At 42.2% G+C, this 72,089-nt stretch overlaps 1 long non-coding RNA gene across 1 annotated transcript; it reads right to left on the bottom strand.

The window, feature by feature from the left end:
• Nucleotides 1-49,990: 49,990 nt before the first annotated feature.
• On the bottom strand, nucleotides 49,991-64,159 carry LOC122935874. Its single transcript, XR_006388846.1, has 3 exons — nucleotides 64,104-64,159; nucleotides 62,370-62,429; nucleotides 49,991-50,124 (listed from the first exon to the last, which is right to left on the bottom strand). It is a non-coding gene; the product is annotated as an uncharacterized LOC122935874 (long non-coding RNA).
• Nucleotides 64,160-72,089: the final 7,930 nt, after the last annotated feature.

Here is a 72,089-nt window from a genome sequence, read left to right as displayed (position 1 = left end):
TGGACAATTTAGAGACCCAGAAGTTGAATGGGGCCGAACCATCAGTCAGTACGTGGAGGGGTGTGCACACGTACTGTTTCACCATGTTAGTGAAATGTTGCCTCCTGCTAACACGTTGCGTATCAGGTGGTGGTGCAGTTAGCTGTGGCGTGTTGACAAAAGTTTTCCACATCTCTGCCATGCTAACCCTGCCCTCAGAGGAGCTGGCCGTGACACAGCTGCCTTGGCGACCTCTTGCTCCTCCTCTGCCTTGGCCTTGGGCTTCCACTTGTTCCCCTGTGACATTTGGGAATGCTCTCAGTAGCGCGTCTACCAACGTGCGCTTGTACTCGCGCATCTTCCTATCACGCTCCAGTGCAGGAAGTAAGGTGGGCACATTGTCTTTGTAGCGTGGATCCAGCAGAGTGGCAACCCAGTAGTCCACACAGGTTAAAATGTGGGCAACTCTGCTGTCGTTGCGCAGGCACTGCAGCATGTAGTCGCTCATGTGTGCCAGGCTGCCCAGGGGTAAGGACAAGCTGTCCTCTGTGGGAGGCGTATCGTCATCGTCCTGCCTTTCCCCCCAGCCACGCACCAGTGATGGACCCGAGCTGCGTTGGGTGCCACCCCGCTGTGACCATGCTTCATCCTCATCCTCCTCCACCTCCTCCTCATCCTCGTCCTCCTCGTCCTCCAGTAGTGGGCCCTGGCTGGCCACATTTGTACCTGGCCTCTGCTGTTGCCAAAAACCTCCCTCTGAGTCACTTCGAAGAGACTGGCCTGAAAGTGCTAAAAATGACCCCTCTTCCTCCTCCTCCTCCTCCTCCTCCTGGGCCACCTCCTCTTCCATCATCGCCCTAAGTGTTTTCTCAAGGAGACATAGAAGTGGTATTGTAACGCTGATAACGGCGTCATCGCCACTGGCCATGTTGGTGGAGTACTCGAAACAGCGCAACAGGGCACACAGGTCTCGCATGGAGGCCCAGTCATTGGTGGTGAAGTGGTGCTGTTCTGTAGTGCGACTGACCCGTGCGTGCTGCAGCTGAAACTCCACTATGGCCTGCTGCTGCTCGCACAGTCTGTCCAGCATGTGCAAGGTGGAGTTCCACCTGGTGGGCACGTCGCATATGAGGCGGTGAGCGGGAAGGCCGAAGTTACGCTGTAGCGCAGACAGGCGAGCAGCAGCAGGATGTGAACGCCGGAAGCGCGAACAGACGGCCCGCACTTTATGCAGCAGCTCTGACATGTCGGGGTAGTTGTGAATGAACTTCTGCACCACCAAATTCAGCACATGCGCCAAGCAAGGGATGTGCGTCAAATTGGCTAGTCCCAGAGCTGCAACGAGATTTCGCCCATTATCACACACCACCAGGCCGGGCTTGAGGCTCACCGGCAGCAACCACTCGTCGGTCTGTTGTTCTATACCACGCCACAACTCCTGTGCGGTGTGGGGCCTGTCCCCCAAACATATGAGTTTCAGAATGGCCTGCTGACGTTTACCCCGGGCTGTGCTGAAGTATGTGGTGAAGGTGTGTGGCTGACTGGATGAGCAGGTGGAAGAAGAGGAGGAGGAAGCCGAGAAGGAGGTGGCAACAGGAGGCAAAGAATGTTGCCCTGCGATCCTTGGCGGCGGAAGGACGTGCGCTAAACAGCTCTCCGCCTGGGGCCCAGCTGCCACTACATTTACCCAGTGTGCAGTTAGGGAGATATAGCGTCCCTGGCCGTGCTTACTGGTCCACGTGTCTGTGGTTAGGTGGACCTTGCTACAGATGGCGTTTCGCAGTGCACACTTGATTTTATCGGATACTTGGTTGTGCAGGGAAGGCACGGCTCTCTTGGAGAAGTAGTGGCGGCTGGGAACAACATACTGTGGGACAGCAAGCGACATGAGCTGTTTGAAGCTGTCTGTGTCCACCAGCCTAAATGACAGCATTTCATAGGCCAGTAGTTTAGAAATGCTGGCATTCAGGGCCAGGGATCGAGGTTGGCTAGGTGGGAATTTACGCTTTCTCTCAAATGTTTGTGAGATGGAGAGCTGAACGCTGCCGTGTGACATGGTTGAGACGCTTGGTGACGGAGGTGGTGGTGGTGTTGGTGGTACATCCCCTGTTTGCTGGGCGGCAGGTGCCAACGCTCCTCCAGAGGCAGAGGAAGAGGCCGAGGCGGCAGCAGCAGAAGAGGTAGCAGGGGGAGCCTGAGTGACTTCCTTGGTTTTAAGGTGTTTACTCCACTGCAGTTCATCCTTTGCATGCAGGTGCCTGGTCATGCAGGTTGTGCTCAGGTTCAGAACGTTAATGCCTCGCTTCAGGCTCTGATGGCACAGCGTGCAAACCACTCGGGTCTTGTCGTCAGCACATTGTTTGAAGAAGTGCCATGCCAGGGAACTCCTTGAAGCTGCCTTTGGGGTGCTCGGTACCAGATGGCGGCGGTCAGTAGCAGGCGGAGTCTCTTGGCGGCGGGTGTTCTGCTTTTGCCCACTGCTCCCTCTTTTGCTACGCTGTTGGCTCGGTCTCACCACTGCCTCTTCCTCCGAACTGTGAAAGTCAGTGGCACGACCTTCATTCCATGTGGGGTCTAGGACCTCATCGTCCCCTGCATCGTCTTCCACCCAGTCTTGATCCCTGACCTCCTGTTCAGTCTGCACACTGCAGAAAGACGCAGCAGTTGGCACCTGTGTTTCGTCATCATCAGAGACATGCTGAGGTGGTATTCCCATGTCCTCATCATCAGGAAACATAAGTGGTTGTGCGTCAGTGCATTCTATGTCTTTCACCGCTGGGGAAGAGCTAGATGGATGCCCTTGGGAAACCCTGCCAGCGGAGTCTTCAAACAGCATAAGAGACTGCTGCATAACTTGAGGCTGAGACAGTTTCCCTGGTATGCATGGGGGTGATGTGACAGACTGATGGGGTTGGTTTTCAGGCGCCATCTGTGCGCTTTCTGCAGAAGACTGGGTGGGAGATAATGTGAACGTGCTGGATCCACTGTCGGCCACCCAATTGACTAATGCCTGTACCTGCTCAGGCCTTACCATCCTTAGAACGGCATTGGGCCCCACCATATATCGCTGTAAATTCTGGCGGCTACTGGGACCTGAGGTAGTTGGTACACTAGGACGTGTGGATGTGGCAGAACGGCCACGTCCTCTCCCAGCACCAGAGGGTCCACTAACACCACCACGACCATGTCCACGTCCGCGTCCCTTACTAGATGTTTTCCTCATTGTTATGGTTCACCACAACAACAAAAATATTATTTGGCCCAATGTATTGTATTCAAATTCAGCGGGATATAAATTTGAGGCCTAGTATTTAGGCGCTGGGTGACCGGTATGGATTTAGTGACAGAATTAGACTTGGAAATGCACAGTAGCGTGTGTGTGAAGTTATTCTGAATGACCCTATGTGCACCTTGAATATTATATACCCTTTTAGGGATAGATTTCAAATAGCTCTGATATAGCAGAAACCACTAAATTATGAAATTGCTAAATTGGGAATTGTATTTCAACCCAGAACAAAAAATGTGCTTTGACGGACACTAAATAACTTGCCCGGCCACAACAGTACAGCGGTAACGACAGATGTAGCGGGATATAAATTTGAGGCCTAGTATTTAGGCGCTGGGTGACCGGTATGGATTTACTAACAGAATTAGACTTGGAAATGCACAGTAGCGTGTGTGTGAAGTTATTCTGAATGACCCTATGTGCACCTTGAATATTATATACCCTTTTAGGGATAGATTTCAAATAGCTCTGATATAGCAGAAACCACTAAATTATGAAATTGCTAAATTGGGAATTGTATTTCAACCCAGAACAAAAAATGTGCTTTGGCGGACACTAAATAACTTGCCCATCCACAACAGGACAGCGGTAACGACAGATTTAGCGGGTTATAAATTTGAGGCCTACTATTTAGGCGCTGGGTGACCGGTATGGATTTAGTGACAGAATTAGACTTGGAAATGCACAGTAGCGTGTGTGTGAAGTTATTCTGAATGACCCTATGTGCACCTTGAATATTATATACCCTTTTAGGGATAGATTTCAAATAGCTCTGATATAGCAGAAACCACTAAATTATGAAATTGCTAAATTGGGAATTGTATTTCAACCCAGAACAAAAAATGTGCTTTGACGGACACTAAATAACTTGCCCATCCACAACAGGTCAGCGGTAACGACAGATTTAGCGGGATATAAATTTGAGGCCTACTATTTAGGCGCTGGGTGACCGGTATGGATTTAGTGACAGAATTAGACTTGGAAATGCACAGTAGCGTGTGTGTGAAGTTATTCTGAATGACCCTATGTGCACCTTGAATATTATATACCCTTTTAGGGATAGATTTCAAATAGCTTTGATATAGCAGAAACCACTAAATTATGAAATTGCTAAATTTGGAATTGTATTTCAACCCAGAACAAAAAATGTGCTTTGGCGGACACTAAATAACTTGCCCATCCACAACATGACAGCGGTAACGACAGATTTAGCGGGATATAAATTTGAGGCCTACTATTTAGGCGCTGGGTGACCGGTATGGATTTAGTGACAGAATTAGACTTGGAAATGCACAGTAGCGTGTGTGTGAAGTTATTCTGAATGACCCTATGTGCACCTTGAATATTATATACCCTTTTAGGGATAGATTTCAAATAGCTCTGATATAGCAGAAACCACTAAATTATGAAATTGCTAAATTGGGAATTGTATTTCAACCCAGAACAAAAAATGTGCTTTGACGGACACTAAATAACTTGCCCATCCATAACAGGACAACGGTAACGACAGATTTAGCGGGATATAAATTTGAGGCCTACTATTTAGGCGCTGGGTGACCGGTATGGATTTAGTGACAGAATTAGACTTGGAAATGCACAGTAGCGTGTGTGTGAAGTTATTCTGAATGACCCTATGTGCGCCTTGAATATTATATACCCTTTTAGGGATAGATTTCAAATAGCTCTGATATAGCAGAAACCACTAAATTATGAAATTGCTAAATTGGGAATTGTATTTCAACCCAGAACAAAAAATGTGCTTTGGCGGACACTAAATAACTTGCCCATCCACAACAGGACAGCGGTAACGACAGATTTAGCGGGATATAAATTTGAGGCCTAGTATTTAGGCGCTGGGTGACCGGTATGGATTTAGTGACAGATTTAGACTTGGAAATGCACAGTAGCGTGTGTGTGAAGTTATTCTGAATGACCCTATGTGCACCTTGAATATTATATACCCTTTTAGGGATAGATTTCAAATAGCTCTGATATAGCAGAAACCACTAAATTATGAAATTGCTAAATTGGGAATTGTATTTCAACCCTGAACAAAAAATGTGCTTTGACGGACACTAAATAACTTGCCCAGCCACAACAGTACAGCGGTAACGACAGATTTAGCGGGATATAAATTTGAGGCCTAGTATTTAGGCGCTGGGTGACCGGTATGGATTTAGTGACAGAATTAGACTGGGATATGGCCAAAAAATAACCACACTATTGCTGGTTAAATGCACTTGGTGTGACAGCTTGACCAACCACACTACTGAGGGTTAAATGCACTTGGTGACGGGCGCAGCTTGCCCATGATGTAGTATATGGCCAAAAAATGAACAGACTATTGCTGGTTAAATGCACTTGGTGTGACAGCTTCACCCTGATGTAGGCTTTAGCCAAAAAACAACCACACCATTGAGGGTTAAATGCACTTGGTGACAGGCGCAGCGTGCCCCTGATGTAGTATATGGCCAAAAAATGAACAGACTATTGCTGGTTAAATGCACTTGGTGTGACAGCTTGACCAACCACACTACTGAGGGTTAAATGCACTTGGTGACGGGCGCAGCTTGCCCCTGATGTAGTATATGGCCAAAAAATGAACAGACTATTGCTGGTTAAATGCACTTGGTGTGACAGCTTGACCAACCACACTACTGAGGGTTAAATGCACTTGGTGACGGGCGCAGCTTGCCCGTGATGTAGTATATGGCCAAAAAATGAACAGACTATTGCTGGTTAAATGCACTTGGTGACGGGCGCAGCTTGCCCCTGATTTAGTATATGGCCAAAAAATTAACAGACTATTGCTGGTTAAATGCACTTGGTGTGACAGCTTCACCCTGATGTAGGCTTTAGCCAAAAAACAACCACACCATTGAGGGTTAAATGCACTTGGTGACAGGCGCAGCTTGCCCCTGATGTAGTATATGGCCAAAAAATAAACAGACTATTGCTGGTTAAATGCACTTAGTGTGACAGCTTCACCCTGATGTAGGCTTTAGCCAAAAAACAACCACACCATTGAGGGTTAAATGCACTTGGTCGCAGCTTGGATGCACTTGGTCGCAGCACCGCACAAGACACAAAATGGCCGCCGATCACCCCAGAAAAAAGTGACTGACAAACGGTCTGGGCAGCCTAAAAACAGTGAGCATTTGAATTTCAGCAGCTCAATGATGCACAGCTGCAGATCGATCGATTAATCAAGTCCTTTGGAGTAGTTAATCTGCCTAATCTCGCCCTACTGTCGCAGCCGCAACCTCTCCCTACGCTAATCAGAGCAGAGTGACGGGCGGCGCTATGTGACTCCAGCTTAAATAGAGGCTGGGTCACATGGTGCTCTGGCCAATCACAGCCATGCCAATAGTAGGCATGGCTGTGACGGCCTCTAGGGGCAAGTAGTATGACGCTTGTTGATTGGCTGCTTTGCAGCCTTTCAAAAAGCGCCAAGAAAGCGTCACAAAAGCGCCAAGAAAGCGACGAACACCGAACCCGGACTTTTACGAAAATGTCCGGGTTCGGGTCCGTGTCACGGACACCCCAAAATTCGGTACGAACCCGAACTATACTGTTCGAGTTCGCTCATCCCTACCAATAATGTGTGCCACCAGTCTGGCTGAGCCAATATCCCCAGGAGTCCCCCCCTATCCCCTTAACTGTTGCAATTTGGCCGAAATGTAGTAGAGCTATGCATTCGGAACTGAAAGCCCTCCCTCCTCTTTCCCTCTCTGCAGAGTGTCTAGTCTAATCCGGGACTTTTTATGGCACCAAATCAGATTCCTAAATAACCTATCAATTTTCATAAATATCCTGCGAGGAATCCATACCAGGGAATTATGTAAAACATACATGAGTTTGGACATGAGAATCATTTTAAGAAGATTACTCCTCCCAATTTCAGACAACGGCAATTTGCACCAAGCCTTAATCTTAGCAAACATTGTGATCAAAAGCGGCTCTATATTAAGTTTAATATAACTGTTAGGGTTTGGGGTAACTAATATCCCCAAATACTTGACCTGATGCGCAATCTGCAATGGACTGGACTGTGGAAGGAGAGTCATAGCAGAATCATCTAACGGTAGGAGAGTGGACTTATCCCAGTTGATACGGAGACCAGATCTATCTCCAAACTCCCGTACAAGTGCCATGACAGGACCTAAGGACTGTTTCACATTACCTAAATATATTAGCATGTCATCAGCATATAGGGACACCCTCTCCTACTAGGTCCCACAGGGAAATCCTATGATACTATCAGAAGAGCGCAACAAGCAGGCAAGCGGCTCAATTGCGATAGCAAACAGAAGGGGGGATAACGGGCATCCCTGACGGGTTCCTCTTCCCAATCTAAACGACTCCAAAGTTCCCCCATTAGCCCGTATCCTAGCCGTGGGGCCGTTGTATAACAACTGAACCCAGGAGATAAAGGTCTTCCCAAAACCCATGACTCGCAACACCTCCCAGAGATAACTCCATTCAACGTTATCAAAGGCCTTAGCCGCGTCCAATGAAAGGATGGCTCGACCTCCGACAGACTCAACCCTTCTCTGGATATTAAGAAAAAGCCGTCTACGATTTACCAAAGTAGATTTGTCAGGCATGAAACCCGCCTGATCTCTATTGATGATAGTGGAGATAACGGACTGTAAACGATTCACTAAAACTTTCACCAAGATCTTAATATCAGAGGTCAACAGTGAAATTGGTCTGTACGAGTCAGGGGATCTGGGATCCTTACCAGGTTTGGGCAGGACCACTACGATAGCCTCTTTCATAGAAGCCGGAAGATTTCCTGATTGACGGGAATCATTAAAAAACGACATTAGATGGGGCAATAGGATACTATTATATATTTTTTTAAACTCTATCGGTAGTCCATCTATCCCCAGGGCTTTCTCATTGGGAAATGCTTGTAGCGCCAATTCCAACTCAGTGAGTGTTAAAGGGCCATCTAGACATGCCACACTTTCCGCCAACAGTCGCGGAATCTCAATCTCTGCAAGATAAGTAGCTATATTGGTAGAATCCTGACAGAATCTCCTCATCTGTAGTGGTAAGAGAACCATCTGTCCTCTGAATAGACAAGATTTTGGACGGTGTCCTGTCCTCGTTACCACGTGTACCCCTGGGGTGTGTATGGACTTGGCAGGCAGATAAACACCCTCCTACTACTCAGTAAATTGAGACCAGGTAATGATCTGTAGCTTTAATGAGCCGAAGTAAGTTGGTGTGAAACTGTGAACCAGTAACAAAGAATGCAATAAGTACATGAACTGAAAATATACATATCATAGAACAGCATACAACATGTCTGCAAGGTTAGCTGACTAGGCCCTTACTTTACATCTGAACTGCTAACTAGCTGCCTACACAGAAATACACATAATGCATGTCTATAGCTAGTAATAATCACATAGGTATGAAACAACAGCAAGAAATAATGCCTTACCGGCTATGCAGCCTATAGTAGAAGTTTAGAAAATCTTGCACAGCAGAGCATGTGAAGGAACATGGCAACTTCTAGAAACTACTCCCCTTCTTGTAGATAAGTGAGGTCACAAAGGGGAGGAGTAACAAAGAGGCTGAACATACACAGAGAACAATAAGGAAGTGGTCAGAAGATGGCGCTAATTGACCATGTTTTAATACAGGACAAACCCTATATGAATTAATTAGCACACATTTATGAGAAGCTGTATGGAGACATGACACTCCCCGTCTGGTATTGATTAATACCACTATCAGTCATCAGGAGATAACAGGAGAATGAGTTCACACACTGGTCTAAGGAACAGCTTGGTCTCTTGTGATCTGCAGACCTTTACTTCCACTTTACGGACATTCCCATCCTCACTTGGAAATGTCTTTGTGACAAGTCCTAGGGGCCACTCATTTCTTTACAACTGACTGTCCTTTAGAAGAACAACATCCCCAAGTTTCAGGTTGGGCCTGACAGTTTGCCATTTGTTCCGTGGTTGTAAAGTGGATATGTACTGTTTCTTCGACCTGTCCCAAAATGTATTGGCAAGGCACTGTACTTGTCTCCATTGACGTTTATAAAGATCTTTGGTGCTGAACTCACCAGGAGGAGTACTCACTTTCCCAATCTTCTGGGTAAGGAGGGTTGCAGGAGTGAGAAGGAATGGTTCCTCTGGATCGCTCAGAACTGGAGTCAAAGGTCTAGCATTAATGATGTCTGTGACTTCAGCCATGAAGGTTACAAGGCTCTCGTGAGTGAGTCTAGCAGTTCCTACTTGTAAGAAGATGGAATCCACGATTCTGCGGGCTATACCAATCATCCTCTCCCAAGTGCCACCCATATGAGAGGAGTGAGGTGGGTTAAAAGTCCAAGTGCAATCCTGGTCTCTCAGGTATCTCTCCACACTCTTGCCATCAATATTGGAGGAGATCTGTAGTTCTTTAGCTGCTTCAACAAAATTGGAGCCTCTGTCAGAGCGAATGTGCTTTACAGGACCCCTGATTGCAATAAAACGTCTAAGAGCATTGATAAAGCTTGAGGTATCCATCGATTCGATGACTTCAATGTGAACAGCTCTGATGGTCATACACGTGAATAAGACTGCCCAGCGTTTGCTGTTTGCTTGGCCTCCTCTAGTTTGACGTGTTGTGACAGACCAGGGTCCAAATATATCAAATCCAATGTTGGTGAAAGGAGGAGCCATACTGAGTCTATCAACGGGTAGATTTGCCATCTTCTGTGTCTGTAACATACCACAAAGTTTACGACACATGACGCATCTGAAGATAATGCTACTCACACGTCTCTTCGCCCCAACTATCCACAATCCAGCAGTATGTAGAGCTCCTTCCGTAAACAGTCTTCCTTGGTGCTTCACTTGGATGTGATGAGTATTGTACAATCAAAGTAGTAACGTGATGATTCCCAGGAATTATCAGAGGGTTTCTTTCCTTGAGCTCGAGACTTGCTTGTTTAAGACGACCTCCGACTCTCAGTAGACCGTCCTCGTCCAGGAATGGGTCAAGCTTTTTTAAAGAGCTACTTTTAGGGATAGACTTATGGTTGGTGATGCAGTCAATCTCTTTGGTAAAGACTTCATGTTGTATGGTATGAATAATGATTTTCTTTGACTGCTGGAATTCTGTCACAGTGTAAACCTCTTGGCAGTGGTGCCAGCCTTTACACTGCCTAACATCATTACAATTGGTCTCTTTAAAGGCACGAGCTATGTGGGCTAGACAAGTAATGGCTCGTACGAGCGATTTCCAAGTAGAGAATCTTTTGAAGCGATGAGAACCAAGGGAGTCGAATGATGTCACTGTGTGAAGTGCAGACACTTTGGGACGGATCTCAATGCCCGAGTCTTTGTCCACTAGTTCGCATATGTTGTTCTGGTGAACAGCTGAACCTGGATTACGTAAGAATGCAGGACCAGTGAGCCAGGTTGTGTTTTTGAGACGACTTGCTGCAACAGCTCTTGTAGCATGGTCTGCAGGATTATTGTCGGTAGGCACATAATGCCATTGTTCTCGACAGGTGGATTTCCTAATCCGAGGCACTCTGTTATTGACATAAACATAGAATCGTCTGGATTCATTATAGATGTAACCCAAGACCACATTGCTGTCTGTGTAGAATTCAACCTTTTTAAGGTCAATGTCTATCTCAGACGTGATTAGCTCGGCCATCTCGACGGCCAAGACTGCAGCACAAAGTTCAAGTCTGGGTATAGTGTGTTCAGGTTGTAGTGCGAGTTTTGCCTTGCCCATGATAAACCCAACGTGGTATTGTCCGTTAGTGTCCACGGTTCTGAGATAAGCTACAGCAGATATAGCTTTAACAGAAGCATCGGAAAATACGCAGAGTGTATGGTCTTGGACATCAGTAGATAACACAGGAGCATATGGGTGTGAGACATTAAGGCTAGACAGAGATGTCAGGGAGTTTCTCCATTCTACCCACATATTCTTCTTTTCAGGGGATAATGGAACATCCCAGTCAGTAGTTTCATGGATTAAATCTCTAAGCAAGGCCTTACCTTGGATAGTGACAGGAGCTACAAAACCCAAAGGATCATACAGGCTGTTGATTGCAGACAGGACGCCTCTGCGGGTGAAAGGCTTTTCTTCCTTGCTAACTTGAAAGGTGAAGGTATCGGATTTCAAGTCCCATAGAAGTCCAAGACTGCGTTGGACAGGTAAAGTATCTGACCCCAGTTCCAAATCTCTTAGGTCATTGGAATGGTCTTCAGTAGGGAAGGCTTCCATAGCCTCTTTGCTGTTTGAAGCAATCTTGTGGAGTCTCAAATTGGAACAGGTGAGCATGCCCTGGGCTCTTTTCAGGAGACTGATTGCAGAATCACTGGAAGGTAAAGATTTCAAACAGTCATCTACGTAGAAGTCTTTTTCTACAAACTGTCTTGTATCTGACCCATATTCTCTTTCTCCTTCCTGAGCAGAACGTCTGAGTCCGTAAATGGCAACAGCAGGTGAGGGGCTGTTCCCGAAAATGTGTACTCTCATGCGGTACTCTATGACATCTTTTAAAGGGTCATTGTCTTTAAACCAGAAGAATCTGAGGAAGTTTCTATCCTTCTCTCTAACAAGGAAGCAGGGAAACATCTGTTGGATATCAGCAATCAGACCGACAGAATCCTTGCGGAAACGGAGGAGTGCTCCTAGCAGTTTGTTATTCAGGTCAGGGCCTGTCAGGAGTACATCGTTTAGGGAGATTCCTTCATATTTAGCACTAGAGTCAAACACGACTCTGATCTGACCTGTTTTTTTTGGATGATATACTCCGAAAATTGGGAGGTGCCAGCATTCCTCATGAGCTTCAAGGGGTGGTGCAATCTCTGCATGATTGTTCTCAAATATTCTCTGCATGAAAGAAAAGAAGTGTTCTCTCATCTCTGGCCTTCTTTGGAAGTTACGTCTAAGAGAAGAGAAACGTTTAAGTACTTGTACCTTGTTGTTAGGTAGGCGTGGCCTTGGAGTTCTGAAGGGAAGAGGCGCAACCCAACTGTTAGTGCTGTCCTTCACGAAATCTTGTTCCATTATTTCTAAGAACAGCTTGTCTTCGATGGATAGTGCCACCTGATTGTCATCTTTTGTCCTTTGGAAGACAGTGCATCCTAAATGGTCTTGGTCGCTGTCACTAGAGACATCTGTAAAGGAACAGGGTAGATGGGAAGCACACGGTAGCTCCTTTATGAGGAAGTTGTTGACACATGGTTGGAAAAGTGAGAGGTGTTCACTGGCTAGTGTGCTTGTAAACATATTATGAACTGACTCTGGCTTGTGCACACTTCCAAGGCAGACTTCTCCTATTAAGACCCATCCTAGATCCAGCCTTTGAGCATAAGGAGCGTTGCCAGGACCATTTATGTGCTGTCTCACTTTATGGACTCGTAGAATGTCTCTCCCGAGTAGCAATATTATCTTAGCCTGTGGGTCAAGTTCTGGGATTAGGTGGGCTATATGCTTTAGGTGTGCATGATGCATTGCGACATCTGGAGTAGGAATTTCAAATCTGTGATCAGGGATTTGATTGAACTCTATTAGAGTTGGTAAGGGCAAGCTGATCTCGCCGTTCATCGCTTCAACTTGGAAACCGGATGCTCTTCTCCCCGCCGTCTCCACAAATCCCGCACAAGTCCTTAGTGAGTATGGGAAGCTGGGGCTTTTAATGTTGAATATGTCAAAATAGGTTCAGGTGGCTAGAGACCTATTGCTTTGGTCATCTAGAATGGCATACATTTTGACTGCTTTGTCTCTTTGTCCTGTTGGGTAGACTCGGACTAGACATATTTTGGAACAGGATCTTCCACTTATGGATCCTTTGCAGATCTCAGTGCACTGTGGAGTAACCTCCAGGGTAGTGATAGCAGTGTTACCCTCCTCTCCACCATGCTGAACAGCATTGTAACCGTGTTGTAAAGTCCATGGAGCTGGTCCAGGATGTAATGCTGTACTATGGTCTGTGCTATCACATTCTTACACTTTTCACTAACCTTGCAGTCTTTGGCTAAATGAGAGGTTGAAGAACAGCACTTGTAGCAGATGTTATTTTCTCTGAGGAAGGCTTTACGCTCCTCGATGGGTTTTTCTCTAAAGCCCCTACATGTCAGGAGAGAATGTGGTTTTCGGTGTATAGGACACTGCTTGCCAGGGTTTTTAACTTTGTTTGTAGCATGGTAGGGACCAGCAGACCCGTGGAGAGAGTCTGAAGGGAACAGTTCAGTCTTGTGAACCGCCACTGAAGCTCTACGTGAAGGAAGACCTGGAACAGAAGTACATGCCAGTGTAAAATCAAAACTAGGATCATTTCTTATCTTAGCCTGGTGTTTTTTCTTATAGTTAGAACCACATTTGACCCACTCATTTTGTAAGCCGGGGGTTAACTTTTGTACTATGAGGTTAACGCCCCTGGCAGTGTCAAAGAATGTGAGTCCCGACAAATCACCTTCAGATTTGGCTACTTGAAGTTCCATTAATAAGTCACTAAGTTCCCTAAGTTTCTGGAAGCCTTTGGGAGCTATTCTAGGGAAATCTTCTATCCTTTTAAAGAGTTTTCTATTGCCTCTGATGAACCATAACATTTGTCAAGTCTGTCCCAAACCATTTTTAGTCCGATATCTGGGTTTCTTATATTACTGAACTTGATTCTTTTTACATGCTCAGCAGATGCAGTCCCTAGCCACTTAGCTAAGAGGTCTATCTCTTCGCTGGGGGATAGTCCAACGTCTTTGATTGTGTTTTTAAAGGAAGAACGCCAGGCCCTATAACTCTCAGGTTGATCATCAAACTTCCCAAGTCCCTTGCCAACCTGCTCACGCCTTGTGAGGAACTTAACAATGTCCATGCTGGTTTGATCAGGAGGAGAGTAAGCTGGCAGTGTGTTGCGATACTGAGAAAATGGTGTATAATCATACCTGTCAGTAGTCTCTCTTTTAGGTTGGACTGTATCATACCTTCTAGGCACGAAAAAGGATGTTTCTGGAACATTATGCGCAGGCTGGAACTCCTGATGGGAAGGCGGGTGGTCCCTACTTAGTTCATTTCCTGGATTGTCCTCTGGCCTGCGGGTTAGAGACTTATCCTGGACTTCCGGGGTTGCTGTGAGGCGAGTTCGATGAAATCCGTCGATGAGGTCTTGTTGAAGATCTTCTGTCGGCTGGAGAGTGTCGATAATTCTGGAATGTCGATGGACATACTCTGAAGTGCGCTGCAGGGAATCTTGATGGATGATATCTAGGTTGGCTGGACCACTGCATCCTTCGTCGTCTGGGTAAAAGAGTGCTTCCAGGGCCTCTGGTTTGGCAATGGCTGTGGCAGCTTCCTTCTGCGCTGAGAGCTTCTCCAGTGCCGCTTGCTGACTTGCCTTCTCAGCTTCAAATGTCGCTTGACGTAGCTTTAGTTGCATCTCTTGCTCTGCAAAGGCAGCGCGTGCTTTTGCTGCCTCCGCTTCTGCACGTGCAATGGCGGTGGCATTGCTGACTGCTGAGGATCTTGCAGAGCAACTGGCTTTAGACCTTGTCTTGTAAGAAGTTTGGCTTTGTGACATGATGCTGCTGTTCAGGATCTTGACTGTGAGGAGAATGCTGTGTTCTCATATGCAGGTAGCTGTGTGGTGGGATAGCGGCCTCTGAAGTCTGTATCTTATTTTCCACTCGCCAGGTCGCAGCCGTTTCACTGTCCTGTCCTCGTTACCATGTGTACCCTTAGAGTGTGTATGGACTTGGCAGGCAGATAAACACCCTCCTACTACTCAGTAAATTGAGACCAGGTAATGATCTGTAGCTTTAATGAGTAAGTTGGTGTGAAACTGTGAACCAGTAACAAAGAATGCAATAAGTACATGAACTGCAAATATACATATCATAGAACAGCATACAACATGTCTGCAAGGTTAGCTGACTAGGCCCTTACTTTACATCTGAACTGCTAACTAGCTGCCTACACAGAAATACACATAATGCATGTCTATAGCTAGTAATAATCACATAGGTATGAAAGAACAGCAAGAAATAATACCTTACCGGCTATGCAGCCTATAGTAGAAGTTTAGAAAATCTTGTACAGCAGAGCATGTGAAGGAACATGGCAACTTCTAGAAACTACTCCCCTTCTTGTAGATAAGTGAGGTCACAAAGGGGAGGAGTAACAAAGAGGCTGAACATACACAGAGAACAATAAGGAAGTGGTCAGAAGATGGCGCTAATTGACCATGTTTTAATACAGGACAAACCCTATATGAATTAATTAGCACACATTTATGAGAAGCTGTATGGAGACATGACAGACGGTCCCTCCTGGGCTCTAATAACCCTTGCTAGTAGCTTACCAGAACTTTCCCCTGCTTCAAAGTATGCAATATATGCTGCTTAAACCCCGCCTGAGCTGCTATAAGGTTGTCCTCACTTGCGATGTCAGGTGAATTTACAAACCTTTCCTCTGCCTCCACTACTAAAGCTTGCAGCTTTTTCTGGGCTTCCCGAGATTTAGTTTTATGTTGACTAATCTTTTAAATGCAAAGGCCTCTAGAGTACGCTTTGCAAGTATCCCACACCACACCCATAGCCGCCGACCCAACATTTTGCACAAAGAACTCCTTCAATTCCTCCACCATACCATTCTCCCCATCTACCAGCTGTAACCAAAACGGATTAAGTTTCCATGTACCAATCCCAGGGAGACGCTTAGTGCCCAAATTAATTTCTACATCGGGGAGTGGTCGGAAAGACTTCTAGGTAAGTATTTGATTTCCGCCACTAGCGACAGCACTTCAGGCGAACCTATAGCTAAATCAATCCGGGACAGCAAATAATGAGAGCTAGAGAAACATGAGAACTGATGCAAATTCACGTTCCTCACCCGCCAAATGTCATGTAGGTCCAATTCCCGCAACACACTGGCGAAATTAGAGTCCTTACTTGCTCCCGACATCCCTCCCCTATCCAATGTTACAGAACGACAAGTATTAAAATCTCCTGCTATCAGTATAGGGCATTGGGGTAAATCCTCAACATATCTCATAATTTCCTTTATAACCACACTACTATAGGGAGGGGGAATGTACACTGCTACTAATATAAAGGACCAATGATAACAGGTACAGTGGAGACAAACATACCGTTTATTATGGTCAATGTGAGACGAATGACACATAATAGGCAGAGATTTATGCACTAGAACACTTACACCCCTAGAATGTGAAGAGAACATGGAATGAAATGCATGACCAATCCACGGCCTTTGTAAGACCGAGGTAGTGTTAGTAGATAAATGAGCCTCTGACAGACAGAATATAGCAAGGTGAAAGCGTTGTAGCGCCATAAACACCTCAGTACGTTTAGTCGATTCACCTAAACCCCTAACATTCCACCCTATTATCTTAAGATTATTCGCCATAAAACCTCATAGTATAGTCAATAGCCAAGCACACCACAGCAGTTATACATGTTGCCTCCATACTCCTTACATACCACATAAGATCTCAGGTCCCGCTCCATTGCTCAACTCACCCATTCCCAGCCCCAAAAACGAACCCAAAAACATAACAGCTTCCGGCAAGGATAAGATCCCTACCCTGAAAAACCCAACAAAACGGGCGAAAAAATGTCCCTACAGTCGGCCATATATATGGCGGGATAACTGCCACAGGAAAACCCATGAGAGAATTCAAACATAGATCGGGTTACTTTTGCTGACCTGCCCACATGCAAGTGAATCTGCAGCGTAATGTGTACGATCAAAGTACAAAGACATATTTAAATATCTTTAGGTGACACCCGCAACATATCACCAAAATAACACATGGGCCTAAGGACCCTACATATAGAACACATATAACATAAACAAAAGATCATAAGAACAGTAGACAGAAAGGAGGTACGTCCTATAAGTAAAGCATTAATATGCATAACATATCAAACGTGTCCCTTAGTATATCCATCATATCTCACGTGATCCAACTCTGGGATAGACAGGACACTCATCCCACGGATGCCGAATTCTTCAGCGAAGGTTCTTGGGTGTCAATCCATTGCGCCGCCTCTAGAGGAGTGTCAAAGAAGCAGACTTCTCCATGCACCACTACACAAAGCTTGACGGGATACAATATAGAGTACAGAATTTTTAGATTCCAAAGGCAACGTTTCACATCCAGGAACTTGACTTTCTTCCATTGGACCTCTGCGGAGAAATCTGGATAAATCGCAATTTTATTTTCCATTGATCAGTAGCTCAGGATGGTCTCTTGCTTTCTTAAGTATAGCATCCCTGTCCCTGAAGTGTAGCAACTTCATTAAAACTGGGTGGGGCCCCTGGTGGTGGAGCGCGGAATGGCACTCTGTGCGCCCTTTCAATAGCAAACATCCTGGATAGCAAGTCCTTGCCAAATTTAAGTGTAATCCAATCTTCAAAAAAGGATACTGGATCAGGACCTTCTGCCTTCTCAGGGCCCCCCTCCAGACAGAGGTTGTTCCTCCTTGAGCGATTCTCTAAATCATCTGTTTTTTACATCAACAGAGTTACATTGTGAATAATCCTGCCCAGATCTCTTTTTAACAGGGGGCAATTGATCCTCCAAGGTGCTCACTCTGACTTCAACCTCAGCAACCTATCGGTGACTTTTTTAAGGTCTTGGCGGAGAAAGGACATATTTTCTTGCAAGCTACCCATGTTAGTAGTAATAAGAGCAAGTGCAGCCAGCCAGTCGCAGGGGGAACATGTGAGGTTCACGGTAGACTGATGAGGGGTCAAATGGTACAACACACAGTTCATCAGTCCACCCACGGCCAGCAGGTAGCCTACCTGGGCTGGCAGCACAGTGTTGAGGTGGACAGCACGAAATTCTCTGGGGTACGCTCTTTGTTAGGAAGCATCAGCCAAGATTGTGGTTGAGGTACCCTTGATGTTAGGGGTGCTTAGCGTGCTTGTTGCGGCTGAGTCCTTTGATGTTTTTTGTCGTGACGCCAGTACCGTTAATGGTGGTACAACCATAGGTAGTAATAATGAGGTAGACAGTGGTAAGATACAACTTTTACTTTAGAGGTCTTTCAGTTGCAGTAGTACAATTATGCAGTCTTTAGATGGTACAGAGACAATTCTGAAAATCCACTGTTTAAGGCTTGTCAGGTTTTTGGTGGGTTTTGGAGCAGTGGGGTAGGTGTATCTGGTTCCATTAGATGCTTTGGATCCTATTCCTTGACTTTCCCTACAAGCTAAATATTTTAGACAGGAAAACTCAACTGTCCCTCAGAAGGTTGGTGCGGCTGCCAGAAGCTAATAAACCTCCACCATGCAAAGGTGTCTGTGGCCCTAAATAATGGCTCTTATCACCGATGAATTCCTAGGAATGTTTGTTTCTTTTCCAGAGAGGCAAACTCTTCTCCTACTGGTCAGGGATGCAAGTCTATAGTCCGGCCACAGAATGAAAACGCTCTTCTGCGCCTAACATCTGAGTAAACACCTTCTAGCGAAGTTGGCTCCACTCACTAATCTGTGTTGAGAAGTCTTCACTCTATCTTTCCTCCCACTAACTTGATCTGACTACCTCAGATCTGCTCTCTTCTGACTACATCCTAGTTTCAACTCCTCTCAACTCCCTCCTGGTCTCAACTCAACTCCCTAATTAGGCCTAACCTAGGTATATATAAGACCTAAGCTCTATCCCCATCTAGTGGTGGGATGTATAAATTGCAATTAATAGGCCTGTTAACAGGGATTTTGCAGTTACACAAATGCAAAATTATACATGACAACCTAGTGCTTATAATAATATAAAAAGTGCTTTTAAGCAGTGCCCACACACATGTAGTGGGACGCTGCATAAGCGAGCTGTTACATTGCTGAACCGCCTTAAAGATATCCTTAGAAGTGGGCTCACCAATATCATTATTAGGCTGTCTATGCTGGATATGCTGAGTACATAAAAATGCAGGGCCACTAGGTGGAGCTAGGGGAACAGAAGCTGCAGCTCCAGCCATCTCCCCTGCCAGTGAGTCCTCATATTCAGGCCCCATTGCTGATGACGCCAAGGTTTTCTGCCTCACAGATGTCTCCCCCGATGTAACAAGGGATGGAGCAGGCACTTCAGAGGAAGGTATGTTAGAGGCTGTGTGGGCGTATTTACCCAAACGGGCCGCCACATCCGCAGCCCGTACCTCCGATGCGGCGCCATCTTGTTTGACCGGCGTGGATGTTCTGGCCTCTCTCAGCTCCCTCTCCTTCTTGCCGGTTTGTGGTTTTTACAGGATCCGCACACTCCCCTGTGTCTCTCAGTGAAGCCCAGAGCAACGGCGCTTACTGCAGATACAGGATTCCACAGGATAGCAGACTGCAGGTCAGGAGCTCCCCGCAAGCACGTCCGCTCACATGCCCGACCAGGCCACGCCCCCTGCTCAGCCATCCTTGACGCAGCGCCGACACCATTTTGTCGGTCACCATGATTCAAATTTTGAGTTGTCGCGAAGAAAGCCAGGATTTGATTTCTTGATGAAGAACATGGAACAGTTCCTCCCCTGTGTGACTCCGTTTGCCCAGGCAACCGAGGTTTAGAACAGCATGACACCGCCGTTCCCTGCACATGTGGTATGCTGGAGGAGCACTGTGAATTGTCCCTGCAGTGGAGGCTGAGGACAAGATGGAGGATGAGGAGGCAGAGGCGAACATTGTCGCAGGGCCAACGGCGTGAGAACGTGAAGGCAGAAGCAGCATCACCTGGCCAAGTTGCTGGTTTGGCTGGGCAGGAACCACATTTACCTAGTGGACCGTAAAGGACATATATTGTCCCTGACCGTAAGTTATAGCCCCGACCAATTTTCCCAAAAAAGGATGTATCACAAACAAGTTTCAGCACTAAATGGCTAATCAACGCAATTACTCATTCCCTATAGTAGAGTCTACATTCATCTACCAATTTTCCCCAAAAAGGCTGTATCACAAACAAAATTTTCCACTGAATGGCTAATTGACAAATTGTTAGTCCCTATGGAAGATACTCTACAATCACCCATAAATTTCCCCAAAAAAGGCTGTATCACAAAAACATTTCATCACTGAATAACAATGTAAATTCACCGCAGAACGGCTAATAACACATACTGTACTTATTTTTGCTATTAATACAGAGCAACAATGTCTGTATAACAAATTAAATTCACCGCAGAACGGCTAATAACACGTACTTATTTTTCCCATTAATACACCCCAACAATGGCTGTATAACAATGTCAGTTCACTGCAGACCGGCTAATAAGACGTATTCTTTTTCCTATTAATACACCCCAAAAAAATAAATATAACAATCACAATTCACTGCAGAACGGCTATTAGGACGTATGTATCTATCCTATCAATAAACCCTGTAAATGGCTTTAGTACAATGGAACTTCACCGCTGAATGGCACTAATACACCCAAAAAGGACTTTAATTTTCTCACTTTACCACACAACAGCTAACAGACCTTTTTATTTTCCCCACTATTACACGCCAAAAAAAAGGCTTTAGAACATATAACTGCGGCCGTGAATGCCAAATAAAGTTTTTTTTGCCACTAAGGTCCCTTTCACACGAGCGAATATTCCACGCGGGTGCAAGGCGTGATGCGAAAGCATTGCGCCCGCACAGAATCCGGACACATTTATTTCAATGGGTCTGTGTACACGAGCATTGGGAAAGCCATGAGCAAGTGCGGATGCGATGTGTTTTTCAAGAATGGTTGCTAAGAGATGTTATTTGTATACATTCAATTTTTTTATCACGAGAGTGCAAAACGCCTTAAATTGCATTGCACCCGTGCAATAAAAACTGAACCACTGAACGCGATCACAAACAAAACTGAATTGACTTTTACTTCTGAAATTGCGCAGTTTTCACTGAACGCATCCGCAACGCATCAGGACCTAATCCGGACACGCTTGTCTGCAAAAGGGGATTAAAACACACCAAAAAAAGGCTTTAATTTTCTCACTTCACCGCACAACGGCTAATAAGCCCTTGTTAGAGTAGCTTCCTCTACTAAAAATTAAGTTGTCGAGGATCAAGCAAATCACCGGCCGGGGGACATCAAGCACACACAGAGTTGGTGTACAATAGAGTCCGGGTTTCCCCTTCCTCAGTCTTTATTTATACATAAAGACACAAACACAAAGCCAATCAGATGGTTATGGTATAGGACACTGAGCCAATCAGATTATAGATAACAGGGCATGATAGCCTCATGTCAGGATAGAGCAGGTTATGGTGGAATGTGTGGATAGGGTTATTCTAGCCTTAGCCCTTGGCAACGAAAACAAGTCTTGTAGCCCACCACCCCTATCCCACACCTTATATTGGAATGTCCTTAAGCAGTTTGGAAAAGTTTGTTTAAAGATAAAATAGAGTCGGTTACATTAACAATTCCCGTCTTTTTTTTTTACAAATTCTTAAGATTCTATCTTTCCCTTATCCTGTCCCTTCATCTGTGATATTCTACCTCTATGATCCCAGTAGCCCCTGATGGTGGGACTCTGGGACCTCTGGAACCTTGCCTGCCCTAGTTATCCCTATTTCTCCCTACCACTAACTGAGCGATTATAATGAGGGGTTTACGCAATAGACACAAATATCTAGAATGTTCGGGTTCCATCCATCACACACCGGGCATCTCCTTCTGTTGTTCTGGGTGAGGGAGTAGGGATGATTGGGTTGTGCATAGATTGACTGAGCTGTAGCTCTTCCAGACCTGTCTCAGTGTAGTTATTGATGGGCCTCGAGGAAAAGACATGGACATGATTAGGTGAGATAATTTTATAAAACATACAAAAATAACAATAAACAGAAACGTCCCTATTGAAATACACAAAACACAGAATACATAGCAAGGCTGATCAGCACCTCAGAGTCTAACACCTGCCAATAGAGCAAGAGAGGGTCAACCTGTACAGTGCCACAGAGTCCTGTGAGGGTCAATGCATAGACACTAATTCACACACATAATACTTCAGGTAATGGGGCTAGGATAGATAAGGTTCTGGAACAGAAACATTTACTTTGTGATATATATATATATATATATATATATATATATATATATATGTATATATATATATGGATCAATTTCTGTTGCAGGGCCCCCACATATGAGGTGAGATCAGAAAGTAACATTTGCCTCTACGGTGGAAAATACTGTCTTAGAGGGGGGGCAAAAAGAACCTCATGTGGCTACTGCTTTTCCCATTGGGGGTGGTTCTTCCTGAGTGGAGAGTAATAGGGAGACATTCAGTCCAGGGTTTTCTATTCTCTGCCATTGCCTTCTAAATCTTGAGCTTCAGTGTGGATGATAAGCGATGTGTGAGCCTGTTCTGTCTTCAATAGTTTTTCCTGTCCTACTGCTGAGAAGTGTGTAGCTCTATCACTTTGTATAGATTGAGGAACCCCATACTTACATACAGGAGAGGATTTTCTTGGACACGGTCCTTGCAGTCGCCTTGATAAAACACCATGCTTCTGGCCACTCTGAGAAGAGATCCACACAGACAAACACAAACTCATAGCAGCCCACCTTTGGTAGTTGGATGAAATCTATCTGCAGTCGCTAGAACAGATATTATGGCTTTGGGTGAGCTTAGAGGAACTCTTAATTATCTTTCCATTTTATGGCAAGAACAGATCAGGCAGGTCTGAACAAAGCATGTAGCCACATTGTTTAATCCCCGGGCAATCTAGAAATTATCTATCAGACTTACCATGGCTTCCCTGGAAGCATTTGTGGCTCCATGTGTTAGATAGGTCACAATGGGGTACAGGGCTCATGGCAGGCAAAGTTTGTTCTCTACGACCGAGATTTCTTATTGCCTCTTCTCAGCCCCTTTTACCTTCCATCCCCTTATTTCCTTATTGAAAGCCTAGTTCTGCATTTGGCCTAGCAATTACCTATCCACCTTCCCTATTGCTGCTGTAAAGTGGCACTCTGCCATTACAGGAAGCAGCTTTTGAAGCTTGATCAGCCCTGCAGTTTCTCCTGGCTTTTGCAGAGGTATCTTTCTTGTGCGCCTACACTTTGATAACAGCAACCTTTGTTGGCAACTGCAAGGCCCTGAACAATTGGGCATTCTTCAATGGTTTACTTGAGGATTCAGCAAAGTTTCCACTTTTCCAAATGGGTTGATAATCATGCGCTATGCCAAAAACATACCTAGAGTCAATAAATAGTTAGCGATCTGTCCTTCTGCCATCATACATGCTGCAGCGAGTGCCTTCAACTCCACCTCCTATGCTGACATCCCAGGGGGAAGTGGTTCTTGGAGCAGTAATTCATGTACAGTGGTGACAGCGAATCCTGTCCGTGGTTCTCCCTCAAGGTAGTACCGAGACCCATCTATAAAAAGCTCAAGATCTGCATTAGGTATTGGACTATTACATTGTCTAATTCCTTACTTTCTTGTTTCATTAGTTCAAAACAGTCATGCACATCATCTGAGTCACTAAATGGGACCATTTCTTGTGGTACCTCCCTCTTCTGACTCCTTTCCCATCTCATTTGTATATCTGTCTCTTGTTTTGTCTCATCTCTGGACTCATTATACCTGCCTTCCTTATTCTCTTTTTTCGCTCTGCCATTCTTCACTCCCCTCTTCTGGACCTAGTGGAAGTAATGTGGCTGGGTTCAGAACTGTGCAGCATTGATAGCTATATTTGGAGTTATATTTGCAAGTATGTTCCCTTCTTCTTTCATGATATGCATTTATTAGCAAGGGATGTGTGTGTGTGTGTGTAAGTGTAAGCCTTGAAGATGCAGGGTAGTAGGGATGGCAGATTGGGATACCTCGAAATAACTGGGAGATAGTAAGGGGGGAGGGGTTCCATTCTTGCACATCAAACATTGTATGGGATCTCTCTGTGGGCGTTGTTCACCACAATATTATTCTCTAATGGCTGTGATATGTTTTCTGCACAGATCAACTGACTGGATCTCAAGCTCCTGATATGTCGGTGATCTGGTGATATTAGATTTCCTATGTGAATGACTACAATTTATAGGGCCCTAGTGGATCTCCTATCTTTCCCTTACTTCTTCACTTGGTAAAAAGAGGAAGGGGGTTGATTGGAGCAATTGGCTCTCAAAACAGGCTATTGTAGCTCATCGGCGACTGTGGTGTGACAATGAGAGGAAAACTTAATATAATGGGAGCAGAAGGAGGTGGCGGCGCCTGTGGTTGAACAACGATTATTGGGGAAAGTTAATGGGACTCCGAGGCTGCGGTGAGGTGCTCATCATCAGAGTCTTACTACTCTACCACATACATTACCTCTCCTGTACCTTCTTACCTTTTCTACTCTTTACTTACTCAGACACCTCTGGCCATGTTTTCATCTTCTCCTTCACTTCTCTCTTTTTCTATCCATTTCCTTTCTTTCTAACGGAACCCTGACAATTTATCCAAGCACCCGGTCTTGGACACTTTTCACCTTTTTATCACCTCTTTTATACCTTCCACTGCCCATCCTCCCTTAAGATCTATAGCATTCACTCACTGGGACTGACTTTACCTCAATTCACCCACCTGAGTATTTTTGCTATTACTTAAGTTCCCTCACAAAAATCCATAGTATTCACTCCCTGGGAATGACTTTATCTCAGTCCTTCTGTTATTTTGTGAGCCTATGATCCCCTCCTGATAGTTTAATTACGCCTACTCGCGGGATCAATTTTCCTAGGGACCTTTTGGAGGACTGGATTCCTTAACACTGGTTGGTATGCCTTGCAACAGAACCCTTTTTCTCTGACCCCTTGAGCACAGACACAACAGAATTACCACCGCCAAGAGAGTCCTGAGATGAGTTCATCCACTTCGCCACCCTTAGCCCAACATGAATATTCACAAAAAGATATCACTATCCCAAACAGCCACTGATTGATCAGATATGCATAGATCTCTACTGATTGTCTGTTTCACATAATAATCGCAGGGCTTATCACTCAGTCACATGCACCATGCTCTTACAGCAGAATCCTGTACTGTATCTCTCGCTTCTGGCTGTTTGCACCTCACTAGTCCATACCGGTCACTTCTGCAAGAAGCAACTTCTAATTTGATTCCAGTGGACCCAGGGATCAAGGGCTGAAGAGAACACCTTGGACAGGCCGGTTGGTGTTATCTCTGTATTTATTCTGGGTCTACATATTGGAATCACAACAGAAGCGCTCCTGTCATCCACTCTCCTTTCACACACATAGCCTAGTGCAGGGGTGGCCAACCTTACAGACACAAAGAGCCCCCCCCCCAAAAAAGTATGACTACCAGGAGCCGCAAGCTATACATTTACACACAAGACCATATTTTTCGCCCTACAAGATGCACCTAGGTTTTAACAAAGAAAAATAAGAGAAAAAAATAGGTCTGAGAAAAATATTTTTTTCTTATTTTTTATTAGCATAGAAAAAAAATGAAAATATATATTTTTCATCAGACCTTAGATCAGACTCCTAAATCAGATCCCTAATCCTCCTCTGTCCTAAAATAAAATCCCCAGACCTCCAAATAAGACCCCCAATACTCAGATCAGACAACACAAATCAGACTCCCAGTGTCAGACCCTCAGTGCTCAGATCTTCCCCCAATGCTCAGACTTCCCCCTTCTCAGATCTGACCCCCCATGCTCAGACCTGACCAACGCATGCTCAAACAAGACCCCCCATGTTCAGATCTGCCCCATGCACAAATCTGAACCCCATGCTCCGATAAGACCCCATTGCTCAGATCAGGACCCCCCCCCCATGCTCAGATCAGAACCTCCCATGCTTAGATCAGAGCCCCTTGCTCAGTTCTATAATTTAAAAAAATCTCTTTCCCTCTCCTGATCAGGCACTGGGCTCCTGCTCAGGCACCTGCTACTCTGCAGGCCTAACATGCTCTCCACTGTGACCTGATGAGCACAACATTAGGTCATAGTCCGTGTCTCCACATACTACGTTCTCACACTGTGTGCATCAGGTGGAGAGCTGTAGCTACAGTGCCCGATCAGGAAAAGGGATCTGAGCATGGGATGGAGATTGAGCCACCTGACTGCTTCCCGGCTCGACAGCTAGAGCAGCACTTGAAGAAGCAAAGAGCCGCATGCGGCTCAAGAGCCACGGGTTGGCCACCCCTGGCCTAGTGTATTGACAGTGACAAACACAACAACATGAAGGCAGACAAATTAACCTGAACAAGTTCTCAGAGATTCCCCGTTTTCCACCTGGACTGAAACGAGAACTCACCTAGAGAGGGAAGGAGAGAGATCAGTAAGACAAGGGCTTACTCACAGTGGTTTTTATGTCTCTCCTTGCCTCTCAGGAGCTCCCTTATTGCTTCAGTAAAGGCAGATGTGATGGGATCGCGGACGAGCTCACAATTACTGTTAGAGTAGATTCCTCTACTAAAAATGAAGTTGTCGAGGATCAATCAAATCACCGGCCAGGGGACATCAAGCACACACAGAGTTGGTGTACAATAGAGTCCGGGTTTCCCCTTCCTCAGTCTTTATTTATACATAAAGACACAAACACAAAGCCAATCAGATGTGTATGGTATAGGACACTGAGCCAATCAGATTATAGATAACAGGGCATGATAGCCTCATGTCAGGATAGAGCAGGTTATGGTGGAATGTTAATTGAACTAATGGAGGCAGGCACTCATTATCTACAACCACCTGGAGACTATGATTTAAAATTGATATTTATTACATCCACTATATACACATATACAAACAAAACACCATAAAGAAACTCATGAAAAACTTGTAAATATTTAGTAAAACCCCATATTAATCACAAGAAAAGTAAAACCTACGGTTAAAGGGGATGTCTCACCTCCCTATTTGCAGTCTGCCTCACTGCTCTCAGGGCCTCTCTTCCTTGCTTGCTGTGGGTGGAGCTGAACTCTGAGATACAAAGCACAGCAGGCCTGGCAGGGAGAAAGTAACCCCTCCCCTTGCTTCATGCGTGCTTGCTCCTGAGGTTCTTAGAGGAGATTCAGCCTCTGAAATAACAGAGAAGATCGTGACATGCCCCATCCCCCAGTAATCATGTCCACATAATGCGCCTTCCCTGTAGCTGTACTATTGATCCGTGCAGTTTGGATGGAGCTCATACGGGGTGGCTAGGGCCAGGAGTGAATTCGCATTCGCAAGTCTTAGTTCGAGCTCGATCCCCTGAAACCCGGCCACTGCAGCAGCCGGAGCATTAATATTTGTGCGTCTGCAGGGCCACCGCTTTGAACGTTACAGTGGTGGCCGTAACCTCTAGAAACGAGCCTGCAATTTGGAGGTATAAAAATGGTAATTACCGGAGTCAAAGCCATATTTGAAAATTGATGTATATTGAAAATACGTTCACTGGACAACAAGTAAGTGATTTACAGTGGATTCATGAGGTGAGACAATCCCTTTAAGTATTCGTCAAGAAAAGCTAAAAAGGGCCTCAGGACTGAGAAAATGTTAAAGAAAAAAACAATATTAGAATATAAAAATGGTTAAAATGTCCACAAAGGGTTACTCAACCCCTAAAAAGACTTACAACGTAATTGTATGAACTTTAGATCCATCCAGAGGTTACGCAATCATATTGGTGTAGCATAATCTGTATCCCATGTTGGGTATAGTTAAATTCCGTAGGTAAGTCTTTTTGGAGTGTTAGTTACTTTATGGGATGTCACTTACACTGAAAATCCCTATGTTAGTGGTAGTCAATAGAGTTAGTACCCGCAGCTGCTCCGTGGCGTCCCACGTGTCAGGCTGGGTATGAAGTTTTTTTACCTCTCTACTGAAGAGTAGGGTGCACCGTTCAGGCAATACCTTATCCTCCGGCTGCGCCGCTCCTGGAAGTTTGCATTCGGCGTCTCTTGTGGCTCAGTAGTTCGGAGGTCAAATTATCACGTGTGCCAGGTCTTTACTTGCGGCACCGCTGTCAGTAGAACACTGGGAGGAAGGTTGTATGTTTCAGAACGGCACTTATATGTCGGCTTGTTGCAACTTTGCTCATATTATTTATCCATGGATATTAAATGGGAGTCCAAATTTGCAGGTCTCAAAACACTAGACGCATTTCGTATAGCCTTACTCCTTCATCAGTGGCTTCCTCCTAGGTTATTAATCTCCCCTTTTATATGGTCATCTAAAGCAGTGGTTATTCCAAAAATCTGGAACAATGGTCATCTTCCAAACCAGTACTGGATCAGCATATTTTCTCACCATCATTACATTTATGCCAATTTCTTCTTTTTCCCACTTGATTGTCAAAAATCCAATATATAGGTTATGTACAGCATGCAAATCTGCAGATTCTCCCCAAAAAAACACACATGTGTTTTCAATGCGGTTCTCGTGCGTTATTTTAGCAAGAAGGTACGTTTTCTTGTGAGAAACTACTATTAATTCCCCAGAGACCAATATGTATCCTACTTTCTCATATCCTAGAAAATATTCACAAACATGTATATTATACTAGCGAAAAGCACTCTCCATTGATTAATCTGTTATTATAAATTCTTCGACTGTACATGATAAACCAATTGAGGCAAAGTGTATGGATAATCTACCTTCTATACTTGTAATCAAAATTATAAAGGGTTTCTTATTAATAAAATAATAAAATATAATGTGGAATATTCATAATCATGACTCATGAATCATGAATCATGAACAGCGCCCTCTATTAGTTGCATAGTGTTATGACAAGACTATTCGCTGAGATCATATTCGCTATATATATATATATATATCATATATAGCAATATAACAAATATTATGTAATAATTATGTAGTAAATCAGTGATAATATCTGACACTGGAAAAGCTGGGTAATAACTCAGTGTTGATCACGAGTTATTGCCCCGCTTTCCCAGTGACAGATTTTATCACTGAGTTATTACCCAGCTTTCCCAGTGTCAGATATCATCCTAGTGTAGCTCGCGAATATTCTAATAGTGAATTTTTATCCTGAATTTTCCATGCAAAAGGCTACACTAATAAGCTTGTCATAAGATTCAGTCTAATATTCTTATCAGAAGACTATGAAACCAAAAGATGGCGCTATTGAGTTATGTGAGTTATGAACAGCGCCCTCTATCGGTTTCATAGTCTTCTGACAAGAATATTAGACTTGTCATAAGACTGTGAAACCAATAGAGGGCGCTGTTCATAACTCAATAGCCCCATCTATTGGTTTTCATAGTCTTATGACAGCTGAAAAACAAGGCAGATTCTGCTCATTTGCATGTCTTTCCCATATAACCATGTTTATGAAAATGAGTTTTTACATAACAAAACTGTATAGAAAGGTTATTGAATATTATGTTAGGACAATTGAAAAACTTTATGTCGCCCTAATGATATTAATCTAGGTGTGCAGGTCAACCCAAGCCATCCAACAGATGCAAAATAACTTTGAGGTTTACTGCTTCTCAGTCAGATGAGAGCTGGTTTGGAATATCTCACAGTGCACAAAGCTGCCATTGTAAGGTATACTGGCTGTTATCTGTCTCATGGATAGATGGATGGCTTGTACATACCTGGCTTTTGGCATATAGCCTTTGTGTGGTTGTCTATTGTATGTCGTACATAATATGAGTCTAAGACGCATCCAGCTATCTTAATGCTGTTGCCAAACCATTTTGATGGGGTTTCCATCAACTTCTAACCTTTTTTTACAACCTGAGACACAGGTTCACGAATCAGGAACGAAAGTTCAACACCCAGCACCAATCCAAATCACCATGTGTAGGAAGCATACACCAACAGTCAACACACAATTACAGACAGGAACATCCACACTATCACAAGGATCAGGGACAGGAAAGAGGAAAAAGAAGATACGAAGGGGACATAGAAACAAGAACCAAGCACAGCAGATAGGAAATAGCACAACCAATCACGATTCAATAGTAAATTTAAGTTCTATCACCTTGACTGATGTACAAACAAAATTATTGAATAAGGGCCTAAAATTTGCGCCAACATCTAAAATAAACAAATTTGACACTTATATAGGGATAGAAAAATGTATTCGGAAATCATGTTTAAAAAATTAAAAACCCCATGAATCACAAAGTTACTATTTTAAATAAATATGTACATACAGAGTTGAAATCTAAATCTAAAAAAGGTTAAAGACAGGAAATAAGCCAAGAAATAGCACCATTCCGGAAATGCGTATAATCTGACTTGAGGAAAATAAAGAACACACCCATTAGGTACAATAATTTAACTAATCCTGAAATCCAGGCTATCAGACAATTGCAAAAGGAAGAGAACATCGTAATACGACCAGAAGACAAGGGTGGGGCGGTTGTAATCCTAGAGGCTAAAAAATATAGTGTTGAGCTCAAAAAAACAATTAGCAGATGAATCAACATATAAGAAATTAAATAACCCAACAAAGGATTTTAAACTTAATGAGTATTGCCTGAAGGGACTAGATAATAAGATACTTCTGGACTGCGAATATCAATTTATTCTAAACGCACAACAGAAAATACCAGTTTTTTATTGTCTACCTAAGATCCATAAAAAACAGATTCCCCCCCCCCCCCAGGCGACCAATTATTTCAGGCATCGGCTCCCTGACATCGAATTTGTCTCAATATATTGATAAATTACTGCAACCGGCGGTTAAGAATATAAAATCATATATAAAAGATACAACCCATATCATAAAGATGATAGAAAAACTAATATTTGAACCTTATTGGCTTATTGGTACTCTCGACGTGCACTCCTTATATACCATTATTGATCACAATCAAATCATAGAAGCCATGGAATCACAGCTAAAAAGTAGTGGTAGATTCTGTTTAGAACAGGTTGCATATTTGGCAGAGTACAATTCATATTGATGCACAACTATTTTTATTTTGAATCAGAATTTTTCCTCCAGATTAGAGGTACCACCATGGGTTTGCCCCAAGTTATGCCAACTTATTTATGGCTCAATGAGAATTGGAAAACATCAATCCCAGACTGGGGACAGACCTGGTCCTCTGGCAATGATATATTGACAATATTATTTTTATTTGGCAAAAAGAAGAGATTGAACTCCAAACCTTTTTAGAGGAAATTAATACAAACTCATATAACCTACAGTTTACATCGAACATAAGTAGATCATCAATCAAATTCTTGGATCTACAGAGTACAGTGGACCAAGACAAACTAGTATGCAGGTCTTATCAAAAGCCAGTAACCAAAAATGGATACATAATATATTCAAGCTGCCATCTACCGAGATGGCTCCTTAATATTCCATCAGGTCAGTTTTGCCATATTAAACGCAATTGTACCATCAATGAACAGTTTGAGGAAGAGGCCAAACTGATGAAAGAACAATTCTTAATGAAAGGATACCCATTAAATGTAATTGAAACATCTCTGTCTAAGGTAAGGGAATTAGACCGCCAATCCTTCTTTACAACAAACAACACTATGACAAAGAAAACCAGAGAGGAGGAGATCATTCGTATCATCTTACGTTTTAATTTGCAATACAAAAAAATAGAGAGAATCATTAAACAACATGGCATTTCATTTTTAAAGACCAACTAATAGGACACCTAGTAACTACTATCCCACAAATTACATACACAAAAGCCCTGAATTTAGGCCTGAAAGTGGCACCATCAATTAAAACTTTTAAGAATGAGAGACAAACCATACACAAATGGCTTAATTTAAAAGGGTTCTATCGTTGTGACCAGTGTAGTAATTGCAAAACCGTAACATTTTCAAAGAAGACAGCACAAATAAGTTCCACACAACATGGTTTCACACATGAGATTGGGGAATTTCTGACATGCAATTCCACCAATAGCATATAAATCATTCAGTGTCCATGTGAGAAACAATATGTAGGTCGAACAAAGAGAAACCACAACAGCCATTATGTTTTGTTTCTTTCAATGATAATTTATGTTCTAACTCCTAACACTAATACCTTGTAAAATGGCTGTTTCCTCATATACAGTATTATGAGCAGTATTTTAGCTGTATCACATTACAATACTTTTAAATGAACCATGAAATCATGAAATTAAGGCTATCTAATATTGACATGAAAGTTTCTACATTCTGAAACTGCAATATGAATCCCGTATTAATGCCACATAAACTTATTGATGGCAAATACTATAGATAACCTACCGTATGTGATTTTGAACAATGAAAAAGGAAATGTTCCTTAATAAGCTGATTTTTTTTTTTTTTTTTTGGCCAAACAGGTTCTTACACTCGCATACTGTATTTATGGCAATTGACTGATTTGGGTGTATTTGACATGAACATTTAAGGATAGACTCACAATTAGTGTTGAGCGCGAATATACAAATATCGAATTTTATTAGCGAATATCGTCACTTTGCTAATTCGCAAATATTTTGAATATAGTGCTATAAGTTCGCAATTTCAAATATTCTTTTTTTATTTTTTATTATTGTCATATTTGTTTCTTTCCCACTTCCCAAAAGTAGTTCTTATCTGTCCATAGGATTCCTGGCTTCCTGGCTGCCCGTTGCCTCTTCTGCCGATTTACGTGCTCATGGAGAGTCCCCATCACCATGGGAACGCCTCCATACTAGAATGTACTGTCAGATTTGAGAATTACATTGAAATCGCAATGCAATTAATATAACTTGAATCAATCGCATTGCAATTGTAACTTAGCGCTGCTATATTCCATATTCGTTAATTCTAGCCTAAAATTAACAAACAAATATGGAATATATCAGTGCTAAGTTGAAATCGCAATGCAATTAATATAACTTGAATTAATCGCATTGCGATTTCAACTTAGACCTGGTTTACTATGGTTGGCTTGGTAGAATTAGCGAAGATGACGAATGTATTCGTCATATTCCTCCAAACGAAGTTCTCCATCTTCGTTTTAGCTCCATATTCGTCAACCTCGCTAATTCTAGCAATCAAATAGGAAAGTTGACTAGTAGAGACAGCTAAGTCTTTAATTCGCTATGCTATTATATAACTTAGCTTTTTTTTAATAAATAGAATAGTTATAATACTTGACAATTAGAATGATTCTATTTATTTAAAAAAATAGCAAAGTAATATAATCGCATAGCGAATTAAACACAGCTGTCTCTATAGTCAACCTTCCTTCCTATTTGATTACTAGAATTATCGAAGTTGACAAATATGGAGCTAAATTCTACCAAGCCAACCATATTAAACCAGGTCTAAGTTGAAATCGCAATGCGATTAATTCAAGTTATATTAATCGCATTGCGATTTCAACTTGAGGCTGCTGCTGGGTCTCTAATGGAATGGGTCAGCTTTCTAGAATTAACGAACTTAACTAATATTGAATCTAGCAGTGCTAATTTTTTATCACAATGTCGCGATAATATTTGCTATTATTATTAACCGCATTGTGAATCCAACTTTTATAATGCACTATTCTGACATACAGTACTATATTTGTTTTATTAGTTAATTCTACCAATACCACCTATAGCAAAATCTCCAAAGCTGGAATTGCAATGCAATAAAATATTAGTTGCATTTCGAATCCAACACTATTGCTAAAACATTCGTATTGCTTGTATTGTTATAGTTAACAAGTGACCCTTACATCTTATGGGTTAAATGTCCACCATCGTTATTACTGACAGTCACGGACATTAGTCGTAGGTGTATGCAGCCACACAAAGCAGGTGGCCACGGCGCCCGCATAAGGATTGATCCATGTTTAATTTTTCTGCTGGATGAAGTATAGCTATGTCATTGGTTGTGAAGCGGTAAATGATTATGGCAAAAATTACAGTGGTTACACTACAATGTCTGTAACATCTATGTATGGATAGCAGACAAATATCTCTCATATGCACATAGCACCTCTATTTACCTGCTACACACTGTATATCCCACGCTATAAAACCCACACCAAACCCACCTCCCCCCTTAAACCCTCCATCACCTTAAACCCCCCTCCATCATGTCCCCCCCACCTCCTCACTCACACACAGTTTTTGAGAAGTAATGATTGACCTCCAGTATTTCAGTATTCGCTGGTTAATTTACCATAACTCAGGGTGCACCATGTAGAGGTGAACCAGCTGTATACCCCATACCGTACCGTAACCTCACTACACAGGTATACCTCTCCTCAGATGGCTATTGGCCAATACCCCATTGCTCATACCCCACACACATACAATTTAAATGCAATGTAATATAATGGTAACCTAAAATCAAATATTTTCCATTTATAGCCATAATTATTATTATTTTTGATGACATGATCACATTAATTACTAATACTTGTATTTTAATAGTTTTGGATTACATGTATGCATGTTGTACAAGGTCTATGATTGGACCTGGTCCAGTCACGCGTGCTGCTGAGAGCACCACAGTCCACAGTATTCAGTTCGAATTGTGGCACACACATGACCTCTTCATGACAATGACAAGAAAATATGACATGACAAGAAAATAATCATAGTGAATAAGTGGTGCGACCATAGGCAGCTCCAGACTAAATTGTCCGTACTGTAACCCCATTGGTTAAAAAAAAAAAAAAAAAACACAACAGATTTTATAGAACAATAAAGTTTGATAAAACAATTTTTAAATAAAGAAAAATATTAATTGACATAAATAACAGAAGCCCCCCAAAAAACTATGGTAAACTTTGTATTCTTTTTTGCTCTTGGAGCAGTTCATCAAGGGCCTTTTGGTTGGCCTTCTCCATTAGGGTCAGCTGGTGTGACAATTGGAGCTTCAGCTCCCTTATCTTTTGCATCTGCAGCTCCCTGAATTTCTTCATTCGTTCGAGCTGCTCCCGCTGCACTTTTTTAATTTTTTTTAATCATGTTGTTATGAGCTGTAAAAGTAAAGGAAATAAAAAATTTAAATGTACTTTAAAAGACAATCATTGATTTGTGTATAAAGCAGATGAATTCCTGTCTGACCCAGGAAGAAGTACATCAGCGACTTAAAAAGATTAAAATAGACAAATCGCCAGGACTGGATGGCATACACCCCCGTATCCTAAGGGAGTTAAGCAATGTCATAGCCAGACCCTTATTTATGATATTTGCGGACTTTATACTGACAGGGAATGTCCCACAGGATTGGCGCATGGCAAATGTGGTGCCAATATTCAAAAAGGGTCCAAAAACAGACCCCGGAAACTATAGGCCAGTAAGTTTAACATCTGTTGTGGGTAAACAGTTTGAAGGTTTTCTGAGAGATGCTATCTTAGAGCATCTCAACGGAAATAAGCAAATAACGCCATATCAGCATGGCTTCGTGAGGGATCGGTCATGCCAAACTAATTTAATCAGTAAGTTCTAGACTTGACAGCGGTGAATCAATGGATGTCATATATCTGGACTTCTCCAAAGCATTTGACACTGTACCACATAAAAGGTTAGTATATAAAATGAGAATGCTTGGACTGGGAGAAAACGTCTGTATGTGGGTAAGTAACTGGCTGAGGGATAGAAAACAGAGGGTGGGTATTAATGGTACACACTCAGATTGGGTCACTGTCACTAGTGGAGTACCTCAGGGGTCAGTATTGGGCCTTATTCTCTTCAATATATTTATTAATGATCTTGTAGAAGGCTTGCATAGTAAAGTATACATTTTTGCAGATGACACTAAACTGTGTAAAGTAATTAACACTGAAGAGGACAGTATACTACTACAGAGCGATCTGGATAGATTGGAGGCTTGGGCAGTGAAGTGGCAGATGAGGTTTAACACTGACAAATATAAGGTTATGCACATAGGGAGGAATAATGCAAGTCACCCGTACATACTAAATGGTAAAACACTGGGTAACACTGACATGGAAAAGAATCTAGGAATTTTAATAAACAGCAAACTAAGCTGCAAAAAACAGTGTCAGGCAGCTGCTGCCAAGGCCAATAAGATAATGGGTTGGTTGCATGAAAAGGGGCATAGATGGTGGTGATAAGAACATAGTCCTATCACTTTACAAATCACTGGTCAGACCACACATGGAGACCCGTGTACAGTTCTGGGCTCCTGTGAACAAGGCAGACATAGCAGAGCTGGGGAGGGTCCAGAGGAGGGCAACTAAAGTAATAACTGGAATGGGACAACTACAGTACCCTAAAAGATTATCAAAATTAGGGTTATTCACTTTAGAAAAAAGACGACTGAGGGGAGATCTAATTAATATGTATAAATATATCAGGGGTCAGTACAGAGATCTATCCCATCATCCATTTATCCCTAGGTCTGTGACTGCGAGGGGACAACCTCTGTGTCTGGAGGAAAGAAGGTTTGTACACATAGAAGAGGATTCATTACGGTAAGAGCGGTGAGACTATGGAACTCTCTGCCTGAGGAGGTGGTGATGGTGAATACAATAAAGGAAATCAAGAGGGGCCTGGATGTATTTCTGGAGCGTAATAATATTACAGGCTATAGCTACTAGAGAGGGGTCGTTGATCCAGGGAGATAGTCTGATTGCCTGATTGGAGTCAGGAAGGAATTTTTTATTCCCCTAAAGGGAAAATTGGTTTCTACCTCACAGTTAGTTTTTTTTTGCCTTCTGGATAAACTTGCAGGATAACAGGCCAAACTGGATGGACAAATGTCTTTTTTCGACCTTATGTACTATGTTACTATGTTAATCCGTTATATATTGGTTTAGTTAGGATTAATAATAGTTCTTTTGACTTTAGGGTTATGGACTTAGTAGTTAAGTTAATGCTTTTTATGTAGATTAATTACTTTACAGTGTTCATGTTTTATATTACTGTTGTGTGTTGTATATCTTTGTTGCATGTTTTATAGTTTTTACAACATTTTTTAGATAAATATTAATATGGTTTTGAGCACTTTATTTTTTAGTCTAAGAAAATTTTAATATATTGGATGCTCGTTACATCTTAATTAAATTGCATGCCTCATTGAGATACTTTACGGAAATTAGTACACCAGTAACATCAGCTAGCTGTAAATAAAACTTATTACATGGATTTAATTAGGGTCCGGGTTTTTGGACTGAGTGCCCAGACAGATATAGTGGCACAGGTCACTCCCGTACTCCATCAAGAGTTTTTATAAAGTGGGGATTAAAAATGCTGTTCTTTTCAAGTGTGGACAGGAGATGTGAAAACTGAACCTGCAGAGAAATGAGCATGGTCTCTGACAGACCCTAAAGAGTGATGATATACTAATCTTTTTTTTACACTGCTTGGAGTGAACGCAAAGTGTGGGATTTTAGGTTATGCAATATCTGAAGCTTGATGGTGGTCACCACCTCGTCTTCTTCCTCCTCATCATCCTCGTGGACCTCAAGGTGGGCTATGGGCTTGATGCCCTGATGGTTCTGCCTGTTCCTCTTCCTGCTCCTCATCCTCCTCATCCTCACTCATCTCCTTCTCTTCCACCACCACCATCTTATTAGAGCGCTTAGCGCGTACTATTGGAAGAGGCACCCCTGTAATGACCAAATTTTCCAAAAATACCAAGATAAACAAGGAAAGCAAAACAAAAAAAGGTATAGGTACAAATAAATTAATCTATGGTGGGATCTGGATGGCATAATGATTACCCCTATGTTTGATTTCACTTGATTTAGTGTTAGATGAAACTACAAATGAAGTCTTTCAGATGGTTTACAGTTGAGTACGTTTATATCTAGGATGAGGTACCGGGGGTATTGGTTCGCAAGGTACTGTTGCAGGGTTATTAAAATGAGGTGGACCAAGTCAACTGTTTTGACATTGGATAAGGGTTTACATCATATATCTGTATCTCGCTGTGAGTGTATGTATATATTTTAAAGGAATAATCAGCTACATGTCCCACCATGTACTAAATCCGTGCTGGAGAACTTTTTTGAGGCAGAACAGAAAACCAACTAATATATTTATCTCAAATAGCCAACGTTACCATTGTACCTGAATACCAGTATAGTCTGTCTTCCACACAATTATCATTTTGCTGTTACAGCCTGCCTACATTCAATATGCTGACTGTGCTGTTAATAGTGTGCCTGCGAAGCTGTATGGTAGGAAATGTCTAAAGCCGATTAGTATGCCTTAGACCTTTTCAAGGGTAATCAGCCCACAGAGAGGGCTCTGAGTGCCGCCTCTGGCACCCGTTCCATTGGTTCAACACCACTGAACTAAGTTATCAGTTGTAATGGGATAGAAATACTTATTTGCATAACTGAACACATAAATAACAATAGGTGGGTGATATAAAATTAATGTAAGCATCATACCTGGACAATTTTTGTCTCGGACCTCTTTGATCAGATCCATCCGATGTCGTTTAAGGTCCGACCATTTTTTTAACATAGCATTTTTGGAATGAATCTTTCCATGATGCTGCCACAGCCGGCGTGCTTCTCTCCGTACTATGGCCTGTTTCTCTAAACAGCATTTTAGATCATCACATCCCTTCTTCAACATAGTCTGCAAGATAACAATGAAAGGATGTAATCCCAAAGTTGTAAAATACAATTATTAGTAATTATAGTCATGTCAACCATAAAAAACAAAATGTAATATCAAAGCGGTAAAAGAGTAGATATTTATATAGTTCCCTATGGAACTATATGAAAGTAAAATAAAAATAAAAACATTTATATTAAAGGCAAATATAAGAACTAAACTCCACAGTGGCCGCCCCTTTAACAGTCACTTTGACAGTGGCCGCCCCTTTAACAGTGACTTTGACAACGGCCTCCCCTTTAACAGTGACTTGAACAGTGGCTGCCCCTTTAAGAGTGACTTGAACAGTGGCCGTCCCTTTAACAGTGACTTAGACAGTGCCTGCCCCTTTAAGAGTGACTTGAACAGTGGCCTTCCCTTTAACAGAGACTTGAACAGTGGCCACCCCTTTAAGAGTGACTTGAACAGTGGCCTCTCCTTTAACAGTGACTAAAACCTGTGGCCGGCCCTTTAAGAGTGACTTGAACAGTGGCCTCCCCTTTAACAGTGACTAAAACCTGTGGCCGCCGCTTTAAGAGTGACTTGAACAGTGGCCTCCCCTTTAAGAGTGACTTGAACAGTGGCCTCCCCTTTAACAGTGACTAAAACCTGTGGCCGCCGCTTTAAAAGTGACTTGAACAGTGGCCGTCCCTTTAAGAGTCACTTGAACAGTGGCCTTCCTTTTAACAGTGACTTGAACAGTGGCCCCCCATTTAACAGTGACTAGAACAGTGGCCTCCCCTTTAACAGTGACTTAAACAGTGGCCGCCCCTTTAACAGTGACTTGAACAGTGGCCATCACTTTAAGAGTGACTTGAACAGTGGCCGCCCCTTTAAGAGGGACTTGAACAGTGGCCTCCCCTTTAACAGTGACTAGAACAGTGGCCTCCCCTTTAACAGTGACTTGAACAGTGGCCATCGCTTTAAGAGTGACTTGAACAGTGGCCGCCCCTTTAAGAGGGACTTGAACAGTGGCCTCCCCTTTAACAGTGACTAGAACAGTGGCCTCCCCTTTAAGAGTGACTTGAACAGGGTCCGCCCCTTTAAGAGTGACTTGAACAGTGGCCTCCCATTTAAGAGTATAAAAAGGGAGATATGAGATCTGCACACCCTAAATGGTGGGTGCTCGTAGAGGACATGCGTCAATTGATTCCTAAGAGAAATCCACGGCACACCATATGTTCTTCATCAGATAGTGTTTTTAATACATAGTAGTTTTTACATCATTTTTGTTCCATCCAGAGTAAGTAATAATGCAATACAATTGGCCTAGCAATACAACCCCAACATTTCAGTCTCTGGAGGCACCTTGGAATGACTTAAGCCACGGATCCCTTGATAAAGGTTGGCCCCCGACCAAATGTTGGGGTTGTATTGCTAGGCCAATTGTATTGCATTATTACTTACTCTGGATGAAACAAAAATGATGTAAAGACTACTATGTATTAAAAACACTATCTGATGAAGAACATATGGTGTGCCGTGGATTCCCCTTTAACAGTGACATACTTGTTAGGTAGAATTACTTACAGTGCTGAAAGCTTCCAGCTCTTCTGGTTTGAAATAGCTTTTTGCCATTTCCGAAGTTACTTGCAAAATCTGTCTCTGTAGAATCGGTCTCTCTCCACCCTCTTTCCGATCCAAAGACAGGCACGCACGTACAGACGCACGCATGTATGGATGCACAAACACGATTATTTAAATGACATATTATTGAGATACCAAACCAAACATAGTAGACTGTGTAGGCAGGCAAATTTCATATTGGTACCTTGCTCTAAGTTGTATTCGCGTATGAACAAAACTTAATTCTATTGAGCCAACCAATAGTAAATCAGACTGATAGCTCTAATATTCCATTCGAACGCGATTACAACTTATAGTGAGGGACCAATTGGAAAGTTGACTAATGTGAACAATTGACTGTTAGAATTAAAATATAAGAAAATAGAGCCGGATTGGTTGGTTATGGTTAGGTTAAATCTGGACAGCTGTAAGTTAAAAGAGCTATGCGATTAATTTTACTTCAAATAATTGCGATTTCAACTTAGAGCTGGGTTTCCAATGGCTCAGCTTGCTAGAATTAACAAAATTAACGAACGAATATGGAATATAGCAGTGCTAAGTTGAAATCGCAATGCGATTAATATAACTTGAATAAATTGCATTGCAATTTCAACTTAGACCTGGTTTTATTTACTATGGTTGGCTTGGTAGAATTAGCGAAGATGACGAATGTATTCGTCATATTCCTCAAAACGAAGATGACAAAATATTCTCCATCTTTGTTTTAGCTCCATATTTGTCAACTTCGCTTATTCTAGTAATCAAGTAGGAAAGTTGACTAGAGACAGCTAAGTTTTTAATTCGCTATGCAATAATATTACTTTTCTTTTTTTTATAAATAAAATAATTATAATACTTGATAATTATTATAATTATTCTATTTATTTAAAAAAAAAAGCAAAGTAATATTATCGAATAACGAATTTAACACAGCTGTCTCTATAGTCAACATTCCTATTTGATTGCTAGAATTATCGAAGTTGACGAATATGGAGCTAAAACGAAGATGGAGAATACTTTGTTATCTTCGTTTTGAGGAATATGACGAATACATTTGTCATATTCGTCATCTTCGCTAATTCTAGATATCAAACAAATAGGAAAGTTACCTTAAGTTAAAATCGGAATACGCGATTATGTAAATCGCATATTAATCGCGATAAATATAATAATGACGAATATTCGATTTCAACGAATATGAGAGGAATATTCAAGTGAATATTCGCGAATTTCGTCGAAATCGAATATGACACCTTCCGCTCATCACTACTCACAATATGATTGGGCATTTGCACACTGTGAACGTTTTTGAAATGCTCAAATTAATGCCACAGAATTATGCAACTTTACAGTATGACTTTACTGGGGGGTTTTTTTCCAGAAAGTAATGACCTAATTGAGATGAGCAAACCAGTCGTGATTAATTTTGGGTCCGATTCGGTGACTTTTTGAAAAAAAATAGGTTTGGCCCAGATAGAGTCAGGCCAAACCCAAGTTGCTCCAATTGCCCTGAAAGTTTCAATATAACCCCACTTTAGCCTCCTAGGACTCATAATTGTATAGGAAAACCTGTTATCTCTTTTTGTCTATTTTTCATGAATTTTTATGGCAGAGGCCAACTTCGTCCAGATAACACTGGAGGCAGGGCAAAAAAGAAGAAAGAGAGCTTGATTTGCCAGTGTGGGCCACTGTACCAGTCTGCCTGCTCAGAAATCCATGGGGTCAGGGAACAGGATATTCAACAGAGACTGGCTGTAGTTTAGGTAGGACTGAACCTAGGCATTGAGGTAGGAACTGTCAGCTTGCTGACTGGTATCAACCTGGCACAGCACATAGAAAAACTTCTCCATCATGTTGAGGAGACTGAAATAACAGCTCCTGCTTCTACTGCTGCTGGCTTCTGTTGCTCACAGTGGCAGAAGGCAGATGACTTTGTGGGGGGAAGGAGAGGGGCCTCCCTTTCAGACACGCTAGTGGCAGGCATTTGCTCGCCATAACTTATGGCAAGCTGTGTACACAGTGTATCCTGATAATTACGTACTTTGTCCTCGCTTTCTGCAAGAGGAAAATATTTTTCTATTTTGCCCTGGTAGCGGGGGTATAAAAGCATGGCTATCCAGTAATCATCAGATTTATTGATGTCAATGATACGTCTGTCGTCACTGCATAAGCAAGTGAGCATATAGTTTGCCATTCTGGCCATGCTGGAGGAGCCAGTTCTTTCCTTCTCCGCCTCCCACTGAGACAATTGGGTGCGTTGGCCGATGCCATCCTCATCAGCTTCCTCTTGCTCCTCCACCTCTGACTCCTTCTCCTTGTCTTTCAGTGGAAGATCCTCATCCTCATCTTCATCACCCTCCACCACCATGATTACCTTTTTGTGTTCCCAACAGCTATAGAGCAGACAGCAAGATATGTTAGATGCCCTTCTTCCGCTGTGGTCTACTGCTGCATGTGCATCAGCGTCTTTTGTAAGATAAATATGAGAGGGATAACGTTCATGCCGCAGTTGTCCATGCTGACAAACGTTCTGGCCCTTTTAAAGGGCTTCAGCACCTAACAGGCATCTTTGATGAGCTGCCACTGCTTGACCTCGAAGCAACACATGCTCACTGCTGCCAAGGCTGTCTAGCGCATGAAAAAATAATTCACGGTTTTATGCTGCTCGTACAGACGCTCCAGCATATGCAATGTCGAATTCCAGTGAGTTGGCATGTCACAGATTAAGAAATGTAGTGGCAGGCCATTCTGTCTTTGCAGGTCCAGGAGAGCATTCCTCATCAGGTAAGAGTGGCTGAAGTACTTGTACAGTCTCCTGGACTCTGCCAGCACCTTGCGCAAGCCAGTGTACTTATTTAGAAAGCACTGTTCTAGGTTGATGATGTGCACGATTCAGGAAGCATGTGTTTGTTTCACATAGGTTTTGGGGGCGACCATAATGTTGCGCCCATTGTCACTGACCACCTTGACAAGTTGGAGTCGGCGGGGTGACAGCCAGCAGGATGTTTGCTGCTTGATGTACTTGAGCAACTTCTCACTAGTGTCGCTACTATATTCCCAGCAGATCAGCTCCAACGCAATGTGGGAACACTTGACCTGACACATGTGATTGAAAGGAGGGGATGTGGGAGTGACGCTGTGCCCTGCTGCTGTTGGGGGACAAGAACGTGTCAATAGAAGAAGAGGAGGATAAGTGCCTGGTGTGGGAGCCAGGCCGACACAATCTTGAGAGGGTCAAACATATTTGGCCTCGTTGTTGGGGTGCTGCCTCGCCACTGCCGGAAAAAGCATTGAACCAGTGGGCTGTGAAAGATATGTACTGTCTCTGCCCATAATAGCTGCTCCAGGAGTCCACTGTGGTGTGCACTTTGCCGCATAGCCAGAATCGCAGGGTGCGGCCCACGTTGTCTGCCACATGAGAGTACAAGGCAGTAATGGACACAAGGGAAGGAGAGAACTCCTGCTGCAGTCGACGGCTGCCACCTCTGTTTCCCCACACTTCATGTGGTTCAATAGAGCAGCTGTGCCTATGTTTATATTTGCTTTCCACTACTTATTTTGCTCTTGCACAGCTATCACAAGGCAATGCTTTTGTCTTCTGGCAGCTGAGCTCGGCTTAGATCTGGCATGTTATGCCAGGCTTGGAATACCCATTTCAGAGTCCGACCTTAACCCTATCAAGATGCTTTCACAAGGCATCCCAGAAATATGCATGAACTGAAGCACATTTGCAGGGAAGCATGATCTAACATTCTTTGTCAATATTGTGCAGCCATTTTCTATGGAGGGAGGAAGACATGAGGACAGTTTAAGAAGAGCTGGCTGGAATGCACTTGTGGGAGATGCGGGTGCTTGACTGTCACATGTGATAAGTTGCTGCCCACCCACAGAAAGTAAAAAGACGAGAGCTGCAAAGTGGTGAGTAAAGAAGCAAAAAATAGCAACATTTGTTTTTGTATTGATGTAATTAATGTTATTCTTTACTCCAGAAATATATATTTTTTATTGGTAGGATTTTGTCACATCTTAATCCAGCACATTTTTTGTTAAGATTACCGTAAAAAACACGTCAAGTGTCTACAGTAGATATTGTTATACAATGTTCAACAGTGGAACCAGCAAATTATTTCAGCCAATGGAGTGTCTACAAGCTATTTTCATTCTTGTTTTATCATGCATTGACATAATAGCAATGAGGGTATTTACTGTTTCTCAAAGTAGATGAAAATTTGCCCTTTGAGACATGTACAAGCTGGTTCTCTCTCAAGAATTAGCCTCAGTAAGAATCATGTATAAGATGCAAGTTATGATCGCAGAATAAGATGGCAGAATAGAACTAGAGTTCAATAACTTTGAAGGAAAACACCCCATCAGATACACAGACCACAATGTGTAGTAAATTATAAATGACACAAATAGAAAAAAAAATCTAATAATATTTGTATATACTTGTATATATATTTGTATATATATTTGTATATACAGTACAGACCAAGACTATGAAAATTGTAGATTCACACTGAAGGCATCAAAACTATGAATTAACACATGTGGAATAATATACATAACAAAAAAGTGTGAAACAACTGAAAGTATGTCATATTCTAGGTTCTTCAAAGTAGCCACCTTTTGCTTTGATTACTGCTTTGCACACTCTTGGCATTCTCTTGATGAGCTTCAAGAGGTAGTCACCCGAAATGGTCTTCCAACAGTCTTGAAGGAGTTCCCAGAGATGCTTAGCACTTGTTGGCCCTTTTGCCTTTACTCTGCGGTCCAGCTCACCCCAAACCATCTCGATTGGGTTCAGGTCCGGTGACTGTGGAGGCTAGGTCATCTGGCGCAGCACCCCATCACTCTCCTTCATAGTCAAATAGCCCTTACACAGCCTGGAGGTGTGTTTGGGGTCATTTTCCTGTTGAAAAATAAATGATGGTCCAACTAAACGCAAACCGGATGGAATAGCATGCTGCTGCAAGATGCTGTGGTAGCCATGCTGGTTCAGTATGCCTTCAATTTTGAAAAAAATCCCCAACAGTGTCACCAGCAAAGCACCCCCACACCATCACACCTCCTCCTCCATGCTTCACGGTGGGAACCAGGCATGTAGAGTCCATCTGTTCACCTTTTCTACGTCGCACAAAGACACGGTGGTTGGAACCAAAGATCTCAAATTTGGACTCATGAGACCAAAACACAAATTTTTACTGGTCTAATGTCCATTCCTTGTGTTCTTTAGCCCAATCAAGTCTCTTCTGCTTGTTGCCTGTCCTTAGCAGTGGTTTCCTAGCAGATATTCTACCATGAAGGCTTGATTCACACAGTCTCCTCTTAACAGTTGTTCTAGAGATGTATCTGCTGCTAGAACTGTGTGTGGCATTGACCTGGTCTCTAATCTGAGCTGCTGTTAACCTGAGATTTCTGAGGCTGGTGACTCGGATGAACTTATCCTCCACAGCAGAGGTGACTCTTGGTCTTCCTTTCCTGGGGCGGTCCGCATGTGAGCCAGTTTCTTTGTAGCGCTTGATGGTTTTTGTGACTGCACTTTCAAAGTTTTCCCAATTTTTCGGACTGACTGACCTTCATTTCTTAAAGTAATGATGGCCACTCATTTTTCTTTACTTAGCTGCTTTTTTCTTGCCATAATACAAATTCTAACAGTCTATTCAGTAGGACTATCAGCTGTGTATCCACCTGACTTCAACACAACGCAACTGATGGTCCCAACCCCATTTATAAGGCAAGCAATCCCACTTATTAAACCTGACAGGGCACACCTGTGAAGTGAAAACCATTTCAGGTGACTACCTCTTGAAGCTCAACAAGAGAATGCCAAGAGTGTGCAAAGCAGTAATCAAAGCAAAAGGTGGCTACTTTGAAGAACCTAGAATATGACATACTTTCAGTTGTTTCACACTTTTTGTTATGTATATAATTCCACATGTGTTAATTCATAGTTTTGATGCCTTCAGTGTGAATCTACAATTTTCATAGTCATGAAAATAAAGAAAACTCTTTGAATGAGTAGGTGTGTCCAAACTTTTGGTCTGTATTGTAGGTATTTCTGGTCTTTCTGCTATTGCATCTCAGTCCTATTTACTCAAAGGGCAGCATAACATAATGACGGATATTATAATTTCAGTGTTTTGTAACTTGTGTTGAAGTGCATATTTCCTGAAAGCCTCTTTACACGGGCCAAGAACTGGGGCAATAATTGGGAAGGATTGTTCCTAGGAAAAGTTCCTTCCCAATAATTTGTATAGGTGGTGCCAATGACCAGATCTATAAGCAAATGCTTGTTCATCGGGTGAGTGCATCGCCGATGCTGTGATAGAGATGAGCAAAGTTAAAAAAAAATTGATTTGAATACTTCCCCGAACTGTGACAAGAGATTTGATTTGTTATGAATTACAAATCGCATTCCATTGTATGAAGGGGACACAATGACGGGGAATGGAAATCGCGCCTTCCTCCCAGTCATTTAACCCTTCAGATGCCTCTTTCAATATGATTGCATCATCTGAGAGTCACATTCAGCCTATCAGGGGCTGAATACAAACAAGATTTGTTAATACAACCAGATTATTCTGTGTAAAAAGCAGCAATTGCTCATCCTCATGCAGATGAGATGATTGCTGCATTTAAATTCTATACAGAGCAGTACCCAATAGTATGGTAATGGTATATTGTCAAAAAAAAAAGGGACACTATTCAACACTATCCATTAAAAAACATGTATTTCATGTCAAACATTCTTTACAATGGAACCCTAAAGGTGATGGATGTCACTCTATGGCATCCATTGAAGAGATCCGATTAATGTATATACCCCAGATTTAAATGTGAACTGAGCTTAAAGAGCTTAAATTCATTCTTGCTGTTAGTACTATAAATGTCCACTTACCTGAGTCTGTTATTAAGTTTAGGGATTTATGAATTGCACTAGGTTAAAGTAAGACACATGGGGTTCTTAATGGGTGGTATGTGAGGTTAATTACTATTTCCGTCTGCCATTATTTGCCCTACCTCTGGCCAAAAAGTTTCAAACGCCACTTTTGGTATGACCACGTGCATATAATGGGTCTTCTTACCCATACTCAAATGAACTAATACACAATCAAAACCTTCTTTTTCTTCCTTCCAATTAAATCTGCTACAGTCAAATATTTCAAATACAGAAAATATATTCTTCCACTTCTGCAACAGCCTGGCAGGGTCATATACCGTAAGTAGGAGAAAGACAATGTTCACCCGGAGCTTCATACTTGTATATGTTCTGCATTTACTTCCACGATAGAAAATACATCACGGAATGCTTTTATGTGCTGCATTTTGCACATTAAAGTGGGTGACACTATCTTTTATAGACAAACATTTCAAATACACTAGTAAACAGCAACATGTTAGGCAATATTCACAAACAGTCTCAGAATCAAGATGTGTTAAAAGACTATAGACATAGAGGGATGTTATTCAAATGTGTAAAATTGTCGCATCTGTTGGGGAACATATTTAGCTACCCCAAATTTTGTGCCTTTTTTTTCTCCTGCACCACTTTCAAAAGTCTAGGAGATTTTAGGCCAAGTTTGTTGTGTAGATCACTTTAATGTTTCATTTATCTTTTGCGACTTTTTAAAAAGTCGCAACTTCACGCCAGGCATCCCCCAGGTGTACTTTTACTTATATAGGCATTCTCCACATTATACTTGCACTAAATTTATCACTCTGATCTAATTTCATAAATTTGGCACAAGTGCGCACAGCATCTCCAACCTAAAAACTGACCTCAAATACACCAACAATGATAAATTCCACCCATAGCCCATAAAACTATGAGGAAAATTTATTATATCCTGCCCTCCATAATTCTGGGGATTTGCGTCTTTTTGGGCTCACTTGTGTGAACATTTTGCAACTTTTTGCCTTTTTACAATTAACAAAATTAAATTATACAATGTATGAGCAGCATGTATCTAAAGTGTGAGAGGAATCTGTGTCTAACCTGATTGGTAAGTGTGTTAGATGGATAGAATTTGTGAGCAGTGTGTATGTGGCATGGGTCCAGTGTGCAAATGATTTATGTGTTGCAGCATCCAAAGGTCTATGTGCAGCATGAACTCAATGAGTAAGTGGCATTTGTCAAATGTATAAAGAGTTCACTATGTGTCTTTTAGTGGGTGGTGTGTGTGCTACATGTATCCAATTTATGAGCAGCATGCGTCCATTATGTAACTAACTTGTCTGTATACATGTAGGTGAAATGTGTGAGTAGCATGCATTCTGTGTGTGAGTGACATGTGAGAGGAACATACTGTATGTAATGTAGGAGTGGTAAACATATAGTGTGTGAGGAGTGTTACAGCAGTGGGTGCAGAACCACTGGGCCGACCAACAGATTTGACTTTGGGCTATACTTAAGGGCGTTATCTTGGCAGTCCCCTGGTATTCGCCATTTAACCCCTGTACAGGGACCTGGACTTCTCTTCAGGGAAACCACCAGGCCTCTACCTCCATGAGTATTCTTTATGTGACTTACAGCTGACCCACAGGTGTCAGACACAACGATGCAGGGCACTGAAGGGTCAGGCAATATCATAGTTCAGGCACAGGTCAGGTTAGGAGTGGAGGGTCTGAATAAAGTAAATGGGCAGAAAATCTGTACAGAGGCAGACAACAAATACACCTGATCAAGGAACTAGCAAGCTAGACAACCTACACAGTATAGTATGTCTTGAAGTTCTGAGTTGCATGGCTGGCATATACAATAGTGGTGTGTATGGCAAATATCTAACATGTGAACTTGAAGTCCTGAAAGTCTTCAAACCTAAATTCTCTCCTACTGTGACTGTGCTGTTTTATAATGTTTCGCTTGGGCTATTGTATATTCTTTGTGTTATGCTTGTTTAAAAAATTGTTGTATGTACCACAGAACCACAAAAGAAATAACTAAATCATTGTTTAGATTTGGCTCGTTGAAAACCCTCTTCCTGTTTATTTCTGGTATTTAATTACTTATTGAGGTTGATGATATGCTGTCCTAAGGAAAGTATAAAGGGATAGGCTGCTTTGGTCAACCTCTTTTTGTCTAAAGGTTCCGGGATGTACCTGGGACCTCTCTACTCTCAAAATCAGCAGCAACTAATTAGGCAACCTGCCAGTGGCACAGGGGAAAGTAAGCATCACAGAGTACCCCATTAAATGAATGGGCTGTGCATGTAAAGCATAGATGTGTCACATCATTAATGATGAGCGGCATAGGCAATATTTGAATTCGCAATATTTCACAAATTTTTGGCCAAATATTCGCCATAAATTTGCAAATTCAACAATTTGTGATCTCCAGGCATTGTTTACTTGATTGCAAAAATATGTAATATATTTGCGATAAATTCGCGATTAGAATATTCGACACTATTTGCGAATACGAATATATAGCACTATATTCAAAATATTTGTGAATTTTCAAAGTGGCGATATTCGCGAGTAAAATCAAATATGAAAGAAAATTATTTGTAGCCACTAGAAATGAGCAAAGTTTTGTAAAATTCAATTTGGCTGCTTCACCAAATTTCCCCAAAAATCTGCTTTGTGATGAATTACTTCATTAAGAGCATTTCCTTGTACCCCTCAGATGCCGCGTTCATACATGATCGCAGCATCTGATATACATAAAAGTGTAATTTTTTTTTAAATTAAATAAAAAATACTTACTTGATCCATTTTCTCATGACGGCCAGCCGCTGTCATCTTGCTTGAAGGTCTGGCACGAAATCTCACGTGGCCCGAGATGACATCACCACACACGAGATTTTGGCTGAGATCTTCACGCAATCTTCACAGCGGGCGGCCTGTCATGAGCAAATAAATGAGGCATTACTTTTAATGTTTGTTTTTTTACATTGTTTCAGGTTAAATCGATTTGCTACCGCAAAGCATGAGGAAATTCAGCATTGCGGCAAATCTAAGTTATCCTGAAATTCGTGGAATTCGATTCGCTTATCCCTAGTAGCCACCCTTGTCTAATAGATAATACCCATGGATAGGTGACTTACTTCTGTTAACTTAAAATCATCCAACCACCAAAGTTTACAATGGACATTATGCATTCGGATACACACTGTGCTCCCAAATCGCAGATTCATCCTTCGGACAGCCAGACTGTGAGCTGTGATCCATTAGTCCATTGCTCCAGCACTATAGCTAATGCATGGACTTGCACAAGAAGATCTTTGATTTGTGTGCAGCAGGTCGGCCATAGAAATCAAGAGGAAAGTCAATGTTCAGCACCTCTCAGCACTCTTAGAATCATTTCTTTGGTTTGTTTGCTCTACTGTTTTGAATTATTATTCCTAGATTATTTCTAGATGATTCCACTTCCCTATAATGATATTTAAACTAGATCATGTCATGCTAAAAAAAAAGTCTAAAAAGAACAGTCATAAGATACTGTATAACCTGGCCTGGAAGTCCACTGTTCTCCAACTTTGTAAAGTATGTATTTTGCCATTTTATTTTACAATAAATCAATAATGACATGGAATGATATAGTACAGTGATGCCCAACCTACGGCCCGCGGGCCACATCCAGCCTGCAAAGCTGTATCATGCAGCCCGCGCAGTGACCGGAGGCGGAGCTTGTGCTTAGTTGAAAAAGAAGAAAGGACATGCCTGGGCCACTGCAGTGGCACAGTACAATTATTTTCTGCAGCGACTGGAGACCCCATCTTCTCACACCCGTCGGTACGGACCTCATCAGAGCACGTCGGAGAAGGTGAGGACGAGTCAGAAGGGAGCAGGAGTTAGATGTGACTGGCGAGGTGTGGTAATGATGGAAATTCTGGGGCTCGTATGGGCCGTCTGGGTTGCTCCTAAGTAAGCGCTCCTCACCAGCTCTAATGAGGGAGAGATATGTGTCCCTTCACTGTAATAATGCTCCCATATGCCCCTTCACAGTAATAAGCTCCCATGTGTCCCTTCACAGTAATAATGCGCACATGTGCCCCCTCACAGTAATAAAGCTCCCATGTGCCCCCTCACAGTAATAAAGCTCCCATGTGCCCCTTCAAAGTAATAAAGCTCCCATGTGCCTCTTCATAGTAATGATGCTCACATGTGCCCCTCACAGTAATAATGCCCAGATTTGTGCCTCCTTCACAGTCGTAATGCTCAGATATGTGGGAAATGATTGGACCTGAGCCTTTTTCTTTTGCTAAGTCCGGTCCCTGTGTGGGCCGTCTGGGTGGCTCCTCAGGAAGCGCTCCTCACCAACTTAGCAATATTAATGAAGGAGAGAGAACTTATAATGCTGCACCCAAAGGGATTTGTGGAGAGAGTTTCCTGCATTCCGCTTCTTGGTCTTGCTATGTGCCCCCTTCACAGTAATAATGCTCACATGTGACCCGTTCACTGTCGCAATGGCCAGAAATGTGTCTTCTTCACAGTAGTAATGCTCACACGTGCCCCCTCACAGTAATAATGGCCAGATATGTGCCCTCTAATACTTTATGTAAATTACTAAATGGTAAAACACTCGGTAACACTGACATGGAAAAGGATCTAGGAATTTTAATAAACAGCATACTAAGCTGCAAAAACCAGTGTCAGGCAGCTGCTGCCAAGGCCAACAAGATAATGGGTTGCATCAGAAGGGGCATAGATTCCCGTGATAAGAACATAGTCCTACCACTTTACAAATCGCTAGTCAGACCACACATGGAGTACTGTGTACAGTTCTGGGCTCCTGTAAACAAGGCAGACATAGCAGAGCTGGAGAAGGTCCAGAGGAGGGCATCTAAAGTAATAACTGGAATGGGGCAACTACAGTACCCTGAAAGATTATCAAAATTAGGGTTATTCACTTTAGAAAAAAGACGACTGAGGGGAGATCTAATTAATATGTATAAATATATCAGGGGTCAGTACAGAGATCTATCCCATCAGCTATTTATCCCCAGGACTGTGACTGTGACGAGGGGACATCCTCTGCGTCTGGAGGAAAGAAGGTTTGTACACAAACATAGAAAAGGATTCTTTACGGTAAGAGCAGTGAGACTATGGAACTCTCTGCCTGAGGAGGTGGTGATGGTGAGTACAATAAAGGAATTCAAGAGGGCCCTGGACGTATTTCTGGAGCGTAATAATATTACAGGCTATAGCTACTAGAGAGGGGTCTTCCTCTGGATCAACTTGCGGGATAACAGGCCGAACTGGATGGACAAATGTCTTTTTTCGGCCTTATGTACTATGTTACTATGTTACTAGAATAATTTCCTTTTTAATGATTGCTTTTCTTTCTTTTCTTTTCTTTTCAATTTTCTTTTTATTGAATTTTTTAAAATAGAATAATAGGCATCAGTAAACGTACATTGTATACGAAATAAAGAAGAGAATAGACAGTCAGTATCATTACAACAATGTACAGCATAAAAACATATTATGCAGATCATAACAAGCTGAAATAAGATGGGGGAGGGGGGAACCGTAGATCAATGTTGTTGACGGAAGAGGATTGGGCTTGTAACTCCAGAGATATATGCTTATTTTTTCCGTCGGGGAGAGGGGTGGAGGGGGTTGGGGGAGGGGGAGGAGGAGAGGAGGGGGGGGGAGAGGACCTCTAGTGTGTGGTGATGATCGTGAACACCCATGATGAGATTAATTTGATTCAGATAGAAGTTGTATAGTTGAGGTAGAAGATCGATATTTAACCCAACCATCCCAAACTTTAAGAAACCTATCATGGGTTCTCAATTCCCAAGCTGATAACTCTTCCATGTGAAAAATGTGATTAACTTTGTGGAGCCATTGTGGGAGGGTGGGGGAGCTTGGCTGGTTCCAGTGTTGAGGAATTAATGATTTGGCTGCGGCGGTAAGGTGTTGAAAGAGGATTCTTTTCTTGGGTGGGATATTATCTAAGCTGATATTGAGAAAAATAGAAGCCAAAGTTGAATCCTGTGTTAGGGCGCATATTTCTTTGATTGAGCTGAGTACCTGGGTCCAAAATGGGTTGATCACTGGACATTCCCGCCACATGTGAATGTATGTGCCTCTCGAACATTTACATTTCCAGCAGGTATCAGAGTTCAGACAGGTCATCTGCTTTAGTCTTACTGGCGTACGGTACCATCTAGTTACTATTTTATATGAATTCTCTTGAAGTCGAATGCATCTAGAGATACCATGGGATTTGAGGTATATTTGTTTGGTTTCTGCGGTAGACCAGGTGGTGTCAAGATCTTCCTCCCAATATTTTGAAAATTTAAAAAATTCTCTAATGTTTGGATGTTTTAATTGTTGCAAGATATTATAAATCTGAGAGAGTAAATGTTTAGGAGGGGTGGCGGAGGTTGCCAATTTTTCAAATTGAGTTAGCTCTTTAGGGCTAGTGGTCTGGGAAAGGTATGGTTTCATTAGCGAGCGTATGTGGGCTTTATGTATTGAGTGCATCGGGATGAGGCTCAGTGGGTCTTCCAATTGTTCTTGGTTGAGAAAAGAATATAGTGTGATGGAGCTGATGTCCTTCAACTTGAGACCTGTGTCTTTATATCTCTCTCGATATAAATCTGAGATGTCCGTTAACGTCATTAAGGGGGATTGGGCGGGGCTTAAAGCGTCCATATATTGGTGCCATAATGATAGAGAGGATTGTGTAATAGCGTTTGATGTGAGTTGGGAGATAGGTTTATCTTTTTTCCTCCAAAGCAGCGATCTGAGGGGGGATGTAGCCAATAGATTTTCAAGTGGGAGCCAGAGTTTGTTTTTATCTGACCTTAACCATTGTACTATTCTGGCGATGTGGGTGGCTTCGTAGTATAGTCTAAAGTCAGGTACCGCCATACCGCCTCTTGATTTATGTTGGGTTAACAGGTTCCAATTTAGTCTAGGTTTTTTGTCATCCCAGAGATATTTACTTATAATTTTACGTAAATTGTTAAAAAAAGGATACCGGGAGTGGGATTGGAAGAGTTTGGAACAGATAAGTCAGTTTGGGAAGAAGTATTGCTTTAATTAGGTTCTTGCGACCCATCCAAGACAAGAAGGGTAAGGACCACGAGGATAATATCTGTCTAAAGTTGTTTGGGATTTGAGCATAGTTGAAAGAAAATAAATCCTTCCAGTTGGAGCTAATTTTTATACCCAGGTATGTAATATGTGATTTTGGCCAATGGAAGGGATGTCGGGAGCGTAGAGTATCCGTTTCCTCTTTGCTAATATTAAGACCAAGTGCCTCTGACTTGGAGGTGTTTATTTTGAAATTTGATATCTTGCCATACTCTTCTAAGATATTTTGTAGTGCGGGTAAAGCAGAAAATGGATTTGACAATGTCAACAAGATATCATCCGCATATGCAGCTGTAGTGTGTACATAACTACCATCATTAAAACCTTTGATGTCAGGATGTAATCTAATGGAGGCTAATAGTGGTTCGAGTGAGAGTACAAAGAGGATTGGCGAAAGTGGGCAGCCTTGCCTTGTTCCGTTGTATATATGAAAAGGCGCTGATAGGTTTTGGTTTATGCGTAGTCTCGCTGTAGGGGAATCATACATCAAGAGTATGGCATCCACAAACTTCTGTGGTAAGCCAAAGTGTAGGAGTACCTGTTTCATATAGGTCCAGTCCACCCTGTCGAACGCCTTTTCTGCGTCCGTTCCTAGTAAGACTAAGGGGATTTTCTTTTGGTTGGCTATTTGCAAGATAGAGAGAATTCTCAGAGTGTTGTCCTTCCCCTCCCTTCCGGACACGAACCCCACCTGCTCTGGAGAAATCAAAGAAGGGATTAAAGGTTTGAGTCTGTTGGCCATCAAGCTAGCATATATTTTCAGATCTGTATTTAACAAAGATATTGGCCTATAACTTCCGCATTGGGTGGAGTCCTTTCCCTCCTTATGAATTAAAGTGATGTAGGCTTCAAGAGCCTGTTTTGGCATGTTCAAGCCCGAGAGGTAGGCGTTGAATGTGTCCGTCAGGTGAGGGAGAAGTACATCCGAGAAGGAACTGTAATAAGAACAGGGAAGGCCATCTGGTCCAGGTGCTTTCTGTTTAGGGCATTTTCGAAGGATGGACTGGACCTCCGTTTGAGTGAAGGGTTTTGTCAGGTCTGCATGTGTGTTGGGGTCTAGTTTGGGGAGGGAGGCACGAGATAGGAAATTCGATATCGCAGCTAGAGAATCCTGCTCGTTCTTTTGTTTCCCTGGGGCGTGTAATTGGTATAATGAGGAGTAAAAGTTGATAAATTATTTTTCAATTTTCTCAGGGTCATTAGTGATATCTCCCCTAATGTCCTTAATTTCTCTTATAAAGGTGCGAGCTTTTTTCCTTTTTATAAGGGACATCATTAATTTTGATGCTCTATCACCATGGGCATAAAACGAATGTTTAACAGACATGTAAAGTTTGGCTGAATTTTTGTTCAGAAGATCTCTGAGCTGTAATCTGAGGTCTGTAAGTTTTTGGAGAATTGGCGCAATAAGAGATCGTTTATGAAGTTTTTCCAAACTTGAGATCTCCGACTGTAGGGAATTAATTCTTTGTTCCCTCTGTCTTTTACAGAATGTACCAATGGAGATGAATTCACCTCTGATGGTTGCTTTGTGTGCCTCCCACACTACCGGCAAAGAGACCTCTGAATTGTTGTTTATCTTAAAATATGAGTTGAGACGATCCGTAATTCTTTTATGAAGACCCGTAGAGGTGAGGAGGGTTTCATTAAGTCTCCAAGGTGGGCGCGTGTTCGGTCGGTCAGACATTGTTATTTGAATATTTAATGGGGAGTGATCTGAATGTATTCCCGAACCTATTGTAGATGACTGTACTGTAGTGAGGGAAGACTGTTGGAGAAAGAAATAATCGATCCTATGGTAAGTGTTATGTGGTGTTGAGTACAGCGTGTAATCTCTCTCCGAAGGGTGGATAAAGCGCCACACATCAGTCAAGGATAGTATCTGTAATGATTTTTTAATATGTCTGAGTGCCTTGTAAGAAAGGGTGGAACGTCCGGAGGACGTGTCGAGGAGAGGATCTAGTGCTACGTTGAGATCGCCACCAACTATTAGTACTCCTTTTGTCATGCTATGTATCAGTGTCGTGCTGTCCCTTATCCATTGTGGTTTATGTGTGTTAGGGGCATAGAGATTCGCTAATGTAACCTGTTTACCATTCAACAGACCAATGAGTATGAGCAGTCTGCCCTCATTATCCTTGTATGTGCTCTCTAGTTCAAATGTAATGTGTTTAGAGAAAGCAATGGCTACCCCTCTGGAGTTCTTTGTATGAGTATGTGAGTGATACCACTGGTTATAAAAATGGTTTTGAAACGAGGGGGACTTTGCTGCAAGGAAGTATGTTTCTTGTAAGAATCGGATGTCAGCTCGGGACTTTTTCATGGTTTGGAGAAGTTGGCTGCGCTTTATCGGGGAGTTTAGGCCTCTAACATTATAAGTAGTTAAATGTATGGTGGTCATGGAGGAGAATGATGGATTATTCGAGAGTCGAAGTTATAACTGGGTGTTGTGATGTAGAAGGGTAAGAGGTCCAGGAGTTGTAATTTAGGGGGAGGCTGAGAGGAGATAAAGGTCAAACAATAAGGATTTGACTGTGAAAACCACAGACGTAACATCTTAGAAAGAATAAACATCAGAAAATGAAAATGAAGTAGAACTTGCACATGCGTCATTATGAAGATGCCGTAGCCGTGAGGGTTCTATCAGGTAAAACATTGTTTTGACTATAACAAGAGGACTAACAGGTCAGGGACATTTATCTGACCAAAAGAAAATATCCGATCTGAACCTCTAGGTATGTGGGGTAATATCTAGGGGTGAGAGAGAGATCAAGACAAGCTCCCAATGAGCATAAAAGTGCCAAGTAAGCAAGATTATGAATTTCCGAGGATATGATATCTCGGTTCTCTCTCTCGACCCCTTCGAATAAAATGTCACATAGCCAGAAGTGGATCTAACAAAGGGAGTAGCTGCTTCAAACTGTAATTGCGAACAAAAGAACTACTAAATATAGTAGAATATGCACCGACGGAATCAGTGAACTAATATCACCCATGTTAGGATAGTTCTCAGGTGGGATCAATATCCAGTCGTCTAGGGGTCAGTTTCCCTTGTCTTTTCTTGCTGCGGCTCTTCCTTTCTGCTCTGGTTGTTTCCCATGGCGTGGGTGGTGGTATTATCGGCAATCCGGTGAGGTCTGATATTGGAGACCAGTCTGGAATGTCTATATCAGTTATCTGGAGCGACGATAAGATCTCTGCCAATTCGGAATGATCTCTCAGGATGTATCTTTTCCCTTCAACTGTAAAAGAGAGGCCAAACGGAAACAACCATCTGTAAGGAATGTCTCTGCGACGTAGGGTTTCTGTTAAAGGGCGGAGCATATTCCTCTTGGAAAGTGTGACCCTTGCCAGGTCTTGATAAATTGATATCTCAGATCCTTCGATTTTGACCGAAGGTTTGGTACGGGCAAATTTTAGAATGTCGTCTCTCACTCTGGAGTTGAAGAGGCGGCAAATTACATCTCTCGGTGGGTCCGACCCTTGTGGTTTAGCTCGTAACGCCCTATGCGCTCTTTCGATGGAAATTTCCAATAGGTAATTGTCCCCTAATATTGCAGAGAATATTTGTTTGACTGTATCGAGTAAGGCCTCTGTAGAAATGGATTCTGGGATACCTTTGAGTCTCAGGTTATTACGTCTCGCTCTATTCTCCTGGTCTTCCATCCAGTTGACTATTTTGTTCATATGTGTTTGACAAGATGAAAAGTTTGCAGAGGTCGCTTCCGTATATGAGATTATTTGTGCTTGCGTAGACTCTAGTTGCTCCACTCTTCCCCCTATGGATTTCATTTCTTGCTTAATGTCTTGCAGTTCTTTTACAACAGGTTCGAGCGCTCTTGAAAGAGCCTGCCCCAGAAAGGCTCTGGAGATAGGTAAGCATGTGTCATCTTCCTGATCGCTTTCCATCTCTGAGGTGTTATTAGGTGCAATATCTTTAGTTGAGGAGCTCGAGGGCGTGTTTCTTTGTGAATGTGGAGATTTTGTAGGTGGAGCAGGGGGACGTTTCTGCATATAGGAGTCCAAAGAGCCTGTGAGACACTTGTTGGAGGAGGGCCTGGGTTTACCTGGGCCGATCTTTACCATCACTAATTAGCTAAAAGAAAGAGATGTTCAATCCTCTTAAGTGTGGACGTCAAGGAGCAGCAGGAAGATGTGGATGGAGTTGTAGGTCCTTCTTATAATCTGTCCTTAAAGCCCTCAATGGCCACGACTGCTGTTTACATAGGTTTCTGCATTCTGTTGCCTCTAGTAAACTTTTTTAGGAGAGGCTAGAAAAATTGGGCCAAAGACCCTGGAAACTATTCAAAAATAGGAAATAGTCTCGAATGAGAGTAGATGAGTATATCACTGGGATCTTTTGCTGGGAGTCCTTCCTGATGAGGCCTCTTCAGGAATGTGGTTGTTCTGCGAACAGACTGTGTGTCAGAAAGACGGTAGCTTGTGTGCTTCTTCACAGCGGACTTGGGTGCGGATCTCTGGTTATGCGTGGAGCACTGGTAGGAAACAAATGTGCGCTCAGATGAAAAAAAAAAAAAAAAACGACTACACTCCGACGGTCCAGTAGTTTGAGGGTCTCCGTATACCCCTGTGGTCTTGTCTGCCAGTTAGAAAATACGGTTGTTCTTATCTTGAATGATCACAGCAGAAGACATGGGCTAAGAACAATTTCGGGAGAAAATTCGCGAACAGGCCGATATTGCGAAAATTCCGGATGCGAAAATTTAGATGTAGGCCGATATTGCGAATATTTCGGATGCGAAAATTTAGATGCGAAAAATCGTCCGCTTGATGCAATTAAGATCACGAGTATTAAATCGTCTTGCGATCAGGGTTACGGGTGATCGCAGCGGGGTTAACCGCTGACGGGCTTCCAGGCCGGTCTTCTTTGAACAGGGCTGCAGGTGCCGGGCGCGTGTCGACTTTCGTTTATGTGTGGAAAGGGGTTAAGGTGAATGGGAGTAACTAACGTTCCCGGTTCCTCAGAGCTTACCCCGCCACTGCGTGCGCCGGAGGCCGTTGCTGGAAGGATCGTGCGGTCCACTCGTTCCTCAGACTTGGTGTGGGCCTAGGTGTTGATGCTCGGACGATCCGGGTTTCCGCTGGGTCCAATCGCTCCTCAAGCCGCTCTGCTAGGGGTGGCTCCGCTCCAAAATCTAGCCCGTGGCTCTGGATTGTATAGTAGGCCGCACAGGACACTTCTTGCTGAGGGTCCAGATTTCGGTACCGGAACGTTCCAGTCAGTGTGCTGAATGCAGTGAGGCAAGTTCGGCAGATCAGGTGTCCTCTGCAGATGATAATCGGCTGAGGGTGAGGAATCTATTCCGGTGTGGGGACTGTAATTTTCGCAGAGCTGCTGGTGTAGAGTCAGGAGTGCCTCTGATACTTGTCTCTGATTAAAGTCACCTCCGGATCGGCAGGTCAGGTGTCCTATGCAGTGGATCGCAGGCTGAAGGTAAGATTTTTCACTGGCGCGGTGTCTGCTTTAATCACAGTTCTGTTTGCGGTGATGCGATTAGTCTTGCGCTCCCACAGAGCACCCTGGATCGGCTGCTTATAATCACTGCAGCGCTGTTTTTCTAAGCGGCAGCAGGGTAACCGCGATGATGTGTTGCTTCTAGCGACCCTACTGTTTATTCACCGGAGCGATGTTTACTGACTTAGGCTCAATGTCTAGTCAGCTTGGGGCTGGTGACCTGCGGATGCAGCGTGCTCCGTGCAATTATCTTCCCTCCGCTATGCGCCGACCGCTTGGATACAGAGCCCGATACGTGCAGCGGTCCTCCTTCTCTCTGGCCGACAGCGGCTCCTTTGCCTGCCGCCTGGTCTTCCTTAGGTTAGTGGCGAACTGGTGTTGGGCAATCCAGGAGGAGGGGAATTTCTCCGGTATGCGCCGTTATCCAGGCAATCCTGTCAGCATGAACAGGTTAAATAGTTAGGCAATCCTGAGTTGCCACTGGTATTTGTGAGCTGGAGTGGCTTTGGAATCTGCCGGCAATCAGCCCGTGTAATATGGCTAAGCGCCAAAATAAAGTCCCGTGCTTCACAGAGTGCTGTAGGCCGCGATTTTCAATCCTTTCAGAATGCCATAAAAGTTATATCTTTAGAATCCACACCGTGTCCTGGACCAGTATCTGTGTTTGTTTTAAAGGATTTAGTCCAGTTTGTGTTGGAATATATATTGTGTTTTTGTCAAACTGCAAGAGGAGCTCCTCCAAGCCGCTTCCTCTCTGCTCTGCAGTTAGCTCCGCCCCCCCGATTGCTTTTCTTTCTGACAAAACTACCTGGTTCTGGCACGCAAAATTAATTCCATGTCTAGTGCAGCCCCCAGATGAAAAATGGTTGGGCACCACTGATATAGTACACTCAGCTAAAGAATTATTAGGAACACCTGTTCTATTTCTCATTAATGCGATTATCTAGTCAACCAATCACATGGTAGTTGCTTCAATGCATGTAGGGTTGTGGTCCTGGTCAAGACAATCTCCTGAACTCCAAACTGAATGTCAGAATGGGAAATAAAGGTGGGCTACAACAGCAGAAGACCCCACCGGGTACCACTTATCTCCACTACAAATAGGAAAAAGAGGCTACAATTTGCACGAGCTCACCAAAATTGGACTGTTGAAGACTGGAAAAATGTTGCCTGGTCTGATGAGTCTCGATTTCTGTTGAGACATTCAAATGGTAAAGTCCGAATTTGGCGTAAACAGAATGAGAACATGTATCCATCATGCCTTGTTACCACTGTGCAGGCTGGTGGTGGTGGTGTAATGGTGTGGGGGATGTTTTCTGGGCACACTTTAGGCCCCTTAGTGCCAATTGGCCATCGTTTAAATGCCACAGGCTACCTGAGCATTGTTTCTGACCATGTCCATCCCTTCATGACCACCATGTACCCATGCTCTAATGGCTACTTCCAGCAGGATAATGCACCATGTCACAAAGCTCAAATCATTTCAAATTGGTTTCTTGAACATGACAAGGAGTTCACTGTACTAAAATGGCCCCCACAGTCACCAGATCTCAACCCAATAGAGCATCTTTGGGATGTGGTGGAACAGGAGCTTCGTGCCCTGGATGTGCATCCCTCAAATCTCCATCAACTGCAAGATGCTATCCTATCAATATGGGCCAACATTTCTAAAGAATGCTATCAGCACCTTGTTGAATCAATGCCACGTAGAATTAAGACAGTTCTGAAGGCAAAAGGTGGTGCCAACACCGTATTATTATGGTGTTCCTAATAATTCTTTAGGTGAGTGTATATATTTTAATGAATTCCTTACATGTATTATTTCCTCTGGATAGATCATCAGGATCTGATCGGCGGGGATCCGACACCTGGGACCCCATGCGATCAGCTATTTGAGAAGGCAGTAGCACCGCAGACTTCTCGCTGTTTACCGCAGGCCCAGTGACGTCACAACTTGTATCAATGGCCTGGGCGCGGCTAAGCTAGTGGTGACATCACTGGGCCAGCGATAAACAGCGAGAAGGCCGCGGCACTACTGTCAGCGCCGCTGCCTTCTCAAACAGCTGATCAGCAGGGGTCCCAGGGGTTGGACCTCCGTCGATCAGATGCTGATGATCTATCCAGAGGATACAGATACAGAACCTCTTTAAGATCAGCAAGTATGAAGGCAATACACAAACCAAAACCTTGAATTAACTTGCCCCAGTCATAAACTGATAAACTTGGCATAATAAACTATTATGTCAATCTTTACAACTTCTTGAAAAGCATTTATTATTGTCTATTGAAAAAGCCCAAGTTGCAGAGTTCCCAGGTAATTAGTACAAATAGCATTGTTTGCCAGTATTTGTCTTTTTCAGCTCTGTGAATATATGGATGTTGTCACACATAGAACAGTTTATTATTTCCTGCAGGTCTAGAATAAAACAACAGTTCCCAGTGTAAACAGCTCGGCACTTAAGATTGAATGTAATCTCAGAGCCATTAAATATGATGTCTAACAGAAACAGTAGCTGTATCGGGACTGACCCACTGCCAGTCGTGGAAGTCTCTGATTACCTCTAGTATGCTCTGGTCTTTGTAAATGCCTCCCATAAATATTTCTAGTCAACTTTACACCTTCAAGATAAAGAAGAAATAATTAATTGGTAAATCTGTTTAGACAACTCCTTTTAATGAGTTTTATTTATTGCATGCTGAACTTATAGAAGGGGGTAAGAAAACCTAAACAAAACTGGTTCTTGATATCAAAATGCACCTTCCAAGCTACGCTACAGTACATCAGAGTTTAAGTAATTTCATCTCTCAGTGGTTATACTGAGAGATGAAATTACTTAAACTCTGATGTACTGTAGCTTAGCTTAGAAGGTGCCTTATAATATCAAGAACCAATCTTGACAGAAATTGTATTTTGGAGTATTTTTTTTTTTAATTAAACATTTTATTTATTTTGGTACAAAACTAAATGTGTATCACAGTACATTCTCTACAGTATTATAGTGTTAACATGGCATCCATATAGCCAATTGGCAACACAGAATATTGTATAATAACAATTTACCATTCTATTTCCAAACCTTATTTCAACTCACCCCCCCCCCCCCCCCTCCCCCCACCGTCTGGATGTGCTTCCTCTAAGCTAAGTCTCATAGTTCAATACAATGTGATAAAGTATCTATAAAACCTTAAGATGTCCCAGCTGTCCTTTGATATCCTTTGACAGGTACCATTCTGTGTGTTGAAAATTACGCATGAGATTTAGCATTTCTACATTTGTCAGATGTTTGCCAATAAAGGTCTGCCATTTGTTTAAGAAGATAGGTGAAATATGGTTTTTATTTTTTTCTGCTTCCAATTGGTCCATTAATAAAAAAGTATCGCATTTGCCCCTGGAACTCCCTGTCAGACGGTGTATGTGGCATTAGCTATTTGTTTAATAGGCATCTCAATGCTACCAATAAAACCCCATCTATCAGTCTTGGTATCTTTTTCCCTTCAGGAAAGCTATGAAACAAAACTACGAGTGGCTCAAATGGTAGTTCTATCTGCCAAGTCTGTTTGATCCAAGATAGTATCCAACTCCAGTAGTTTTGTACCATTGGGCCTTGATTGGTTACATTTTGGACATGCTGTTATCCTTTCGGGAGCCACACAGCCCTATTTTGGAGCATTTTAAAACTTACATATTATAACATACTAGTCCCAACTTAATCACTTTATTTTTTACATATTACTGATAATTAGATAAAAATGTAAATTATCTTTTTTTTTTGTACTCAGATAATGTAATCATTCCGTTTTTTATGTAAATGAAGACCTTGTTCTGATTCTGATTTTCAGGCCAATGTTCATAGGAATGCTTATTCCTGTTAATTGGCTCATATAATTAGCTGATAAATGAGCAAACAAGTCATTTGTTGGCTAAGGGATCACAATGAAATATGTTCAATTATCTCCCTGTGTAATCAGGCATGTGCTACCAATAATCAATAAAACTCAATGAGGGAGGAACAACTGTGGAAGTAATTAGAGATGAATCAAGTTTTGAAAAATTTGATTCAACAGCTTCGTCAAATTTTTACTAGAGAGTTGATTAGTTATAAATTAGTTCATCATGAATTGCTTTCCACTGTGTGGAGCTAGTGCAATAACAGAGAATGGCAATTGCACCGCCCCCCCCCCCCCCCCATCATTTAACCCCTCAGATGCAGCGTTCAATGCTGATCACAGCATCTGTGACTAACATTCAGCTACTCAAGGGTTAATCAGGAGTTCAACAAAAATAACACTCACCTCAACCACTTGATCACAAAGAGGCCGTCCGCTCCCTTCTTGATTGAAGAAAACTCGCCAAAGGACCTGCAGCAAGAGTGATGATTTCATCATATGATCATGCTGGGTGTGCGCGGTGACCTCATCAGTGATCGCATCACCATGATGGCATCATTATAGGAAAAATTGATTTGTTACCACTTCGGATACTTTGATTCGCTCAACTCTAGAAGTTAAGTGGAGGTTAGGCATTGCATTTGCATGTTAGTTTAGATAAAAGACGACTAAGAGGTGATCTAATAACCATGTATAAATATATCAGGGGTCAGTACAGAGATCTCTCCCATCATCTATTTGTCCCAAGGACTATGACTGTGATGAGGGGACATCCTCTGCGTCTGGAGGAAAGAAGGTTTGTACACAAACATAGAAGGGGATTCTTTACGGTAAGAGCAGTGAGACTATGGAACTCTCTGCCAGAAGAGGTGGTGATGGTGAACTCACTGAAAAAGTTCAAGAGGGACCTGGATGCCTTTCTAGAGTGTAGAAACAGAATTTTAGACATTTTTAAACATAAAAAAATAACTAAACATGTGCATGGAAAGTATGCAGACCCTTTACTATGACTCTTGAAATGTAGCTCTGGTGGCCTCCCATTTCTCTTGATCATCTTTGAGATGTTTCTACATTTTGATTGGAGCCTACCTGTGGTAAACTCAGTTGATTGGAAATGATTTAGAAAGATACACCCCTGTCTATATAATTTCTCACAGCTAACAATGTACATTAGAGCAAAAACCAAGCCATGAGGAGGAAAGAACTACCTGTAAGGATTTGGGGGGAAAGGTCCTTGGTAAGAAAGGTGACCAAGAACCCAATAGTCACTCTAGCTGAGCCCCAAAGATCCTATGTGCAGGAAAAACTTCCACAAGGTCGACCAATACTGCAGCACTCCACCAATCTGGGCTTTATAGCAGAGTGGCTCATTTGAAAGCTCACTTAGAGTTTGCTAAAAAATCACCTAAAGGACTCTCAGACGGTGAAAAACAAGATTGTTTTCTCTCTTGAAACCATGATTGAAGCTTTTTCCCTCAATGTAATGTATGTTTGGAGGAAACCAGGCATTGCTCACCACCTGCCCAATGCCATCCTTACAATGAAGCATGGTGGTGGCAGCAGCATGATGTGGGGGTGTTTGTCAGTGGCTGTGACAAAAAGATTGGTCAGGATTGAAGGAAAGCTGAATGAAGCAAAGTAGAGATATTCTTAATGAAAATCCAGTGTGTTTTAGACCTCAGACTGGGCCGAAGGTTCACCTTTCACCAAGACAATGACCCTAAGCACTCAGCCAAGACAACTTAGGACAACATAAGATAACTATGTGAATGTCCTTGAGTGGCCCAACCAGAACTCTGACTTGAACCAAAATGAACATCTCTGGAGAGACCTGAATGGCTCTCCAACCTGACAGAGCTTGAGAGGATCTGTAGGGAACAATGGCAAAAAAAATCCCCAAATTCAGGCATGCAAACATGGTTGCATCTTAGCCAAGAAGCCTAGAGGCTGTAATCTCTGCCAAAGGTGTTTCACCTAAGCCCTTAGTAAAGGGTCTGAATACTTATGTCAATGCAAGATTTTTGTTTTTCCTTTTCAATAAATTAGCAAAGATTCCAAACATTCTGTTTTCACTTTCTCATTTTTGAGTATTGAGTGTTATGATGGGAAAAAAACATGATTATTTTTATTTTAGCACAAGGCCATAAAATAAAAAATGTGAGAATAGTGAAAGAGTCTGAAGACTTTCTGCATGCACTGTATATTTTATTTTCAAGCATCACTTGTGTAAGCTTAAATTCATTACTAAGCAGCCTGGTATTGATAATTATAGAGTAAACTAAAGATTTTCCTTATCCTGCATGCTGTTCCTTTAATTTTTTTCAAATTATAAACATAAAGAGGATGTCATTTATGAAACTCTTGCTGCTATGTGACCTTTGAAATGGAAAATAGACGCTTTTTAGTCAGTTAGATGCTTTTACAGAATGTTACATGATGGATTTGGAATATGAGACCCCTTGCAATAATTGCTTTTTGTATACATTTCCAAAAAATGTTTTGAACCATTTAAAATAATGCCTAAAGTGTAGAATATGGGTAAGCTATATTGTTGCTGCTATTTTAAAAAGGCAAAAAAAAATTGTTTTTCTTAAATTCAAAGTCATTATATCACTTGATTTTTTCAATATACAATTGCAATAATTCATAGCAACACATTTTATGCTTCACCCTCATAATATCATCACATGGTTGTTCAGGAAGATACTATAATTAGACATATAGTAGAATATGCCCTTATAGTTACAGGGATAAAAGTCTGCGAAAACAAATCCCAAATCCTTCTTAAAAGACCAAACATCAATGAAAGAGTCTTAACATGGTCCTGGATATTACATTACATACTCTTCAAGTCACCTGTGATCAAGGCTTAGACAGCACATTTTCCCTGAGGAAAACACCTGAGAAAAGCCACAGCCAAAGGTCCTAGAAGTTTGTCACATAAACAGTGTGATCTGCTTACATGCAATATACAAGAACATGCAGATATGCAGTTGCAGCTACTGCATATCATTACTTAATACTTGTGGATGACTTGTCATGTAGCTAGATAGATAGATAGATAGATAGATAGATAGATATGGATAGATAGATAGATAGATAGATAGATAGATAGATAGATAGATATGGATAGATAGATAGATAGATAGATAGATAGATAGATAGATAGATAGATAGATAGACTCGTAGATAGAATAGAAATAAAACCAGCTTCTCTGTATGGGCAATCTCCAGTGAAAGAACAGACCAAGTTTGGGTTAATTGCTACTACAATTATATTCACTATATGTAGGATAGAGCTCAAACTAAGATAATGTTATCTTAGTTTAAGCCCTATCCTACATATAGTGAATAGTTTTGAATCCTGATAGACGTAACCGTTTGTGACCCTTTTCAGTTAATCGCTTAATTGCTACTACACCAAACAGTTTAAAATAAAATAAAAATTATATAAAAGGACATGTACAGTTAAAAATCCAGTGAAACACCTTTTGACCTAGTTCTCAGGATGCCTCAGGAAGTCTTCTGACTCAGGATGAAATGCGTTGTACTGGATTTTTAATTGTACACTTGTTTTTTTGGAGTCAAAGTCTGTCCTTTATTGAAAGTTGAAAGCTGATCATCTGAGACAACACCACGAGTAAGGAGAACAGTGGTTGTCTGCTTCTGGAGCCTCCAGCCACTAGTAATGTGGAGTCTGTGAAACTCGAAATGTCTGCTATTTAGTTTTTCCAAATATCATAGGACAATTCAATCAGATGACAGTCATTGCTGTCTGTGAGTTTGAATGTCGAACTGGATTCATTGATCTACTACCTTAGAAGTGCACTTTCTTTTCTGCTCTTCTTTTTTTTTTTTTTTCCTATCCTCCATTCAAACTGCAATAAACTAATTATCCCAACCCTTACCCTTATTTTACACCTATAAAGAGACAAAAAGCTTATATTTCAGGTGGTATTTAGCAGTTTCCTCATAATGGAGAGACCAGTGGTCACCAGTAATAATTGTCAGGATATGACGGCTATGTAGCAGGCACAAACAGGGATAGTGTATATAAAAAACTCCCCAGCCCTACTATCACTCCCTACTTGCATGGTCACCCTACGAAGTGACCCCACAACTGGTCGACGGACCATATACTACGTATGTGAGTGAGAGACACATAAACAGGGAATAAACAAACAGACACAAAAGTAGTTGTATGGTGCCAGGGTCAAAAGCCACGGAGGGGCAACGGTCGTGTGAACAAGCCCTTATAAAGATAGCTGGGATTGATCTCTTGCTGGCTTCCCTTCACATCAGGTGGAGCTGTGAGCTGGAGGAGCTGGCGCCCTAATACTCTGATGTGCTCCTTCATTGGCCCCAGGCCGAGAGAGCTTCATCACAATGTCAATTCCCCTGGCAACCCAACACCCCTGCTGCGTTGAGGCAGCAAAGGCCAGGGGAATCATGACAATAATCTTTTCCTCCCTAGCAAAACAACAGCTCTTCAGGATCAAAAGTCATTTCAATTTTTATTCCTTAACATAACAAAGATGCTTGCCAACCCTGAATGGAGTTTAGACGTGTAAATGTTAAATTTTTGGTTGCTGCTTTCATCTAATATTTGTGGCTTCCAATTAGCAGTTGTCTAAAAAATATCTCATGTTTCAACTGTCAGGTGAAGCAGATTATGCCATTTGGATTGGCAATCAGCCTGGCAAAATAGCCCAAATTGTTGCAATGGAATGAAGAAAAAAAACAACTAACTATACCTGTTCTGAAAGTCTCTTGCTTCAAGAGTCTGCATCATTACTAAACAAGCAACCTGAAGGACAAGGAGCTCTCCAATAAGGTCAGACACAAAATTATGGAGAAGTGAAGCTCTAGATTGAGTTATAAACAAATATCCTAATCTTTGAATACCCCACGGAGCCACAATAAATCCATTATAACAAAATGGAAAAAACATGGCACAACTACAAACCTGAGAAGATTAGGCCACATATCAAATCTCACAGACCAGGCCAGCTATCTGAGATTAAACAAAGTCAGTAACATTGAAGGAGTTCCAAAGTTCTGTCCATATTGCCTCTAAAAACCATACCATACTAGCTATAAAAAGCTATTGCTTAAAGACAATCTGTCACTATGATCAACCCTATTTAACCATTCTGCCTTGTAGAATTGGTCATAGTGACAAAAATTATTACTGATGCAGAAAAATTCTTATCTTTAGCGCACTTATGCAAGTGAGGTGCTCAGAACCCCAAGAAACTGGTCTAGCCCCTCAGAGCACCCCTTCACCTCTGCCTCTCCTCGTCGCCACTCCCCATTCCAGTGAGATTGACAAGGCCATGCATACTCACTGCTCCAATACCTAAGTATGAAATCTCGCACATGCACCAGCAGAAGTGCCATCGGAGCATATTAACGGAATATCTTAGAGCAGGGACAACCACTCTAAACTCATCACTGTGTCAGTGCATTTGTGAGGTTTCCAAGGTTTAAATGTTTTGGAATGGCCTAGTCAAATCCCAGACCTCAACTGAGAATCTGTGTTATGACTTGAAGATTGAAGTACACCAGTGTAAACACTGGAGGCTAGTTTCACTTCATCGCCAGCAGCAATTCTGGGGTCTTTTGAAGGATCCTAGTGAAGTCACATTGAGCTTACTGAAAAGCCATGCATGGAAAACCCATAGACTGCAGTCGTTTATTGCAGTCTATGGGACAAGGGATTATAAGATTGCATGTTCATGGCCCCTAGGGGGGGCTAAAAATGGCAGTTAAAATTTTAAATATATAATTATATATAATATATAATAATTCAAATCACCCCATGTCCCAATTTTACATATAAAAATAAACAATAAACATGACAACATCACTACATCCAAAAATATCCAAACTATTAAAATATAACAATACTTATTGTGTGCGGTGAGAAAAAGAAAAAATTGGTAAGCTCTGTGTACCTCAAAATGGCACCAATAAACATTACAGGTCACCCCACAAACAACAAACCATCAGATAGCTCTGTAGACTAAAAAATAAAACAGGTATCAGAATCAGAATATGACAATGCAAAGAAAAGTATTATTATTATTTTTTTTTATGTAGTAAACCATAATCAAATCTAAATGAATTTGGTATCACTTTAATTATACCAACCAGCAGAATAAAGCTGTCATGTCATTGTTGACAGTGATTGTCATAAAAAACTTCAATTTCACCTCACAAACATTTTTCCCCATTTTCCAATACAATCTAATTAGTAAACTAAATAGCACATTTAAAGATTTACCACTTGTCCCACAAAAATAAGCCCTTAATTGACTATGTGAACGACAAATATAAAAAGGTTATGGTTTTTTCAAAAGTAGGGAGGAAAAAACAAAAATGCAAAAATGAAAATTGGCACAGTCCTTAAAAGGGTTCTCTGGCTGCAAGCAAGCTGTACTAGAATGTGAGCAGGACTGGTTACCTCCATTGGCAGAGCTGGCTAGGGAGGATGAGGCTGTGAGACTTCAGTACACACTGCACTCTGGCACTTGCATATACAATGTTCTGGTGAGTTCTCCTGTCAGGCTGCTCAGCCATGATGGCATATCACATCATTACCATCTATTGTAGAGCAGTGCAGTGACACCTCACCACCTCCCCCTTAGACAGTTCTGCAAGTGTTGGCAACCAGTCCTGCTCACATTCTAGGACAGGTATCAGCAACCTTTGGCACTGCAGCTTCTCTGTAACTACACCTCCCAGTATCCAAACATGCTCTGCTGTTCTTCTAACTCCCACAGAAGTGAATGAAGCATTCTGGGAGTTTTAGTTTCTGGTGTCACCAGAGGTTGCTGATCCCTGTTCTAGCTGTAGTTGCTAGCAGCCATTTTAATTGATTCCAGAAAATCCCTTTCAGAGGCGAATGACAAACTTATGCATTTACACATAAATACTAAAGGGGAGATTAAACACATGTAAAGAAAAACAAAACTGGCTTAGTTGCTCATAGCAACCAATCAGATTCCACCTTTCTTTTTCCAAAGGAGCTATGAAAAATGAAAGGTGGAATCTGATTGGTTGTGGAAAGGTGGGATCTGATTGGTTGTGAAAAGGTGGAATCTGATTGGTTGATATGGGCAACTAAGTCAGTTCTACTTTACAGCAGTTTTGATAAATCTCCCCCTAAGTCAAGAGAATCAATCTTCACTTCCAACGACAAATAGACCAGGCTTTTATATAATGTGCACTTCCTTGTGGAAGGCTGTGCAATAGATGTTTGGATATACTAGGATACACAGCTTGCATAGGCACCACCTTGGCCTTAAACAGTCATGATTACATTGCTGTTGGATGAACAGCAGGTAAATGGCCTGTGTCGTCTTAGGATAGGCAACACAAAGGCTGTTTAACCGTTTGGCTAACGGAATATAAAAAAATTTCATTAGGGGCATTTTACACACAAGTCATCTTCTACATACATCAAATCTATTACGTGTATCCATTTAAGTCTAACCTTTTGTTTACTGTAAAGATAAATTGAATCTATACTTTCTTGGAAGCAGCCATTCCAGAAAGATTAAAACACATTTTACACAGACTGATTATCAGGGTTGTGAAGCTCTCATCTCCGCTGACGATCAGGCAATTATCGGGAACAGGTTGTTTGTGAAATTTGCTATGTGAGATGTGAAGGAGTCTTAAACTTGGCCATGCATAAGAAATTTGCTTATCTTGGATCAATCTCTATAGGGATAGGTGGCCTGGTCTAGGCTTCCACTGATGAGATGCAGATTTGTCATTTAGAATGGCAGCATCCAGCAGTCACAAAAAATCTAGCAGATCAACTTCTCCACAGATACTTACCTTCGGTCAGCATACGGTGTGGTAGGCTTAACTTGCAACAGATAAAAGTGCTGATGATTGTCATAACATGTCTGTGAAGCACTGCGCCATATAAGTGCATAAAATAAATAAATAATAATAATGATGTAAGGCTACTTTCACACTTGCGGCAGAGAGATCAGGCAAGCAGTTCCGTCGCCGGAACTGCCTGCCGGATCAGGCAAAATGTACGCCAACTGATGGCATTAGTAAGACTGATCAGGATCCTTATCAGTCTTAAAAATGCCTGATCAGTCGAAAAAATGCATTGAATTGACGGAACCGTCTTTCCGGTGTCATCCGACAAAAAGGATCCAGCATTTATTTTTTTCACCTTTTTTTCAGTCTGCGCATGTGCAGACCGGAAGGAACAGATCCAGCATTCCGGTATTCTGAATGCCGGATCCAGCACTAATACATTCCTATGGGAAAAAATGCCGGATCTGGCGTTCAGGCAAGTCTTCAGTTTTTTTCGCCGGAGATATAACCGTAGCGTGCTACGGTTTTCTCTTTTGCCTGATCAGT

Source organism: Bufo gargarizans, chromosome 4 (assembly GCF_014858855.1).
Source record: "Bufo gargarizans isolate SCDJY-AF-19 chromosome 4, ASM1485885v1, whole genome shotgun sequence".
In the NCBI taxonomy this organism is placed as follows: Eukaryota; Metazoa; Chordata; class Amphibia; order Anura; family Bufonidae; genus Bufo; species Bufo gargarizans.
The sequence above is the reverse complement of the archived record's forward strand: the minus strand, read 5'-3'. Positions and strand labels throughout refer to the sequence as shown.